This window comes from Notothenia rossii, assembly GCF_949606895.1.
Source record: "Notothenia rossii genome assembly, chromosome: 7".
In the NCBI taxonomy this organism is placed as follows: domain Eukaryota; kingdom Metazoa; phylum Chordata; class Actinopteri; order Perciformes; family Nototheniidae; genus Notothenia; species Notothenia rossii.
In genome coordinates, this window is record NC_136905.1 from 12,975,817 (window position 1) to 13,040,816 (window position 65,000).

Below are 65,000 nucleotides of genomic sequence, written 5' to 3' on the forward strand. Positions count from 1 at the left end.
CAGCGTCGTCAGGAACGCTGTGATCCGAAGAGGGTTATTCCATCTTTCTATCCATCACTAATGTCACTCTGTTATCACAATGCTATGCTAATCCAAGCACCTTTCAAATTGCAGCTTAACAAAATGTTTTAAAGAGGATCTATATTCCTGTCTGCAGTCCTAAGGCAACTTTCTAATTTTAACAAAATCTTCAATGTTATTACCCAATTTGATAAACAGTCATATGATCATAATTACAAAAATGCTTTTGTTTTATATTTTTGGAAATATGGTCATATGACTGTATTTTAAAACACAGTGTATTTAAGCTCTTTGATAAACTATTTGGGCTGGGTGGCGCTCTATAGCGTAGGGCCAATAGGAGACCTCGATGCATTCTTTCCCCTCCTCCTCCTCATTAGCATTCTGTGCAACTAGTGTGACTAGTGCACATTTGGGATCCACTAGTACTAATAGTGAACACTTTAACCCTCACTAGCTCACTAGTGGAATTTAAATGTATCTCACTAGTTAACTAGTAAAGGGCAAAGGGTTCACTAGTTAACATGAAGACATTTTGAGCCCCACTAGTTAACTAGTAAGTTCAAAAGAGGCATCAACTAGTTAACTAGTGAACCTTTTGCCTTTACTAGTTAACTAGTGAGTGATTCTGGGTGCTACTAGTTAACTAGTGCATTTGCAGCGCACTAGTTAACTTGTAAGACTTTTAGCGTCACTAGTACGGTTCATCAAAAAGCTTACAAGTTGGGACTTTGGTGCTACAAGTGCTGCTCATGGCGTCACTAGTAAGGCTTAAGTGGTAAATAGTAATGTACGTGCAACTAGTTTACTAATGAATTGTTTAAAAGTCATACATGTTGACTCGTGAATTTTTTGACACATCACTAGTAAACTAGTTGCACGTACATGTCAACTCGTAAGTCCTTGTGTTGAACTAGAGAGAAGAAAACCACAACTAGCGGGCTCAAAATATCCACTTGTTTAAGAAAAAGCCATACATGTTAAATCAATATCTAACTAGTTGCATACAGTTGTTCACTAGTGCAAAAAAATCCAAACTAGTTGAAGGAAAGGTCTTACATGTAAGAAAAATGTGTAACATGTACAGTCAAAGTCTAACATGTTTATAACAGAACCTCACTGGTGAGAAAAAATGCCCTCCACTAGTTAACTAGTAAGAAAAGCATCTGTGTCACTAGTTTACCAGCAAGTTAACTAGCAAGGTAAAAACAATTGTACTAGTGTATCTAGTGGACAATTTGGACCTCACTAGTTAACAAGTGCACATTTTGAGCCTCATTACTCAGCTTGTAAGACCAAAAGAGGTGAAAATGTTGCCTTCACTAGTTAACGTGTAAGCTGCAATATGTATCCACTAGTTAACTAGTTGCCGTTCATATGGCCAACACGTTCACTAGTCAGCCTATATATGCAAATGAAGCAGGAGGGGCCCATATTCTGATTGGCCTAAGGGGGCGTTTTCCTTCAATGCTTTTAGCAACGTCTCAAAGACGTGAGGTGCATCAGTCGGGTATATTTAGTGCCTACTGTTAACATATTGTCCGTGGGAAGTCAGTCAGTGTGTGTTTTGCCTAGAAAAATACATGTTTCTGTTTCTGCTTTGTTCCGCTTTGTGTGTGTGTGTTTTTGTTGGTGCGAGTGTGTGCATGCTTGTGTGTGAGAACACCGGCACTCGAGACACAAAAGTAGAGGAAGTGATCATGGGAAATTGTGTCAGTGGTGCTCATGAAATGAATAAAGCTGAAACACTGGACAGATCTTAAAATCAGGGTAACAAAAATAAACAACCTCTCCATATTTGCCAAGACTAATATTTACGGAAGTCACGGCGATCTCTCAGCCCAGTTAAGGGGAAAAGTTAAGGGACATTTACTCTACAGTGCTGAGCGAACAATCCTCCGTGTTTGTACCTCTTAAAGCCCGCGTCACACTGTCCCGAAATTGACACCAGATGGACACACGATAAAGGAAATGTTCAAATTCGGCTCTGATCGTAACAACATCGGGCCATTTGTGAGGGCATCTTAAGCCATCGTATGGCCGCTGGTAGACTTTCTCAGGCTCCAGCAGCAACTTCACGAGCGGTGGCAACATCTTTGGCATGCCAAAAAATTGCCGAAGGTTAATTTTCGTGTTGAAGTCGTGTGTAATTTTGCCCTTCGTAAGGCACTCGTGAGGGTCAAATCGTGTCATCTTCGTGTGATCTTCGGTGCCATCGGGCATTTTCTTCCTGAGCAACTCTACAGAGCAGAGGCGTGTGTAACTCCCAAAGCTTCAATCACAAATGCTCTATCGATATCAGTAGCAGTGATGATACCTTTATTAAGCAGGTGAAACAGGAGCATGAGGACACGGTGTGCGATGTGTCCTTGCAGATCGCTTCTCTGGTTGTTTTATTGCACAACAAAATCATGTAAACATATTATGTAAATAGCCCAATTTGTGTTGTGTGAAACTGAAAAGGATATTACATTGTTGTTGTTACTTTCGTTGCAGTTGTATGCCTTAAATGTAATTTAGGTTAACTTCCTATTTAGATGCTTTTATTTTGAAGGCGAGTTTACGCTGTTGACAGGAAGTTGTTGTTGCTATGAAAACAACATGATGGAGATAAGTCATATATTCTAAATATAAAGATGGAAAAGTAAAGAATAAAGTGTATGTTTAAATGTTAGCACCCCCCGAAGAGGCACAAGCTCTTACGTTGAGTCTGGATACATTCTAAATCATCAGTAAAGACTACGACCATATTTTCGTGTGTGGTTCGGCCCGTTCGGGTGCCATCGTGTGGCCTTCTGTAGGTATCGTACTTGCTTCGGCTGTTGATTGGCTCACGAATGGCCCGATGTTGTTTGGATCAGAGCTGAATTTGAACATTTCCTTTAACATGTCTCCATCTGGTGTCAATTTCGGGACAGTGTGACAGGCGCTTTAATCGCTGCATAGCCAATTTATTTGGACTAGAATTATCCCAGAGTCTAAACATTATTTGCAACACAGTTTTAGATTTGTGAAACCTTTATTCTATTTGTGAAAATACAAAAAAGGGAGATTTCAGTGGAAGATTTTTTTTTTAAAATATTGAAGTTAACAGCATCAATCTGGTGCACTTCGAGAGCAACATTAAACCTACCTTAATAATACCTTAAAGCGGACAAAAGGCACTGGAGAACACTTATTCATGAACACCCTTTAATGAAGCAAACTAATGCCTTAACACACTCAAATACAGTCAGCAGCTGGTTGAAGTCACTTCAGATCACTGATCCAGGGAACATGCCTCACATCCATTGAAAGAAGTTAAGATTAACCATATAATTAATATTTAAACAATAAAATAAAATGCATCTTCTTCTCTTACAGTACATGTGATCCTGACTGGCACCTCATAAACTTCAGATGTAAATAAGAAACATGAAATGTATCTTATTCTCTTACATGTGATCCTGGCTGGCACCTCTGTTGTCTTTTACAGCTCTGTTCTTCACTCCCTTCTTCTAATCCTGTTTTCTTCTTTTACGGTACGTCCACACAGCCGCGTTAAAAAAATCTTGGAGGTGGGCGTATCTGAAGCTTGGGGATTTTTTGTGAGCAACGCGACCAACAACCAATCACATGAATGTCCCGCCCCCGACATACAAAGCAATAGCAATGTTAAAACGAAGTAAACTGGATATAAAATCCCCAAACAGGCGAAAACCTACCAGTTTCACCCACTGTCTCTGCCACCTCCCTCTATGCCTGGTTTCTCTGGTTTGTATCCCGGTAAATTAATAGGGACTGGTCATAAAGAACCGGGTGATTTGCTACCGCAATAACTAATTTCTCCTCCATTTCTAGGAATATAGAAAATGAACTATATATGTATGTAACTGCCAGCTTGCACGCGGTTTGATTGGCTAACGCTTGTACTGTCAGATTTGCCAGGGCTCGGCATTAAGGACTGCCCGATGGACCGGGGCCATCTAGTATTTAGCTCGGGCCATGAAGCCTCACCTGCTGGTTGCCCGATCGGGCAATCTATTATACCAGTATCATGCAGCTCGCGGATCCAGTAATGAGTGACCCGACAGTAAAACTAAACATATCTATAACTAGTTTAGGTAGTTTGAGAGGTAATTCAAATAGCTACGTGTGATATTCTAACCTGAAGTGTGTGTTTTGTTCCGCTCACCGCTGCATGTGATCATGCAGAGCTGCGTGTCGACTCGTCAGCAGCAGCTGATCTCTCTCTCCCGTCAGATTAGACTTCACTCGCGTTTATGTCCATATCGATGAGATCCAGCAAGTTTTAGCTAATGATATGACTACCTGCTTATTAAAAGACACTGTGACCTAAACAATAAGTGTCGCTATGCAACTGGGTGAGGCCACAAAGTATAGTGCAGCATTATGCATTTGTTTACATGCCCACCGGAACCCAGAGGCATTCGCAACAGATCAACGCACAATCAACCCATACAGCACATCTCTTTCTCCACATTAAGTGTTACACATTAGAATTGACTACTCTTGTCTGTCACATACTCTTCTTGTTTGTCACATAAGTGGCGCAACTGAAGCGCTAAAGGGAAATTATTTTGACCGGACATTTTGACCGAAGAGATTTAGATTTGCTTGCTAACGGGAACTCTGACGTCGCCATTGTGTGTGCTTCGCGGAAGCACTCGCCCTGCTCGGGTCTGCTCGGTCAGCTTCTGGATGAGGAGGCATTCCTTCGACCAATTTACAGTAGATAACATTACAAACATTTTTAACAGGGGCCATAATAGCGTAAATAATGTTTGTTTTGGCAGTTATAACTGCATGTAATGTTTTCTACTTTTTTACATCTGGGAAGGCATTTGCCTTCATCAGATGGAAAGTGTTTTGACCAACAACTTAAGTATTTATTATAGCTATGCAGGGCATGCAAGCGAGCAAACACAAACAAGTGAAATTAAGAATACAATTCAATTTGTAATATTGTGGTGGTTCATCTTATAATTCAGTCTAGAGAATGCACCAGACAGCATCTAAGACCTGCAAAAATCTAAATGTTCTAGGGGGAGGCCCCCCAAACCCTTCGTGCGTCATTTCGTCCGCGCGCATTGTTCAGGGCAATCTCTATTGGGCTCAGGGCCATCTGTAAATTACCTTAGATGGCCCACAGGGCCATTAAATCCTTAATGTCATGCACTGTTTGCATAAACAGGATTTGATTGGCTGACGCTTCCACCTCAGCTTCAGAAGTTGAACATTGCTCAACTTTTGAATCCTGAAAATCCTGGAAATCTTCGCTTTGCTTCCCACAATGCAGTTCGGCGAAAAGTGAGGCAACGTGACGTCACCCCATTCAAAGTGAATGGGCTCAAGCGTTGGAAGATTTTTTAACGCTGCTGTGTAGACGGGCCGTTAGTATCTTAAAAGTAGACTGAGGTATGAAGGGTTAATGTTACATCTTAGCATAATTTTGAGTCATCTTCTGTATACATACTAACATATAAGGGCATACATAGTGTGGTTACTCCATGTTTACTATATATCATTAACGTTACATCACTCTTTTTCACTTGCTACTCTGTCAGCCAGAGTGCAGATATCACCATTAGCCTGTTATTCACTTTAACGTTGGAAAACCAGCAAAGTAAAATTTCAAATAAGATTCACAAACCTGAAACATCATCCATTTCTTCACTGCTGGTGATGACATTGTTGTCAGCTGCTGATACTGCTGCTGCAGCTTGTGGCGCCTGCTTCAATGAAAATAACTTTCTAATATCCATAACTTTATAGGCTATTAGCTTAAAACTCGTCAGGCACTAGGAAGGATCACTTCTTCTTCAGGGGAGTCAAGGCTATGCAGTACGTAGGCTACTGTCTCGCAGCGGCTGCCTCTCTGGTGGACTCCGGTACTGCACATTACTCACAAGATGTTTTCAAAAAAAAAATGTTTTAAGTGAAACATCCGGGGCTTTTCAGAAAACATCCGGGGCTTGAGCCCAAGTAGCCACCTCCTAGCGCAGCCACTGTCGCATATGTCAAAAATAAGACCCGCCCCCGGCTGTCAGTGGAGCAGGACCTCCTCGTTGCGCTGTCCACTATCGGGGGGATAGTGTGTCTTTATGTGTGGGGGACACATAAAGAGACTCTGCTCCCAAAAGCAGGCACATGTGTCGAACATGTGACTATCATCGTTTTATTTTAGTTTTGCTGTTTAAACTGATTAGTAATAATAATTATTAAGTTATTATTAATTTTAAGTTATCATAGGCCTACCTCTTTTGAAATCCAAATGTAAAATAATAACTCGGAAGGAGAGTCGTTTTTATTTTGGTTCTTGTCATTATATGATGGATTATATGGTTTTTAGGATGACTTATATTTGATTATTTGTTCTATAAAATGTTCTATTAAATTAAATACACATTTGAAAACCAATTTATGGTGTATCTATTGTTTGTAGTTTAAGCTCTTAAGTTGTTTTTAAATCTACGAGAAGTTGGTGTGCCTTGGGGTCGAGAAATGTTTTCAGGTGTGCCTTGGTAAAAAAAAGGTGGGGGCCCACTGCTGTAAAGTACACTGAACAAAAATATAAACGCAACACTTTTGTTTTTGCTCCCATTTTTCATGAGATGAACTCAAAGATCTAAAACATTTTCTACATACACAAAATAACAATTTCTCTCAAATATTGTTCACAAAAAACAATAAGTTTGGCTTGATATTGACTAAGAAAAAGGTTTATAACGCTGTGCGAATGGTCTGCGGAGAGCATTTCTCCGCGATCCCAAGGTAGTAGCCCGAAAAACGTTTACCCATTTAAACAGTCGTGTTAGATACCTTGTTTGTTTTAAACATCATAATTACACAAACAACAATGAATACCAGGTTGTGTACCCAAATCTCCCGCTGGTCCAAACAAAGTAGGAAAAGCATCGTTCTTCAGTGCCCTACGCTGTAGCCTACATATCCGGCATGAATCGCTGAAAGGTTTGGGAAGCTTTGTTTCGTGAAAGGCTGGCAGAGGGTGCGGCCATAGCTCTGGGCGTGGCTACTGGGTATCCCTACAGTACGTAGCAATACCCAGGAAGAAAACGAGAAATCTCCAACGAGGCGTTTTGGGGAGGTATTTTCTGTGTTAGAGTTTTACTCGCTACAGGGTGTACTTTGAGGGTTTTTGACTCTGCAGACCGTTTACATGCAGAAAAAGCTTCATAACACACAAGGGGACGGGCAATAACCGGAAAAGCATGACATGGGACCTTTAACTAAAACTCCAGACTTGATTATTTCATGGGAAAAAAAGGGAAACTAAACCAAAGTCATTTATGTGGTGACTTGAGTTTATTCTTATTTATATTATTTAAAGGTCACCTATCATGCAAAATGTACTTTTAGATGTCTTTAAAGGTCACCTATCATGCAATATTTAGTCAATAGCATAGGTCTCAGATATATAAAAATGTATAAAAAACATGTCTATGAAGTGTTTTGCTCGAAATACCAAACAGATCACCCATTCTAGCCATGCCTCATATCCCTCTATTTCACTTCCTGTTACTAAAGTGCTGATTCGGGGGAAAAAGCTTTAAAAAAGAAAGAAAGAGGGGGCAGAGCTTATGCCTGCTCATGCGAGACCCGGCAGATACTGTCTAAAATAAATGCTGCGGTGATGAAACGCAGAAACCACATCAAGGATTATTTCTGAAACATTATACAGTAGAGCTCAAAGGCTTTCTCTCTTGCTGGTTTACCACAGGGTGAGTTCCTTTTGATTTCCTGCATCTTCACACATGCATGCGCTCTCTCCAGCACTGGTTAGCTCTGAGTGTTATCGATGCTTGCTAATGTAAACAAGACCATATTACAGTACGTCCAAAACAAGTCGGGCATTGATTCTAATCAGCGTACAGTTTGTAACATTACGTTCTTGGTGTGATTCTAGAAAAATTCCAGCATAAATACTTGTGTGTCAAACACCAAGTATTTATTCATCGTGTTCATCTCTGCGTAGCTCCTACATTTGGCTGTTCAGTAAAGTTCAGAAATAGTTTCTGCTTATTCAAAAACATAACACACAATGCCCAATGGCAACTACTTTGGTAAAGTCTTTATACTTCACTTTGTTTTCACTTATATTAACTTCAACTTGACTGTTTCATTTATGACACTTTATGACTTCTATTGTTTATGCATGTAAAGTATTGAATTGTTGTTTCTTCCCTCTTTCTGCATTGCCTTTCATTTTGTTTCTCTTTACTTCCTCTTTGTTTCAAAATGACAAAATGATCTGATGAAACAGTTGAGTACTTGAGTGTGGAAACAAATGTCATATTTGATCTTTTTCTGTTTGTCGAATATGTAAATCAACAACTCACTTTTGAAAACACATTTATATTTCATTATAAAATCTAGTTTGGAACATTGTTATGTGGATCCCTTAGGAAATGACTGATGGGACTTGCATTAATGTAGTAAAAAGAGATTCTAAACTCTATGGTGCTGGAGGCCAAACCCCGAACACATCTTTCAAAAGCCATCAACACGCGACACCAGTCTGACATGACTCAGTTGTTGGACTATTACCACTGACCCTTCCATGCTGGTGAAACCTTTATTTGTTTCTTTATCAATTTCTGAAACGTAGATCAGTACTGTATATACTACTACTACTAATGTATTTATTTCTTCTCTAGAAACAGAACATATCGTATGCTGACCATCATTGTTGGCTGTAAGGTAAGATATTTGTTTTAGAAAACTCAAATGATTGCAAGTCATAAAATGTCAGGCTTATTTTGTTAGTTAATTCAGTCATTTTGTTACAAATATATATAAACATATATAAATATATATATATTTATATATATATATATATATATATATATATATATATATATGTTGTTTGCTCGAGGCAAGAATAATTGACATACCTTTTAAAGAAGTTTAGTTATTTGTAAGAATAATGTGCATACCTTTACAGAATTTCTATCAAAGCAAATTCAAAACATTTTAAATAGCTATCATTAGTTTACATCTTCATGCTGGCTCCCTTATATTATCTTTGAAAGGACGACATTATTTCCTCTTTTTAGTGATGACACCAGTAACAGTAAGAGTACATTGCAATACAAGTTAAAGCAATAGTTTAAAAGCATACATTTGATTTATAACTAATACTTTTCATTAGTATTCAATCATTATGTTTTTGAAATAAGCAGCACTGCTTCTTTACTGTGTGAAGCTTGAAATTACTCAAACTGGATTATTCTTTCAGCAACAAATATCAAACGTCACATTTGATCATATTTACTTTGTGAAGTATGAAGTGAAGTTAATATAATTCCCCCCTATAAAACATGTATTCTTCTTTACTAGGGCTATTCATATTGAAGTAGTTAACTAGTTGATCAAATGAATAGATTTCATGTCTGTTGTGTGTGTCTGGTGCCTCTGTAGGAATATCAAGCTGACAGAAAAGCATGACGGGTGCTTTAAAGGTTTTCCTCCTTCTACTTCAAGGTAGGGTTTCCAACAATTGAATCCCTTTCGATGTCTTTAGATTACTCACAAAAAGTGCAATATATGCTTTTTTTTTTTTAAATTAAGGTTTTTGTGAGTGTGTGCTGTTAATTTGGACGGGTTTGTTTTCTTTTAATTATGTTTACATTTCTGCTTAATTTTCTTTCTTTTTTTTGAAGATGAGCTACAGTGTAAAAATGGCAATGAAAATCTTATGACCCGAGCTCCTCCAACGATGCAACATATATAATAAAATACAATATAAATCTATATACATGTAAATAGAATATGATATATACAAGAACAGAATATGAAATTAAATATTGTACATTAAGACAAAGTTAAATACGGTTTATTGCGGTGATAACTATTTAGATAAATAAGTAGATCGCAAGATGACAAACAGATGAATGTTTGTCGAGGCACTTAACAGAGCTCAGGTGTTTAGCAGTCTTATGGCCTGTGGGATAAATCTGTCCCTGAGTCTGGTAGTTGTTTGAATACTTAGTTTTTCTTTAACCTTGGCAGATATTTAATTTATTGCTTTTATTTCACCTCAGGTAGCTTATGCGCCGTGAAGTGGGAAATCACCATGCCTCAGAGAATAGATGGACTAACTGGATCCTGTGTGAAGGTCCCCTGCACTTTCGCCGTTGACTCAACGTTTGATGGACTTCTGGATGGTTCCTGCAAAGGAATTTGGAAAAGAGGAAGCATGGACGGAACAATTGTGTTTGATTCCAGCCTCACTGGAGATCAGGCAAGCGGAAATCTCACAGGGAACCTGCTGAACAAGGAGTGCACCACCATCTTCTACAACATGCAACCGTCCCATTCTGACAAATACTACTTCAGGATTCAGTGTGAAAACAAGCTGAAGGGCACCTATCCAACAGGAGTCCGTATCACCACTCAAAGTTTGTATTGTGTCTTTTAATTTTTTCACTTTACACATCTTTTGGTTTACCTTTTGTCATGTACTTGTTTTTTTTCTCCTCAGATTCACTGGACCAACCTACCATAACTCCATCTACACTGGAGGTAGAGGAGGGGGCTCTGGTGACGTTGAGCTGCACGGCTGTAGCCCCGTGTCCCATCCTTCCCCCAGATCTGTCTTGGACCCCCAGGATAGGTGACATTGAGGAGAAACATGAATCTGAATCCATGGTCTCTGTTATGAACTTCACCTCTTCTTACCTCCACAATGGACAGAATCTTTCGTGCACCGCTCTCTTCAAACGACAAGCTGGCAACACCGACCTTTGGTTTGAAAAGTTTATGACCCTCCATGTTCTTTGTGAGTATGTTTCAGGCCTTTTCTGGTTGCTGAGTTGGATGTTGATTTAGTTCACATTTAATCATTCCCTTCATTTGATATAATGTGATGTTATGAAATGTTCCTCTGGGGACTCTGCAGAGTATTTGGATCAAGTTGTGTTTACTAAAACTGCAGACTTGATTATCGAGTGGAAAAAAAGGGGACACTAAACCAAAGTCATTTATGAGCTGACTTGAGTTTATTCTTATTTTTATAATTTAAAGGTCACATATCATGCAAAATGCCCTTTTAGATGTCTTTAATACATATGTGTAGACATCACAAAGTGTAGGAAAATACAACGCTCTCTCTTTTCCTGCTTGCCCACATCTCTAAAAATAGGGGTACAACGGAGCTGTTTACCGTTATTATGTAATATCGGAAATGTGAGCTGGCTTTACTTCCACGGCCCTATCAGAAACGTTGCTGTATCAGAAACAATGTGCAACGTTTTGGAAGTAATATGGTCTGTGTTTACATTAGCAAGCAACGGACTCGGAATCAGCACTTCTCTAACAGGGCTGAAATAGAGGGGTATGAGGCATGGCTAGAATGGGTGATCTGTTTGGTATTTTGAGCAAAACACTTCAAAGACATGTTTTTCATATATATGAGACATATAATATAGATGCCTAAAAATAGTATAATAGGAGACCTTTAAAGAGGTTTTTCACATTCTCCCAAAAGTTGGAAAGACCGATTCATGAAGCCATCATAATGCTTTAATATTAACAACCTTGGTAGTGCACACAATTGGGTGTTTTGTACATTGGCATGTAGTATGTCTTTTTGACAAGTGCTATATGAGAAAATTTGTTTCACTTCCACATTTGTCTGTGTGAAAAATGTAACTACAGCCAGAAGCTGGTTAGCGTAGCACAGCACAAAGACTGGCAACAAGTGGGAAAACTAGCCTGGCTCTGTCTAAAGGTAACAAAAACAGTTTACTAGATTTTCAATCATCTCTTCCAGAGAACACATCAGTCAGCTACTCTGCTACAGTAAAAAAGGGCAGCTTGGTGAATCTGACCTGCAACGGCAATGCCAATCCAGCTGTGTACACTTGGTACAAAGTGAATGGAGGTCAGGTGACCGATGTGGGTTCGGGGAAAAGGTTTTCAACCACTGTGTCAGAAGTTGACAGACACTTTTACTGTAAAATCAGTAACATATACGGGACCAAGAACTCATCCATCACTCAGATAGACGTACAATGTAAGTCTGATTGAAAAACAGTCAAACAGATAAATATTGACCAGCAACATTTTAAAAGATATTTTTTTATTTAGTTCCTCCCAAGGAAACTACAATAATCATTGAGCCTAAAGGTCCACTTTTGGAAGGCAGCTTTGTTTCTCTGCTTTGCAAAAGCCGGGCCAACCCACCTGTGACCAACTACACCTGGTACAAAGGTGATGAAGAGGAAAAGGAGGCTGGATCAAGTTTGGTTTTAAACAATGTCAAACCAAGCAGCAGTGGTGACTACTACTGTGTAGCAGAAAATGAGCATGGGGACCAAAATTCAACACTGATTCAGCTGGACATTCAGTGTAAGTTGATTTTCACCGTAAAGACATTGATTTACACTGTCAAGTTCAACAGACTGAATATGGCTCTGCTGTATAGAGAGTAGTACTGTCTCTGAGGCCAAGACTGACAGTATAAGGAAAACACAGACACTCATCCCCGAGGTCACAATATCCATCGATCCACCAGAGCAATAGCCTATAGGCAAAACACAGAATATCAACAAAATATATGACATAAAATGAACTTACCAAAGCTGAAGTAGATGGTCAACTTCATTCATTTTCTTTCCGTTTCACTGATTTTAATCGCTATACGCTGCTCTCTCTCGTCTCCTCTTCACAACTACACTTTTCACGGCACATATACTCACAGCCAATCAGCTCTGAATTATGATTTGACGTTTTGGTGGGGTTGCCAGCACTTTGCCCCACTGGTGATTATTTTTTTGGCGCACACAATGAATACAAAAAGACTCTGAGCATGCACAGTGTAGTTTTCACAGTACACGTTCATTTCTAGAGCGAGAGAGAGGGGCAGCCCAGAGCTACCCCACATCGCTCAACACGGCAAAAGGCACACTGTGGACACTAATCAGAAGAACGCAGACCAAAAAAGCAATGTAGAGACGAATCAGACGACTAAACATGATCTTTAAATATATTTTAACATATATTTTATACATATTTTTTGAATTATAATTTTAATTGATTTCAGCCGACAGTATGTGGGGCTGTGCCTCATGCCCTGCCCCTGATGACGAGTCACCACTGTGTTATGTACATATAATCAGGGGTGCACACAACTTTCTCAGTGAGGTACTCAGATGAGTACCTGGAGTCAGTGTTTGGTACTCCAACTTCCGGCTGCCCTCAAAGTTCCCATGAAGCCCTCTGTATCGCGAATATCAGCGGGTGGGGGTGCTAGTGGAGTATGATGAAGCCCCCTGTATCGCGAATGTCAACGGGGGGGGGGGGGGTAGTAGTAGAGTGCAGAGCTTCGTGACCACAGAGCGTGTGAACGTTGTGATCAGCTGTTTTAGCGCAGTGCTGCTGTACAGGCCGACGTTAACAGCAGCCCTGTCTGTGCACACGGAGACCAACTCCGTCGTCTGATGATCTAACCGCCTTCTGGAAAAGCTTCACATATACAGGACTGTCTCAGAAAATTAGAATATTGTGATAAAGTTCTTTATTTTCTGTAATGCAATTAAAAAAACAAAAATGTCATACATTCTGGATTCATTACAAATCAACTGAAATATTGCAAGCCTTTTATTATTTTAATATTGCTGATTATGGCATACAGCTTAAGAAAACTCAAATATCCTATCTCTAAATATTAGAATATCATGAAAAAGTATACTAGTAGGGTGTTCAACGAATCACTTGAATCGTCTAATTAACTCGAAACACCTGCAAGGGTTTCCTGAGCCTTGAAAAACACTCAGCTTGGTTCAGTAAACTAAATCACAAGTATGGGGAAGACTGCTGATCTGACTGCTGTCCAGAGGACCGTCATTGACACCCTCCATCAGGAGGGTAAGACACAAAAAGAAATTTCTCAAAGAGCAAGCTGTTCACAGAGTGCAGTTTCAAAGCACATCCACAAAAAGTCTGTTGGAAGGGGGAAATGTGGCAGGAAACGCTGCACAACCAAGAGAGATGACCGCAGCCTTAACAGCATTGTGAAGAAGAGTCGCTTCCAGAATTTGGGGGAGCTTCAAAGACAGTGGACTGAAGCTGGAGTCCAGGTATCAAAAGTCACTGTTCACAGACGTGTCCGGGAAATGGGCTACAATAGCCGTATTCCCATGGTCAAGCCACTTCTGAACTCAAGACAACGGAAGAGGCGTCTGACTTGGGCTAAGGAAAAGAAGCACTGGACAGTTGCACAGTGGTCCAAAGTCCTCTTTTCAGACGAAAGCAAGTTTTGTATTTCATTTGGAAGTCAAGGCGCCAGAGTCTGGAGAAAGGCTGGAGAGGAGCAAAATCCAAGTTGCTTGAAATCCAGTGTGAAGTTCCCACAGTCAGCGATGGTTTGGGGAGCCATGTCAGCTGCTGGTGTTGGTCCACTGTGTTTCATAAATGCAGCTGTGTACCAAGAGATTTTAGAGCACTACATGCTTCCGTCTGCTGAAAAGCTCTATGGAGATGAGGAATTCATTTTCCAGCATGATCTGGCACCTGCCCACAGTGCCAAAACCACCAGTAACTGGTGTACTGACCATGGCATTACTGTCCTCGATTGGCCTGCAAATTCCCCTGACCTGAACCCCATAGAGAATATGTGGGGTATTGTGAAGAAGAAGCTGAAAGACACCAGACCCAACAATGCTAATGAGCTAAAGGCCGCTATTGAAGCATCCTGGGCATCCATAACACCTCAGCAATGCCACAGGCTGATTGCCTCCATGCCACGCCGCATTGATGCAGTAATCCGTGCAAAAGGATTCCCAACCAAGTACTGAGTGCATTAATGGACATTTTCAAATGTTTGATTGTGTTTTGCTGTTATAAATCTTTTTTTTTTACTTGGTCTGAGGAACTATTCTAATTTTTTGAGATAGGATTTTTGAGTTTTCTTAAGCTGTATGCCATAATCAGCAATATTAAAATAATAAAAGGCTTGCAATATTTCAGTTGATTTGTAATGAATCCAGAATGTATGACATTTTTGTTTTTTTAATTGCATTACAGAAAATAAAGAACTTTATCACAATATTCTAATTTTCTGAGACAGTCCTGTACATCGGTACGCGAATGCGCTTTGTGACACAAGTGACGGTACGCATTTCAGATTGTTGCCGCGCATGCGTACCTGCGTACCACTTATGTGCACCCCTGCATATAATGCATATAATAGCACTGTTCTAGCGGTAAACACTGAAAAAAGAACATGTTAAGCTGCTGTATACATCAGAAACAATGTGTGACGTATTTTGGAAGTAATATGGTCTGTGTTTACATTAGCAAGCAAACTCAGAGCTAACACTGTAGGCCTACTGGAGAGAATATGTGTAAAGAAGCCGGATATAAAAGGTACTGTCCTTGAGGTGAACCCGCAAGAGAGAAAGCGTTTGAGCTCCATACTGTTTCAGAAATATTGCCTAATGTAGTTTGGAACATAATATGGCGTTCAATGAAGGCAGCGTTCAGCAGAGTTTCTATGGTTACACAGCCTTCTCTTCAGAGCTCACCGCTTGCATGCAGACACTCCGAAGGGGCGTGGCCAGGAGCTGCTCGGTTACATTTAAAGTGCCAGACCCATAATCAGCACTTTTGTAACAGGATTGAAATAGGCCCCATAATATATTGTTAAAATATTGCATAATAGGTGAGCTTTAAATCATGTGAGGATGTTGTGTTTGGTTTATTTTCTTTTGTTTGATTATTAAGATGTTATTTCCAAACACAGAGAATGAAGAGGTTGTTGTCTCAGTTTTCTAAAAAAAGGCAACTCAAAATGTAAATGTGTTTTACATAGACTGTGATTCTCAAACTGTGATTCTTGTACCATTGGTGGTAAGCTACTCCAACTGGCCTAAATCCTTATCTTAAAACCAAGACATTCTTTTTTATTTTGAAGTGACTGACATAGCATGAACTATTAACATCAGCTAAACACTATGCTTTTCAGATCTCCCTAAGAACACCTCGGTGTCTGTTGACCCCTCTGGTCCGGTGCAGGACGGCAGCTCTGTAACTCTGACCTGCACAAGCATCGCCAATCCAGCAGCAGTGAACTTCACCTGGTTCAGAGCGGCTGGAAGAGAGGAGAAGGTGATGGGCTCTGAGAGAGACCTCACCTTCAATGTGACTAAACTCTCAGAAGATCAGTATTACTGTGAAGCTCTGAATGTCCACGGACCTGGCATCTCAGAGCGTGTCAGCTTTGACGTCACATGTGAGAGTGATACACTTTTTTAATTAAAGGCAATCCTTTGTTTCCATTAAACAAAATGTAATTACTTCTTTGTCTCAGTTCCTCCAGAGATCCTGTCTTCTTCCCGTTGCATCAAGATTTCATCCATGATCCGATGTTCCTGCTACAGCCAGGGGAACCCGCCTCCATCTCTGGTTTGGAAGTTGGCCGGAGAGCCTGTCAATCACTCTGCTGCCATCCCAATCAGGGAAGAGTCCCTGGGGAACGTGGGCATGAAGAGCATCATCACCCTGTACGATCTGGACGAAGACACGCTCTCTCCAGTCTGCCTCAGCATCAACTCACTGGGCTCTGACAGTTTTGCTTTTAACATTTTTTTGCTTAGCAAAACTGAGCAAGGTAGAGGAATTGCGAGATGGTGAATTTGTATTTGTTTGGTTTTTCTGCATAATCTGCCTCTCTGGTTTTAATGATCAATGTGGTTATTTTCTGACCATTCTCTGTAAACCATACAGATGGTTGTGCGTGAAAATTCCCGTAGATCAGCAGTTTCTGAAATACTCATGGCAACAACCATGCCAAGTTAAAAGTCACTTAAATCACCTTTCCTCCCCATTCTGATGATCTGTTTGAACTTCAACAGGTCGTCTTGACCATGTCTACATCCCAAATGCTTTAAGTTGCTGCCTTGTAATTGGCTGATTAGATATTTGTGTCACAAAGCAGTTGAACAGGTGTAACTAATACATTGGCCAGTGAGTGCAACCTTTTATTCTGCTTCTGGGAAAGTAATGACAGAACTTAGGGGAAGTAAAACAAAAAGATTCTAATTAACTATTATTATAAAAGATTTATTTTATGTTATAATAATAATAAAGCTTCATTTATATATCACTTTTCATAGTGCAGGTGCAGCTGAAAGTGCTTCACCAAATGGCACACATCACAACTTATGTATGTGGATTTAGCTGTAGAGAGAGTGTCCTTGTAATGAAGAATGTGGTTATTGTTACATTACATTACCTGTCACTTGTTAGACGCTTTTACCCAAAGCGACTCACATACATTCAGTACTGTGGGCAATCCCCACAGTACTTTGTTTGTTTTTTTGCATATTCTGGCCCTCTCTGGTTTTAACGATCAATGTGGTTTGTGGGGAATTTTCAGGCCTCCACTCTTTGTCAATTGGGATCGGTTTTGTCATGGGAGCTCTGGGGATGCTGCTGGTGTCTGTACTGCTGCTGCTAATATACTACCGGTGAGAGACAACCCTTTTTTTCAAAGCTACTACTAATATTGTAAATGTATTTTGAGGTAGTCATCAGGGGGTTAGCTCTGGGGACCAGAAAGGCAGCAAATTGAAGTAGCGCAACCATGGCCGCCTCAAACAATTGTTAAATATATCCGAAAACAATTAAATGAAAGACTTTATTAGAAAATTCTAATAAATGACTCTATTTTTTTCTTTTGCAATTTATTTGTGTTTGTCGTAGGAAAGGAAAAGTCATCTCTTCCTCCGACAAGGGAAAGGCAGAGACTTGCAACCCTTTAGCTACTAATGTGGTGAGTTTATTATGTCTTGCACACATTGGCAGGAAGCTCCAAATACCCAACAAAATGTACTTTTTGCTGTTTTTGCCGAGTCCTAAAAAATATTATATACTTTGTCAAAACAGCATTGTATGGTATCTCAAAAATACATAGATCGTTAAAAGTCATTCCAAAAAAGTATGTGTTTTGTATGCAATGAAACATTTCGAAAATAATCGGTTATACAATCAGTTTCAGTAGTGAAGCTTGAAAGTGTTCTGTAATTTTTTCATTTACAAAAATGCAGAACAAAGTGTCAAAAATGTCAAAAATATCATAGTATGGGAGAGTGGGGTAAGATGAGCCATCATTTTAATTATGTTGACCTCTAGGCAACGACAAACGAGATAAAAGTCAAGTGACATCAACAACCTTTACTTCAGGACGTCTTCTGTCAATCAAAATGAAATTAATGCATATATCACAAAAGGTCATGAAAATATGATTTCTTAAAAAAAAAAAGTGGTCTTGTGGCTTAGCTTGCCCAATCTGAGGGGTAAATTGAGTTAAATTAAGCCATCTGGGGGTAAATTGACCTATTGACTTTTTGAAGTTTAAACCTGAGCTGTTTGCCATGGAACTGGTCAGCCAGTTTTTGGTCTGCAAGCTCCTTTGTGAAGACCCTCTTTGCCTCTGCTGTTCCACTGTACCTACTGTTTTCCTTTCCTTTTCCTCCATACTTTTCATGTATCTACGCAGGGTTGTCAATATTTCGGTCTTTTGTCGCTGCTCTGATGGATTTTCCACTTTTGACATCAGTGGCCACTCTCTCCATCTCCTCTGTCTGTCTCTTGTTGAACCACTGGCTCTATTTAGCCCATTGACTGTGTGCTTCTCTCCATCACAGCCAAATAGAAATATAGAAAACAAATGTGCACAGTTCCCTAGATAAAGGGGGTGGGTCAATTTACCCACTGGCTCATCGTACCCCACTCTCCCACATGGTATTTTAAAAAAAGGAAGCAATTAGCGACTCGTTACTGGCAAACAAGCTACTTCCCAAAAGTGTTCTGTTTAACAATGGGCCTTATTGTGCACTATACCTCCTTTCTACATCACTAAAGCAACTATTTTGTTTTCTGTAGATCAACTCTTCAGAAGTGGATGTGGTTTATGTTAATCAAGCCTTTCTAGAAATGAAAGAAGTAACTGGGGAAGAACCTCTCCATTACGTCAATGTGGACTCTGCTAAACTGCAGGAGATCACAGGCCTGGACTCAGAGACCGCTGAGTATGCTGAGATCCAATCGATCTAAGGAGATGCAGAGGAAGAAGAGAACGTTGCTGACACTCAATTGGAACAAGAAAAGACACCTTAGTCTCATAGACCTTGTGGTGAAAAGTTTATGGCTGACGTTTAATGGAAATGGGAGTGAAACACAGAATTATGCGCTTCAAACTGCTACAGGACTTCTCCTTACAAGCAGATCCCTGCTGAGCTACAAAGAAAGCTGCAGCAGCGGGGGTAAAAACTGCTCTGCAGGCAGCCTATTTAAAGGCTTTCAGTTTAGTTCTGGACTTTTGTTACTGTACATATTTGATCCATAAGATGCATAGCAAAACACAATCACCATAAAATGAATACATACTGTATAGCAGGTAGTTACCCAACAATCAATTATAACAGTACGTATTTCCTTTGAAATCATGACCTTTACTATATTTAATATTTGAGCGCTATCTTGCATCATGATTTTACATTTAAAGCCTTTGCAAAGCGTGAAAGCAGCAGATGGACATAGTTTGTCAAACTTTTTTTATAGATTTATTTTTCAAAATACAAAAACTAAGAAATGTTATTGGCAGTTATACAAATTGTGAAAAGATTACAAAAAGCGTAATGACATGCAGCAATATGTATTTGGCACATTGTTTGAAAATGTTTATTTCAGAAACATAATATAATAATATTGCAACATTAAAGCCATCGTCGTAAATGTCAATACTCTTCTTTAAATAATGTATTGTAATGGAAAACACAGTGAGACACGGGGAGAGCTGGAACTTGATGGCAAACACTGATGGTTTATTATAAAGTTATGGCCGGAGAATTCACAAGACATGTGCTGCAGCAAGAAGTTGACAAAGCGGTTGCCCGACCAATTCTGAAGATCTCTACCCCAGACCCATTTATCTGGTTCTGAGAGAATAATCAACATTCTGCATAACAAGATAAAACAGGCAAAGCATTGTAACATCTCTATCAGCTGACGCCAACAGGCAGAAACAGGGAAACAAAACCCTGAGAGCACAGAAGCCCAAAGTTGAAGGCCTGTGCTCAGAGAGGGCAGTACAAACTGATCAACTGGGTCAAAGGGGTGGGCTTGGAAAATGGTTCCCCAACAACCCAGAAGTTTAAACACAATGTCTTTCTTTTTAATTGTAGGTTTCATGGGTTTGGATTAAGCTCACCATTTTGGTACTTATTGATCAAAGGAGAGAAGCAGTGAAACATTGAAATCCAAACTGTATTTAACAATTAGCTGACCTTGTAAGGCAGGATAAGATAATGTAAACTCAGATTTTGACGTGAGAGTACTGCGTCTCCTCTTCATCAGAGTTGATCAAGTCTCTGACGGCTCTCTGAGTGTTTGACTTGAAGTTCACCTGTGAATAATTGATCTCTAATTCATCCTCACTGGTGTCTGTGTCATCGTTCAATGGATTCGGAGATAAGGCTGAGTGTGCTGTGCTGATGTTCTCGTAGTCCTCAAGTCTCTTTTCATTCTAGAAGAAAACACTGATATAGTCTAGCGTGACACGAGGAGGTGCACTGGCTCCAGATGTTGAACCGATGTGTATAAATGCAGTGGGGGAAACTGTTACTTGATGCTTGAGTGGCGGCTGAGGTTCAACGCTGAACCAGCTGCAAGCCTTCAGCAGTTTAACACATCAGCCTGCAGCTGGGAGTCTGTTACTGCCGGGTTTCTCTTTGAGCCTGAGCTCCCCCTGCTGGTCTGAGCGCAGCATTACAGCACAGGTGTACACTTGAACTACAACAGGGTGTGAACACAATACTAGCAGCACCTGTCGATATAACGCAATCTAATATAACGATGCAACCATTGTATTAGACTGTGTGCTGCGTCACTGTTTCTGGATTGGATTGTTTTATATGGTCAAGTGTTTCCTCAAATATGTCCATATCCTGTATATTTGTTTTCAGAAATTACATTTTTATGAATTAAGTCATTTGGAAATGCATGTGGGTTTGATATGCAAACAAATGAAGGCATGCACTGTTATGAATGCACTATTAAATGGTTATTATTAAAACGTTTGTTCTAATTTGCTCTTTTTTCAATCAAAACCTGTATCTGCAACTTAATAATGGCACACAAATATCTGCATTTTCTTTCAATCATGCAGTCTTTGATTCATATTTAGCTATTTTGCAATGTGCTGTTTATTCTCTTGCACATACAGTAGGTTGTAGAAAGTTGCATAATGTCCAGTCGTCCCTATTATTAGTTGTGCTTAGTGCCGTGTCAGTTTTAACAATATTTTCACAATTACTAATCATTGTTCCTGTGTCGTGTGTTTGTATATCCTCGTATTTCTTATTTATAGTAAAGTATATTACCAAATATCTTACATTTGAGTATTTGTTGTAGCACTTTACATAACATTTCACAAAACGCTGTTATTTTCTATATTTATTTATTTCCAACAAATATGTGAGCGGACTTGCATCAAATCATGCACACACACTCCTACATCCCTGACACCTGCGTAACTTATTACCTGTTTATTTTGTTAAGTATTTTAACGATGACCACTGTTTCCTTGCAGTGCAGTGTGCACATAGCAACACAGTAATAAGCTGGGAGATAAATGTTCTTTATTGACGCAGAACACAATTTCCTTCCTGTTAGAGAGTTGGTGCTTAAGAGGATCTTCACTAAGATGTCGTTTTAACATGATCAAGAACAAACCAGAAACAATGTATTTGTGTATTTGGTTGTGATATATATATTTATTTGCACCAGTCGTGGCACCTTTAGAGCAAATTTCCTGCTCTTTTGAGATGCTTACTCTAACAGATAAGAAGAGTCTATATAAGGCTTTGACCTCATGTCTCAGACGCTTAACCACTTCTGTCTTTCTTACAGCCAACTAAACTGACATCAGTGCTGTTTGAAAATCAGCCTACAGTTTGTAACACTATGTTCTTGGTTTGATTCTAGAAGAATCCCAGCATAAATAATTATATGTCAAAGACCAAGTATCTGTGTTTTAAGAATCAAACTGATTCACTTCTCCTTCATCGTGTTCATCTCTGCGTAGCTCCTAAATGTGGCTGCTCAGGAAAGTTCAGAAATAGTTTCTGCTTGTTCAAAAACATCACACACAATGCCCACTGGCAACTAGTTTGGTAAAGTCTTTATACTTCACTTTGTTTTCACTTATATTTACTTCAACTTGACTGTTTCATTTATGACACTTTATGACTTCTACTATTTGTGCATGTAAAGTATCACATTGTTGTTTCTTCCCTCTTTCTGCATTGCCTTTCATTTTGTTTCTCTTCACTTCCTCTTTGTTTCAAAATGACAACATGATCTGATTAAACAGTTGAGTACTTGAGTGTGGAAACAAATGTCATATTTGATATTTTTCTGTTTATTGAATATGTAAATCAACAACTCACTTTTGAAAACACATTTATATTTCATTATAAAATCTAGTTTGGAACATTATTATGTGAATCCCTTAGAAATGACTGATGGGACTTGCATTAATGTAGTAAAAAGAGATTCAAATCTCTATGGTGCTGAAGGCCACACCCCGGACACATCTTTCAAAAGCCATCAACACGCGACACCAGTCTGACATGACTCAGTTCTTGGACTATTACCACTGACCCTTCCATGCTGGTGAAACCTTTATTTGTTTCTTTATCAATTTCTGAAACATAGATCAGTACTGTATATACTACTACTACTAATGTATTTATTTCTTCTCTAGAAACAGAACATATCGTATGCTGACCATCATTGTTGGCTGTAAGGTAAGATATTTGTTTTAGAAAACTCAAATGATTGCAAGTCATAAAATGGCAGGCTTATTTTGTTAGCTAATTCAGTCATTTTGTTACATACTGTATATATATATATATATATATATATGTTGTTTGTTCGTGGTAATAATAATTGACATACCTTTTAAAGAAGTTTTGTATTTGTTTTATTACTTTCTACATAAAATGTTTTGCAAAACATTTTAAATAGTTATCAGTATATTTATATATAGTTTTTTATTTGTAATAAAAATGTGCATACCTTTACAGAATTGCTATCAAAGCAAATTCAAAACATTTTAAATAGTTATCATCAGTTAACATCTTCATGCTGGCTCCCTTATTTTATCTTTGAAAGGACGACATTATTTCCTCTCTTTAGTGATGACACCAGTAACAGTAAGAGTACATTGCAATACAAGTTAAAGCAATAGTTTAAAAGTATTACTTTTATTTATAACTAATACTTTTCAGTATATTCATTATGTTTTTGAAATAAGCAGCACTGCTTCTCTACTGTGTGAAGCTTGAAATTACTCAAACTGGGTTATTCTTTCAGCAACAAAAATCAAACGTCACATTTGATCATATTTACTTTGTGAAGTATGAAGTGAAGTTAATATAATTCCCCCCTATAAAACATGTATTCTTCTTTACTAGGGCTATTCATATTGAAGTAGTTAACTAGTTAATCAAATGAATAGATTTCATGTCTGTTGTGTGTGTCTGGTGCCTCTGTAGGAATATCAAGCTGACAGAAAAGCATGACGGGTGCTTTAAAGGTTTTCCTCCTTCTACTTCAAGGTAGGGTTTCCAACAATTGAATGCCTTTCGATGTCTTTAGATTACTCACAAAAAGTGCAAAATATGCTTTTTTTGTTTAAAGTTAAGGTTTTGTGTGTGTGTGCTGTTAATTTGGACGGGTTTGTTTTCTTTTAATTATGTTTACATTTCTGCTTAATTTTCTTTCTTTTTTTTAAAGATGAGCTACAGTGTAGAAATGGCAATGAAAATCTTATGACCCGAGCTCCTCCAACGATGCAACATATATAATGAAATTCAATAGAAATCTATATACATGTAAATAGAATATGATATATAAAAGAACAGAATATGAAATTAAATATTGTACATTAAGACAAAGTTAAATACGGTTTTATTGCGGTGATAACTATTTAGATAAATAAGTAGATCACAAGATGACAAACAGATGAATGTTTATCGAGGCACTTAACAGAGCTCAGGTGATTAGCAGTCTTATGGCCTGTGGGATAAATCTGTCCCTGAGTCTGGTATTTGTTTGAATACTTCATTTTTTTTAACCTTGGCAGATATTTAATTTATTGCTTTTATTTCACCCCAGGTAGCTTATGCGCCGTGAAGTGGGAAATCACCATGCCTCAGAGAATAGATGGACTAACTGGATCCTGTGTGAAGGTCCCCTGCACTTTCGGCTTAGACTCAACGTTTGATGGAGATCTGGATCATTCCTGCAAAGCAATTTGGAAAAGAGAAAGAATGCGCGGAACAATTGTGTTTGATTCCAGCCTCACTGGAGATCAGGCAAGCGGAAACATTCTGCAAGGAAACCTCACAGGGAACCTACTGAACAAGGAGTGCACCACCATCTTCCACAACATGCAACCGTCCCATTCTGACAAATACTACTTCAGGATTCAGTGTGAAAACAAGCTGAAGGGCACCTATCCAACAGGAGTCCATATCACCACTCAAAGTTTGTATTGTTTCTTTTAATTTTTTCACTTTACACATCTTTTGGTTTCTCTCTTGTCATTTACTTGTTTTTTTTACTCCTCAGATTCACTGGACCAACCTACCATAACTCCATCTACACTGGAGGTAGAGGAGGGGGCTCCGGTGACGTTGAGCTGCACGGCTGTAGCTCCGTGTCCCATCCTTCCCCCAGATCTGACTTGGACCCCCAGGATAGGTGACATTGAGGAGAAACATGAATCTGAATCCATGGTCTCTGTTTTGAACTTCACCTCTTCTTACCTCCACAATGGACAGAATCTTTCGTGCACCGCTCTCTACAAACGACAAGCTGGCAACACCGACCTTCGGTTTGAAAAGTTTATGACCCTCCATGTTCTTTGTGAGTATGTTTCAGGCCTTTTCTTGTTGCTGAGTTGGATGTTGATTTAGTTCACATTTAATAATTCCCTTCATTTGATATAATGTGATGTTATGAAATGTTCCTCTGGGGACTCTGCAGAGCATTTGGATCAAGTTGTGTTTACTAAAACTGCAGACTTGATTATCGAGTGGAAAAAAAGGGGACACTAAAACAAAGTCATTTATCTTTATTTTTATTATTTAAAGGTCACAAACCAAAGTCATTTATCTTTATTTTTATTATTTAAAGGTCACATATCATGCAAAATGCACTTTTAGATGTCTTTAATAAATATGTGTAGACATCACAAAGTGTCGGAAAATACAACGCTCTCTCTTTTCCTGCTTGCCCACATCTCTAAAAATAGGGGTACAACGGAGCTGCTAACCGTTATTATGTAATATTGGAAATGTGAGCTGGCTTTACTTCCACGGCCCTATCAGAAACGTTGCTGTATCAGAAACAATGTGAAACGTTTTGGAAGTAATATGGTCTGTGTTTACATTAGCAAGCAACGGACTCGGAATCAGCACTTCTCTAACAGGGCTGAAATAGAGGGGTATGAGGCATGGCTAGAATGGGTGATCTGTTTGGTATTTTGAGCAAAACACTTCAAAGACATGTTTTTCATATATATGAGACATATAATATAGATGCCTAAAAATAGTATAATAGGAGACCTTTAAAGAGGTTTTTCACATTCTCCCAAAAGTTGGAAAGACCGATTCATGAAGCCATCATAATGCTTTAATATTAACAACCTTGGTAGTGCACACAATAGGGTGTTTTGTACATTGTCATCTAGTATGTCTTTTTGACAAGTGCTATATGAGAAAATTACTTGCACTCTCACATTTGTCTGTCAAAAATGTAACTACATCCAGAAGCTGGTTAGCGTAGCACAGCACAAAGACTGGCAACAAGTGGAAAAACTAGCCTGGCTCTGTCTTAAGGTAACAAAAACAGTTTACTAGATTTTCAATCATCTCTTCCAGATCCTCCAAAGAACACATCAGTCAGCTACTCTGCTACAGTAAAAGAGGGCAGCTTGGTGAATCTGACCTGCGACGGCAATGCCAATCCAGCTGTGTACACTTGGTACAAAGTGAATGGAGGTCAGGTGACCGATTTGGGTTCGGGGAAGAGGTTTTCAACCACTGTGTCAGAAGTTGACAGACAATTTTACTGTAAAATCAGTAACATATACGGGACCCAGAACTCATCCATCACTCAGATAGACGTACAATGTAAGTCTGATTGAAAAACAGTCAAACAGATAAATATTGACCAGCAACATTTTAAAAGATATTTGTTTTTGTTTTATTTAGTTCCTCCCAAGGAATCTACAATAATCATTGAGCCTGAAGGTCCACTTTTGGAGGGCAGCTCTGTTTCTCTGCTTTGCAAAAGCCGGGCCAACCCACCTGTGACCAACTACACCTGGTACAAAGGTGATGAAGAGGAAAAGGAGGCTGGATCAAGTTTGGTTTTAAACAATGTCAAACCAAGCAGCAGTGGTGACTACTACTGTGTAGCAGAAAATGAGCATGGGGACCAAAATTCAACACTGATTCAGCTGGACATTCAGTGTAAGTTGATTTTCACAGTAAATACATTGATTTACACTGTCAAGTTCAACAGACTGAATATGGCTCTGCTGTATAGAGAGTAGTACTGTCTCTGAGGCCAAGACTGACAGTATATATAAGGAAAACACAGACACTCATCCCCGAGGTCACAATATCCATCGATCCACCAGAGCAATAGCCTATAGGCAAAACACAGAATATCAACAAAATATATGACATCAAATGAACTTACCAAAGCTGAAGTAGATGGTCAACTTCATTCATTTTCTTTCCGTTTCACTGATTTTAATCGCTATACGCTGCTCTCTCTCGTCTCCTCTTCACAACTACACTTTTCGCGGCACACATACTCACAGCCAATCAGCTCTGAATTATGAGATGACGTTTTGGTGGGGTTGCCAGCACTTTGCCCCACTGGTGATTATTTTTTTGGCGCACACAATGAATACAAAAAGACTCTGAGCATGCACAGTGTAGTTTTCACAGTACACGTTCATTTCTACAGCGAGAGAGAGGGGCAGCCCAGAGCTACCCCACATCGCTCAACACGGCACACTGTGGACACTAATCAGAAGAACGCAGACTAAAACAGCAATGTAGAGACGAATCAGATGACAAAACATGATCTTTAAATATATTTTAAAATATATTTTATACATATTTTTTTAATTATAATTTTAATTCATTTCTGCTGACAGTATGTGGGGCTGTGCCTCATGCCCTGCACCTGATGACGAGTCACCACTGTGTTATGTTTATAATGCATATAATAGCACTGTTCTAGCGGTAAACACTGAAAAAAGAACATGTTAAGCTGCTGTATACATCAGAAACAATGTGTGACATGTTTTGGAAGTAACATGGTCTGTGTTTACATTAGCAAGCACACTCAGAGCTAACACTGTACTGGAGAGAATATGTGTAAAGAAGCCGGATATAAAAGGTACAGTCCTTGAGGTAAACCCGCAAGAGAGAAAGTGTTTGAGCTCCATACTGTTTCAGAAATATTGCTTAATGTAGTTTGGAACATAATATGGCGTTCAATCAAGGCAGCGTTCAGCAGAGTTTCTATGGTTACACAGCCTTCTCTTCAGAGCTCACCGCTTGCATGCAGACGCTCCGAAGGGGCGTGGCCAGGAACTGCTCGGTTACATTTAAAGGGCCGGACCCAGAATCAGCACTTTTGTAACAGGGTTGAAATAGGCCCCATAATATATTGTTCAAATATTGCATAATAGGTGAGCTTTAAATCATGTGAGGATGTTGTGTTTGGTTTCTTTTGTTTTGTTTTATTATTAAGATGTTATTTCCAAACACAGAGAATGAAGAGGTTGTTGTCTCAGTTTTCTAAAAAAAGGCAACTCAAAATGTAGATGTGTTTTTACATAGACTGTGATTCTCAAACTGTGCTTCTTGTACCATTGGTGGTAAGCTACTCCAACGGGCCTAAATCCTTAACTTAAAACCAAGACATTCTTTTTTATTTTGAAGTGACTGACATAGCATGAACTATTAACATCAGCTAAACACTATGCTTTTCAGATCTCCCTAAGAACACCTCGGTGTCTGTAGACCCCTCTGGTCCGGTGCAGGACGGCAATTCTGTAACTCTGACCTGCACAAGCATCGCCAATCCAGCAGCAGTAAACTTCACCTGGTTCAGAGCGGCTGGAAGAGAGGAGAAGGTGATGGGCTCTGAGAGAGACCTCACATTTAATGTGACTAAACTCTCAGAAGATCAGTATTACTGTGAAGCTCTGAATGTCCACGGACCTGGCACCTCAGAGCGTGTCAGCTTTGACGTCACATGTGAGATTGATACACTTTTTTTAATTAAAGGCAATCCTTTGTTACCATTAAACAAAATGTAATTACTTATTTGTCTCAGTTCCTCCAGAGATCCTGTCTTCTTCCCATTGCATCAAGATTTCATCCATGATCCGATGTTCCTGCTACAGCCAGGGGAACCCGCCTCCCTCCCTGGTTTGGAAGTTGGCCGGAGAGCCTGTCAATCACTCTGCTGCCATCCCAATCAGGGAAGAGTCCCTGGGGAACGTGGGCATGAAGAGCATCATCACCCTGTACGATCTGGACGAAGACACGCTCTCTGTAGTCTGCCTCAGCATCAACTCACTGGGCTCTGACAGTTTTGCTTTTAACATGTCGCTTAGCAAAACTGAGCAAGGTAGAGGAATTGCGAGATGGTGAATTTGTATTTGTTAATAATCTGCCTCTCTGGTTTTAATGATCAATGTGTTTTGTGGGGACTTTTCAGGCTTCCACTCGTTGTCTTTTTGGATCGGTTTTGTAGTGGCAGCTCTGGGGATGCTGCTGGTGTGTGTACCGCTGCTGATAATCTCCTACCGGTGAGAGACAACTTTTTTTTCAAAGCTTGTCAAAAAAATATTGTAAACACATTTTGAGGGTGTCATCAGGGGTGTAACTTGACTGGTGACCAGGCTGGCAGCACATTTAAGCAGTGCAGCCATGGCCACCTCAGAACATTGCTAAATATCACCATGAAATGAAAGACTTTAATATAAAATTATAATAAATGTCTCGATATTGTTGTGTGTGTTACTTTTAGGAAAGGAAAAGTAATCTCTTCCTCGGACAAGGGAAAGGCGGAGACATGCAACCCTGTAGTTACTGATGCGGTGAGTTCAAGTTGTCTCAAAAAGTCATTATATACTATGTCAAAAAGGCATTGTATGGTATGTTTAAAAACTTTTATTTTTAAAACTCATGCTATAGTATGTTCTACAAAGTCATTGTCATCTATACAATGACTTCAAGAGTATTTGTTTTGTATGCCATGACAAATGTCAAAATAATCAGAGTCAGTAATCAGTAAAGCATGCAGAACAAAGTGCTTTAGAACATGGTTCATATGAATAAAAACTGAAATATAATGCAAAGATAATAAAAAATAAGAAGGTCGTAAAACACAATAGACAGAAGTGAAAGTATATAAAAAGCTAACATGAGATGAAACAATGAAACCTAATTAATAAACATACTAATCATAATAATAGAAAAAAGAGCACCAAAGGTCACAAGTCCAACTTTAATTTGTGGAAAAGATCCCTTAAAGAAGTCGGTCAGGTTTGCCATAAACATGTAAAAAGTTGCATTATAGTATGTTATAAATGTATTTCAGAATTAATTCTCATAAAAATGTTCTAATTGATAATATAGGATGCCATGAAAAATGTGTAAAATGTCATAGTATTTTATTCTAAAATAAATTCACTGTATAGTATTTCCATATATATGTAAAAATAAAACATAGTATATTATGCCATAAAGACATCTCATCATTTGGTATGACATACACAATGGAATTTAATTAAAAAACAAGTGCGCCATAGAATGTCAAAAACATCATTGAATGACATTTAAAAAAAGGAAACGATGAACGGTTGGTTTACTGGCTAACGAGCTTATTTCCCAAAAGTGTTCTGTTTAACAATGGGCCTTATTGTGCACTACTACCTCCTTTTCTACATCACTAAAGCCACTCTTTTGTTTTCTGTAGATCAACTCTTCAAAAGTGGATGTGATTTATGCTAATAAAGCTTTTCTGGAAGAGAGAGAAGACTCTGAGGAAGAACTTCTCCATTACGTCAATGTGGACTTTGCTAAACTGCAGGCCCATTCAAAGGGTGAGCCTGGGGAAGGGGAGATCAGAGGCCTGGACTCAAAGACGGAGTATGCTGAGATCCGTCTGCAGTCCAGAGGAAGCATTGGAGGAGATGCAGAGGAAGAAGAGAACGTTTCTGACACTCAATTGGAACAAGAGAAGACGCCTTAGTCTCATAGACCTTGAGGTGAAATGTTTATGGCTGACGTTTAGAGTAAATGTTAGTGAAACACAGCAATGTTCGCTTCAAACTGCTACAGGACTTCACCATACAAGCAGATCCCCGCTGAGCTAAAACTGCAGAAGCGGTAGTAGAAACTGTTCTGCATGCAACCTATTTAAAACGTAGTCACACTTGCTTCAAGTTTATTTCTGGACTTTTGTAACTGTACCCCTTTTTTTGTGTCCATAAGATCCATAGCAAAACAAAATCACTATAAAATGAATACATACTGTATAGCAGGTCGTTACCCTGGAATTTCCTCCTTTGAAATCATGAATTTTACTATATTTATTATTTGAATGCTATTTTGTCTTCCTGATTTTACATTAAAAACCTTTGCAAAGTGTGAAAGAAGCAGCTGGACATAGCTTGTCACAGTTTTTTATAGATATAATTTTTCTCCAAAATACAAAAACAAAGACATGTTGTTGGCAGTTACACAAGAGGGGAATTCAAAACCCTTCCCTTCAAAGCCGCTGTGCTTGGGTTGGTACTGGTCTCTCCTAGACCTACACATAGCAGTCAGTAGTATATTCCCCTCAAAGCTGCGGGGTTTAAGGGGAATGGCCACGTGGCAGCTTCGCCAGGCCCTCAACTTATCAGACTAACATCACCAGCGTCAGGCTCTCAGTTCACAGTTTTGAAGGATGGGTATCCAATCTCCATGCAGTGTTGGTGAATAGTTATGTAATCATCACTCAATGTTCTGTGTAAATCTGTGCAATGATGAGGCCCGAGCCTGGCGGCTGAGGTTCGCTGCTGAACCAGCTGCATGCCTTCAGCAGTTTAACACATCAGCCTGCAGCTGGGAGTCTGTTACTGCCAGGTTTCTCTTTGAGCCTGAGCTCCCCCTGCTGGTCTGAGCAACACCTGCCGATATGCAATCCAATAGACAAGTTTACGCGACAAACCACGGGCAGCGCCATAACCCTACACAAATGCACTTCATTTCCGCCGGAAGTCTTTTGCACAGCGTCTGTCGGTGTAAACCGGTGTAAACAGTCGGACGGGCACTGGTGTAAACACAGCGATTTCGATGCTAACAGTGATGCTAGCTTGGGAACACGATTCTACTTCTTTGACTGGAGATGGCGTTACTCTCCCCCACCCGAATTCAGTGCAAAACTGGGAGGATAACATGACGACGTGGCCCAGCATTATTTGCCTTATTTAGGTCATGCCCACAGGAGCCAACAGTTGTCTGTTGTTTACATAATGCACAATTTACATGATCTCTTTATGCTGTGCAATATATCATATGTGCCTGTACTGTTTGAGTGAAAATAAAGTTTGATGTAATTTCATTTCATTATTGCACTGTTATTGCATTATTGCATTTCATATGTTCCTTAGAGTGCTACAATTTCTTTTAACACAGTTCATCATTCATATTAAGCTCATACTGTAAATAAATAACACTGAATGAATTAATTGTTTAGAGGAAACTAAAGAAATGGCTTCAACAAGAAAGATCACATGTTTAATCCTAACAGGTATTACAAATTAAAATATAAAAGCAGCCCACACAATTACATCACTATGAAAATATTCATATATAATATTAAAAAATACAATGCATGCAGTATTTGTTGTGTTTATCTGTATTTAATGAACAACATGGCTGGGTGCTGGGTGCTGGTTTGTGGTCGTAGCACTCTCTATCTAACCACTCGTTCAGGTGCTTTCTCGAGTGATTGCAACCAACTACCGCACACGTAGTTCCCGAACCACTTTTCTTCATGTTGTAATTGTTATATCCTCTTTGTCTCTGCGATATCAGTGCTTTGTCGGCACAACGGAGTTAGCTTGCAAAACAAACCCAGTCCGCCAAAACGGAAGTGCATTGCATCGAAGGGAGGAGTTCAGGATGTAGAGCGGAAACGGCTCAATAACTTGTGTATATAACAATACATATATTTGATTAGACTGTGTGCTGAGCAGTGGTTGCGTTAGACTTCTTCGTTGTCCGTCATTTTGACGGACAGGATCGTAAAATTTCCGTCATAATCCATTATTACCCGTCATTTTATTTTTCATGTTTTAATGATGAGATGAGACATATTTAATATTTATGTTTAGGTACTGAGCAGCAAATGTTGATTCATTCATTGTTTTTTTATGATTCATACAGAACTTTTAAGGGCATGGAGAAAAAAAAAGATGAACAGAGACACCGACCGTGTGGTCACTTTTCATGTCAACACGAACATGAATGATTTATTTTTTCCTGCACTGACAGCACAGCAGAGCAGTGGCGGTTCTAGACCAATTTGACTGGGGGGGCCACTGGGGGGCCAGTTATTTTCTGAGGGGGGCACAATAAATGCAGGACGAAAAAGAGAACTAGACAGTATGAAGTAATTGCGCATAAGAAAACAATGCAATACAGTTATTGGTATTTGTTTCAGTACACTTATTTATTTCAGATATATCTTATAGTTATTACCGTTATAGTATATATATATAGTTATAAAACGGATAAGTCAAATCAAGCAATCTGATTGGTTATTAGCCGTGATATACTGAGCGTATACCACGGGTAGAATTGTAAGTTACTTTTCACAACAAGTCAGTATCCCTCCGCGCCTGAGAAACACAGTATATACAGTTGGGCTAAAAAGCAAACTGCAGTTTGCTTTTCAAACTGGAACAAGAAAGCAGCGGAGAAGTAACGGGGCAGAAAACCTCCTTTTTACGTAGCGGTCCAGACATAGACATCAAACGGCAAAACATATTCAGTAGTGGTGTCAACAATAATCGATTCGGCGATGCATCGCAATGCGGGGCATGCACGATTCAGCATCGATGCGGCAAAGTGCCATAATCGATTATGTTTTCTGGCCTCCAGTGGAAAGTTGTGGGGACAATTGCTCTGTCGCTAGTTTGGAGTTTTAAACTACAACTCCAGTTTAAAACTGTGTTAAACTCCAAACTAGTGACAGAACAATTGCCCCGCGAAGTTTCAATTACTTCCGGCGGCATCATAACAACATTAATCAAGATGGCTGAGGCGGAGGGAGATGACCACGATAGACGGACCATTAAAAATGCACCCAAAGCGTGGAAAGCTGACATCTGGGCACATTTTGGATTCTACGAAGTAAATGGGAAACTAGACAAGACTTACGCGGTGTGTAAAACCTGCCACACTAAAATCAAGCACGTTGGCAATACAACTAACTTCACAAATCATGTTGATTGCTGGCATCCTGAGTTGGCTTCAAAAGCAACACAAAAAGTTGATACATCCCAGCCAAGAATTGACGAGTCGCTAGTGTCAACGTTGCCACACAACTCTGAGAGAGCAAAGAGGATCACACGATCGGTGGCATGTTTCATAGCGAAAGATCTACGACCCTATTCTGTGGTAGAAAATGTGGGGTTTCGCCACATGCTTAAAACACTTGAGCCCCGGTATAAGCTACCGACAAGAGCTACTTTCACGGATTCTGCGCTTCCCGCAATATACAAAGAAACCAAAGCAAAGGTAATGGAATCCATGTGTAAAGCCAGTCGTGTAGCCATTACAAGTGACGCCTGGACTTCAGTCGCAACAGAGTCCTATGTAACCATAACGGCACATTATATTAGCGAGGATTGGCAGATTGCATCACATGTGCTGCAGACGAGAGCAGTTTATGAGAGCCACACTGGTGCTCATATGGCGAGGCTACTCTTGGATGTTGTTGAGGAATGGCAGCTAACAGATAAAAGTATTGTGCTGGTGACGGACAACGCCGCTAATATGATAAGTGCTGCTGAAATTGGGAAGTTCCCTCATGTTAAATGCTTCGCGCATACGTTGAACCTCGCTGCGCAGCGGGCGCTTAAGCTACCGACGGTCTCCAGGCTTCTGGGCAGAGTCCGACGCATCTCAGCATACTTCCACCGCAGCACAAAGGCAAAGCACCTGCTTGAAGAAAACCAGAGGGTTGTTCTTAAACTGACAAGTCCACTGAAACTGATAACTGATGTCGCCACAAGGTGGAATAGTGCTCACGATATGATGGAGAGGTTTTTGCAACTGCAAGCTGCAGTGCATGCCACACTGCTGTCGCCTGCCCTAAATGTAGATGAAAGTGACATCGTCACTCTCAGCAGAGCAGATCTGGCTAACATGGAGGAAGCAGTGAAGACATTAAAACCAGTGAAGGATGCCACTGTTTTTATGTCAGAGGAGAGCAGTCCTACAGTCAGCCTCATTGCACCAGTATATGCCCAACTCCTCCAGAACATGTCAGACACTATTGGAGACCAACCACTGATCCGGGATGTGAAGAATGCCATCAAAACAGATCTCCTTAAGAGGTACAACAGTGGGGCAGAGAAGAAGATCCTTCATACATCCTCTGCCCTGGATCCTCGCTTTAAGGGGTTACCTTTCCTGACAGAAGAGGAGAGATTAGATGTCTACGCAGGAGTGACTTCAGAGGCTGCATCCCTGGAGGTAATTGAATTTCTACTTGTAAAACTTATGGAATATCTTTCAATTCAATTGTAATAACAATGTAATGTTAAATAAGCAGCTGCATAGTCAGTAAAATGTTAAGACTGAGAAAAATAGTTATCTGTTGTGATGTGAGCTGCAGCATTGGCTGAGAAAGTGCTGCTAACTGCTGTTTTTTGCTCTTATTTATTTTGTTCAAACACAGTATGAGAGGAGACGTAGGACAGAAGATGAAGCGCCTGGCAGAACAGGAAGTTCAGGAACCAATGAAGAGTTGCTGTCCGTGGATGACAATGTGTCTGACTTAGCAGGCCCCTCTGCCCCCAAAAGAAGAGCCTCGTCATCGCTGCTTGTGAGTTTGCTGGGAGCTGCTTTCAATGACATCAGTGAACCTGCAGGACAGAGTAAGACCGCCGATGCCAGTGCTGACGAGGAAATGGAATTGTACTGTAGATCTCCAGCTGCACCTCTCTCTGAGGATCCCTTGGACTGGTGGCATCGCCATAAGGGCACATTTCCTCTCCTCTCTAGGTTGGCAAAGAGATACTTGTGCATCCCAGGGACAAGTGTGTCAGCAGAGAGAGTATTCTCCACTGCAGGAGATATTATCACTGCAAAAAGAAGCGCTCTCAAACCGGACCATGTTGATCAGCTTGTGTTTTTGCACAAGAACCTTGAAATTCCCAAATGCTGAACAGTGAGAAGTTATGATGTAGGCTTAGGTCAAACTATATATTTCCTCACTCTGAAACGGATTGTTTATGATGGTGATGTTGAACTCAGACGGAAGAAGTTGTTTGCACAAATTTGGTAGTAGCCTAAGCCTACACACTTTATTTTTGGTTTACATTACAATATATTTCTCATCTTGATATTTTGTTGTATGCAGCTGATGTGATTGCCAGGTAGGATTCTCATCTCAGGTATATAATTGTTGTCATTGTCTTAAAGCTGCTAAGCTGTTGTTTTGTTGAAAAAAGTTGCACTTGACTTTACTACTTGAAAAAAGTTTCACAGTAATAAGTGGTTACTGTGTGTTGCACTGAGTATTTTTATTGCTGGGTGCCTGGGTGGTTGGTTGTTGTTACAATAGTGTGACTGATTACTGTTTGCACAGGAGTTCAGGAAGTGACCTGTTGTAGAGCGTCTATTTTATTGTGTGTAAAATAACTGCTGGACAATATTGGCTGTAATTGCTCTATTCAATTTCAAATGGTTCTAAAGCAGAGAGAAGAGAAACATTTCTTATTCAAAGCAGTGATTTATGTTTTCTTTTTTTTCAGGTTTGAAAATGCCATATCCAATACCCTGTACCATTTTTTATTATTATTTAATTGTATTTAATGACATTTATGTCAAAGATGCAGGAGAGTGATAATACACACATAGCAGCCAATAAAATCTATCCTATCTGACTGCTTGTATTGCCTCATGACTCACGAAAAAAGTCCCTTGTTGTGTGCAGTAGAATTGTGATGCATCGCAATGTATCGCAATGCATCGTAGAATCGAATCGAATCGAATCGTTACCTGGTGAATCGTAATCGAATTGAATTGTGAGGGCAGTGCCAATGCACACCCCTAATATTCAGTGTGCAGTTCCTTTGGCATTAGGGCAGGGATATCTAGATACTCTCCAAGGTTTGACATAATGAATTGTGCTACTTTTAAAGCAAGCAACGATGTTTTCAAATCTGTAATCAAAGAGGTCCGCAAAAACGCTATCGACCAATCAGATTGCTTGATTTGACTTGTCAGTTTTATAAATATATTTAAATTTCTTCCGTTACGAAACAAACTTACAAAGCATAAGATGGAAACATTTAAGATTAACTTCGACCTCTAGGGGGGTCTTACTATGGAGGAGTGGATTGAGCAGTGCCTATCTCCAAAAAAAAAGCACCTAAATTTCGACATGCAGAGCTACGTGAAGAGCAGGTAGACCAACTGGAAAAGTACCACCATTCAAAAGCTTTCTGATGCGGGTTTTGAAACAAAGCAGAGAAATTATGACCGTTAGTGGCCACAGGTGCGAAAGCTCTCTCCAGAGCTACTGGAACCCGAATCTCGGGAACCGGAGAAAGTGGAGCAATATTCTCGCCACGCCAAGCAACAGCCTAGAACAACCTCAACCTATACAAGTGACCACGTAAGCCATGCTACTGATGCTGGACAGTTTTTCAGTGGCTGCACAATAAACGGCAACATAGAAAAATGAATGGAAATAAATAGCCAAATAATGGATCAACGCTCTCTGTCTAATATGTTCACTAGCTATTAGTGTTGTTGCATAGCAACCACCTCACACTAGGTTTCGTGCAGAAGGCAACGGAGGGACTATTTTATTTTGAACATCATTATTTACTAATAAAAACTATTTAAATTAGAGTGTGTATTTTTCTTTCATATTGCCACACTTGGTAACCGTTTTATAAAAGCAATAGCTCACTTCAGGCCGTGATATATGCTCATTATATCACAGCTAAGGGGCATGGTTCGGCCTGACGCGAAGCGGAGGGTCGATTACCCCCTTAACACGGCCTGTCGTGAGCTATTGCTTAATTATAGTTATAGTACAATTTTTGCACTAACACCATATCATATTTATATAAAAATAAAGGCAATGAACAGTTACATCTCTACTTTACATCTACAATTACAAGGATACAATAGTTAAACTCACCTTCAATTATCGTGATAGTCTCTCGAAACGTAGGTTTCAATCAGTCTTTCTTGGATGCAACAGCATCGGATGATCCGAGATGAAAAGTGTTTGTTTTTCGCGCGCTTCAGCCGGACAGTGAAAGTGAGTGCACCGCTCTAATAGGTCCTGAGTGCACCGCTCTAATGGGTCCGACTAGAATGATGAATAGCGTTAGTTCCGCCTATTCCGTCATTCAATAAATCGTGTAATAAATCATACATTTTTCATTTTTTTCACTTTTTTCACTCTTCATTTTTAGGGGGGGCAAAGGGGGGTCAGAGGTCATTGTTAGGGGGGCACTGTCCCCCCTGGCCCCCCTCTAGAACCGCCCCTGCAGCAGAGGGGGGCAGAGGCCGCTAAAAACACTGCGACCATTGTGCCTAAACAGGCAAATATGAACAATGCCATAGTTTTAAATGAGACAATTACAATCAAAATATGAACAAAACATTTACAAGAACAATTCAATTGACCTGCTGTAGCTCATCTTAGCTTTTCTACAGATGTCGAAGAACATTTTGCCATCTTCCCTCCTCAGCCACTTAAACTTACTGGCTTGTCCTTCATCCTCCACCCACCGCACCAATCCCTCTTTTTTCAGCTCGTTTTCTCCACACCATCACAATTACTGGGCTTATTAAAAAAGCTTCGGACGATCAGCTGCCGTGACATTTTGCGATTGCTAAAGCCGGTTAAACAACAAGGTAATCAACGAGGTCAAAAACAAGACTAGACAATAGCTACTTAATATACACACACTCGCCACCAACTGGACAGGGGTGTGAATGACTAAATAATAGTTACAGACTACAGTAGAGTACAGTAGATCGCCCTCAGTCTACCTGGCCACTAAGGATGTAATATAATGTGGGCCGCTGGTGGACATTTTGGCGCTGTACCGAGTTGTGTTCTAATCTGTCAAAATGACGGACTGCTTTCAGATTTTCTCCGTCATTGATAGAAAAAATCCGTCATTGACGGAAAATATTCGGTTAACGCGACCTCTGGTGCTGAGTCACTATTTTAGTTTAGTCTTGGATTGTTTCATATGTCCATATCCTGTCTATTTGTTTTCATAAATTACATTTGAATGAATTAACCCTCCGGTATCACTGTGGACGTTTTGTCCATATGGGTAATTTTTCACTTTTCATTTTGCAATAACTTTGGTTGTGTTGGTGCAAATGGCCTGACTTTTTGTAACAAGGATATTTTCTCGATCTATTTTGGAATTCCGATTTCAATTTTTCAAATCGGTCTTTAATTCACTGTGTAATAAATCGACTACGCAAATTAGTCATTCGAGACAAAAATGTCCACTGCAAAATACTTTGATAAAAACATTATATTAAAAGGTTTTTTTCACAACTTTTTTGTGTTCAATCTTTAAAGCAACTTCCACCCTAATAGAAAATACCAAAAATGTAATCATTTTCAGGATTTTAACCCTTTAAAGGCCATTTTGTATACTTGAAACCGCTGTTTTTTTTCATGATGAAAACAGAGAAAATGAGTTATTTTCCCAAAAATACATATCTGGGGACTGGCTCTTTTTTTTTTAATAACAGTCTTGGATATGTCAAAGATTAGCAGCAAAATTGATTTTTTTTTGCATTATTAGTTTAGTTTAAAAAAGTTACACATTAGTCATTCGGGACAAAAATGTCCACTTCCAAAAACTGCTCTAAAATGACAACAAATTAATATATTTTTTAACTTTTTGGGGTTAAATCTTTCAATCAACTTCAGTCCTGATCAAAAATACCAAATTTTAAATTATGTTCAGGATTTTAACCCTTGAACTGCCAGTTTGAAAACATGACGTAGCTTGGGAATGAGGGAGTGAGAGAAAAAGAGAGAGAAAGAAAGAAAGATATGAGGCGAAAACTGCGACTTGCTGCAAACCAAATCTACTGTATATTGTTGTCTCTGTACACACACACTGTACATCCACACACACACACACACACACACACACACACACACACACACACACACACACACACACACACACACACACACACACACACACACACACACACACACACACACACACACACACAACACACATACACACACACACACACACACACACACACACACACACACACACACACACACACACACACAAACACATTTCTCAGCTGATACCACTCTTCCACATCCATACCAACACACCTACATCATATTAGTTGCATACATGTATTTCAATGGCTGTCAGGGCCCCGTTGAACAACAGGCAAAGAAACCAAGAAATGACAAGCATGTAATTCAATGGTAAAATGTTGAATCTGGTGATATACAGTAAAAAGGACAAATTGAACTATTTTCCTCCAATATAAAACCCTGAAATTACAAAATGCATGATTTTATACCGGTATGGCGGAGAGATCAAAAGATGTGGTTATAATGGGAGTGGATGGGACACGAGTGGCTAATGTGTACGTTTTTTGTTTAATCTGATTCTGTGATTGATCAGGACTGAAGTTGATTGAAAGATTGAACCCCAAAAAGTTAAAAAATATATTAATCTGTTTTTGGAAGTGGACATTTTTGTCCCGAATGACTAATGTGTGAGTTTTTTTGTTTAATCTGATTTTGTGCAAAAACTAATAATCAACCAAAATCAATGTTGTTGCTAATCTTTGACATATCCAAGACTGTGATAAAAAAAAAAAAAAAAAGCCGACCCCCCCAACATTTATTATATGGAACATAACTGCCTTTTTTTGCATGTTTCTCATAGAAAACGCAAATTCATGTTTTCAAACTGGCAGTTTAAGGGTTAAAATCCTGAACATAATTTAACATTTGGTAGTTTTGATCAGGACTGAAGTTGATTGAAAGATTTAACCCCAAAAAGTTTTAAAAGATATGAATCTGTTGTCATTTTAGAGCAGTTTTTGGAAGTGGACATTTTTGTCCCGAATGACTAATGTGTAACTTTTTTGTTCAATCTGATTTTGTGCAAAAAATAATAATGCAAAAAAATCAATTTTGTTGCTAATCTTTGACATATCCAAGACTGTTATAAAAAAAAAGAGCCAGTCTCCAGATATGTATTTTTGGGAAAATAACAAATTTTCTCTGTTTTCATCATGAAAAAAAACAGCGGTTTCATGTATTCAAAATGGCATTTAAAGGGTTAAAATCCTGAAAATGATTACATTTTTGGTATTTTCTATTAGGGCGGAAGTTGTTTTAAAGATTGAACCCAAAAAAGTTGTGAAAAAAACCTTTTAATATAATGTTTTTGTCAAAGTCTTTTGCAGTGGACATTTTTGTCTCGAATGACTAATTTGCGTAGTCCAATCGAATGATACCGGAGGGTGAATTAAGTCAGTTGGAAATGTACATTTGATATGCAAACAAATGAAGGCATACACTGTCATGAATGCACTATTAAATGTTTATTCATAAAAAGTTTGTTCTAATTGGCAATTTGTTCAACTTAATAATAACAATGGCACAATATCTTAATTTTCTTCCCATCATGCAGTCTTTGATTCATATTTAGCTATATTGCAATGTGCTGTTTAGGCTCATTACTGTATGTACAGTAGGTTGTTATTGCACATATAGTAGGTTGTAAATATTTGCATAACTTCCAGTCGTCCCTTTCATTAGTTGTGTTTATTGTCGTCTCAAGATGTGTGTCAGTTTTAACAATATTTTCACAATTACTACTCATTGGTGCTGTGTCGTGTCCATATTTGTATATCCTTGTAATTTTTGGTCATAGTAAAGCGTATCACCAAATATCTTGTATATTTCTGATACCTTTGTCAGAGAAACTCATAAACTTGATGTCCTACAGGAGTATTTGTTGTAGCACTATACATGTTTTACATGTAATAAATATCTATCTTTATTTATTTATTTCCAACAAATATGTGAGCGGGCTTGCATGAAATCATGCACAGACACACTCCAACATCCCTGAAAACTGCGTAACTTATTACCAGTTCTTTTTGTTAAGTATTTTAACGACGTCCAAAATTTCCTTGCAGTGCCGTGTGCAAATCGCAACACAGTAATAAGCTGGTAGAAAATGTTCTTTATTGATACAGAACACCATTTCCTTCCTGTTAGTGAGTTGGTGCTTAAGAGGATCTTCACTAAGATGTAGTTTTAACATGAACCAGAACAAACCAGATACAATGTAATTTTTTATTTGGTTGTGATACATATATTTATTTGCACCAGTCGTGGCACCTTTAGAGCGAATCTCCTGCTCTTTTGACATGCTTACTGTAACAGATAAGAATCTGTCTATAAGTCTTAGACCTCATGTCTCAGAGATTTAACCACACCTGTCTTTCTTGTTAACTGACATCAGTGCTGTTTCACTTTCTCTGTGTAATTAAATGCTTGTAGAAAAATCTCAGCATAAATACTTGTGTGTCAAACACCAAGTATCTGTGTTATAAGAATCAAATGATTCACTTTTCCTTCATCGTGTTCATCTCTGCGTAGCTCCTACATTTAGCTGCTCAGGAAAGTTCAGAAATAGATTCTGCTTATTCAAAAACATCACACACAATGCCCACTGGCAACTAGTTTGGTAAAGTCTTTATACTTCACTTTGTTTTCACTTATATTTACTTCAACTTGACTGTTTCATTCATGACACTTTGTGACTTCTACTGTTTATGCAGGTAAAGTATCACATTGTTGTTTCTTCCCTCTTTCTGCGTTGCCTTTCATTTTGTTTCTCTTCACTTCCTCTTTGTTTCAAAATGACAAAATGATCTGATGAAACAGTTGAGTACTTGAGTGTGGAAACAAATGTCATATTTGATATTTTTCTGTTTATTGAATATGTAAATCAACAACTCACTTTTGAAAACACATTTATATTTCATTATAAAATCTAGTTTGGAACATTGTTATGTGGATCCCTTAGAAATGACTGATGGGTCTTGCATTAATGTAGTAAAAAGAGATTCTAAACTCTATGGTGCTGAAGGCCACACCCCGGACACATCTTTCAAAAGCCATCAACACGCGACAACAGTCTGACATGACTCAGTTGTTGGACTATTACCACTGACCCTTCCATGCTGGTCAAACCTTTATTTGTTTCTTTATCAATTTCTGAAACGTAGATCAGTACTGTATATACTACTACTACTAATGTATTTATTTCTTCTCTAGAAACAGAAAATATCGTATGCTGACCGTCATTGTTGGCTGAAAGGTAAGATATTTGTTTTAGAAAACTCAAATGATTGCAAGTCATAAAATGTCAGGCTTATTTTGTTAGTTAATTCAGTCATTTTGTTACAAATATATATACACATATATAAATATATATATATTTATATATATATATATATATATATATATATATATATATATATATATATATATATGTTGTTTGCTCTTGGCAAGAATAATTGACATACCTTTTAAAGAAGTTTTGTATTTGTTTTATTACTTTCTACATAAAATGTTTTGCAAAACATTTTAAATAGTTATCAGTATATGTATATATCGTTTTTTTATTTGTAAGAATAATGTGCATACCTTTACAGAATTGCTATCAAAGCAAATTCAAAACATTTAAAATAGCTATCATTAGTTAACATCTTCATGCTGGCTCCCTTATTTTATCTTTGAAAGGACGACATTATTTCCTCTCTTTAGTGATGACACCAGTAACAGTAAGAGTACATTGCAATACAAGTTAAAGCAATAGTTTAAAAGTATACATTGTATTTATAACTAATACTTTTCAGTAGTATTCATTATGTTTTTGAAATAAGCAGCACTGCTTCTTTACTGTGTGAAGCTTGAAATTACTCAAACTGGGTTATTCTTTCAGCAACAAATATCAAACGTCACATTTGATCATCTTTACTTTGTGAAGTATGAAGTGAAGTTAATATAATTCCCCCTATAAAACATGTATTCTTCTTTACCAGGGCTATTCATATTGAAGTAGTTAACTAGTTAATCAAATGAATAGATTTCATGTCTGTTGTGTGTGTCTGGTGCCTCTGTAGGAATATCAAGCTGACAGAAAAGCATGACGGGTGCTTTAAAGGCTTTCCTCCTTCTACTTCAAGGTAGGGTTTCCAACAATTGAATGCCTTTCGATGTCTTTAGATTACTCACAAAAAGTGTAGAAATGGCAATGAAAATCTTATGACCCGAGCTCCTCCAACGATGCAACATATATAATAAAATACAATATAAAAAATTGTGCAAGAAATCTATATACATGTAAATAGAATATGATATATACAAGAACAGAATATGAAATTAAATATTGTACATTAAGACAAAGTTAAATACGGTTTATTGCGGTGATAACTATTTATATAAATAAGTAGATCACAAGATGACAAACAGATGAATGTTTGTCGAGGCACTTAACAGAGCTCAGGTGTTTAGCAGTCTTATGGCCTGTGGGATAAATCTGTCCCTGAGTCTGGTAGTTGTTTGAATTTTCATTTTTTTTAACCTTGGCAGATATTTAATTTATTGCCTATATTTCACCTCAGGTAGCTTATGCGCCGTGAAGTGGGAAATCACCATGCCTCTAAGTATAAATGGACTAACTGGATCCTGTGTGAAGGTCCCCTGCACTTTCGGCTTAGACTCAACGTTTGATGGAGATCTGGATGGTTCCTGCAAAGCAATTTGGACTAGAGGAATCATGTTTGGAACAATTGCGTTTGATTCCAGCCTCACTGGAGATCAGGCAATCGGAAAGCTCACAGGGAACCTGCTGAACAAGGAGTGCACCACCATCTTCTACAACATGCAACCGTCCCATTCTGACAACTACTACTTCAGGATTCAGTGTGAAAACAACCTGAAGGGCACCTATCCAACAGGAGTCCGTATCACCACTCAAAGTTTGTATTGTGTCTTTTAATTTTTTCACTTTACACATCTTTTGGTTTCTCTCTTGTCATTTACTTGTCTTTTTTACTCCTCAGATTCACTGGACCAACCTACCATAACTCCATCTACACTGGAGGTAGAGGAGGGGGCTCTGGTGACGTTGAGCTGCACGGCTGTAGCTCCGTGTCCCATCCTTCCCCCAGATCTGACTTGGACCCCCAGGATAGGTGACATTGAGGAGAAATATGAATCTGAATCCATGGTCTCTGTTATGAACTTCACCTCTTCTTACCTCCACAATGGACAGAATCTTTCGTGCACCGCTCTCTATAAACGACAAGCTGGCAACACCGACCTTCGGTTTGAAAAGTTTATGACCCTCCATGTTCTTTGTGAGTATGTTTCAGGCCTTTTCTTGTTGCTGAGTTGGATGTTGATTTAGTTCACATTTAATCATTCCCTTCATTTGATATAATGTGATGTTATGAAATGTTCCTCTGGGGACTCTGCAGAGCATTTGGATCAAGTTGTGTTTACTAAAACTGCAGACTTGATTATCGAGTGGAAAAAAAGGGGAAACTAAACCAAAGTCATTTATCTTTATTTTTATTATTTAAAGGTCACAAACCAAAGTCATTTATGACATTTAGACATCACAAAGTGTCGGAAAATACAACCCTCTCTCTTTTCCTGCTTGCCCACATCTCTAAAAATAGGGGTACAACGGAGCTGCTAACCGTTATTATGTAATATTGGAAATGTGAGCTGGCTTTACTTCCACGGCCCTATCAGAAACGTTGCTGTATCAGAAACAATGTGCAACGTTTTGGAAGTAATATGGTCTGTGTTTACATTAGCAAGCAACAGACTCGGAATCAGCACTTCTCTAACAGGGCTGAAATAGAGGGGTATGAGGCATGGCTAGAATGGGTGATCTGTTTGGTATTTTGAGCAAAACACTTCAAAGACATGTTTTTCATATATATGAGACATATAATATAGAAGCCTAAAAATAGTATAATAGGAGACCTTTAAAGAGGTTTTTCACATTCTCCCAAAAGTTGGTAAGACTTGTATTGATTCATGAAGCCATCATAATGCTTTAATATTAACAACCTTGGTAGTGCACACAATAGGGTGTTTTGTACATTGTCATGGAGTATGTATTTTTGACAAGTGCTATATGAGAAAATTTGTTTCACTTCCACATTTGTCTGTCAAAAATGTAACTACAGCCAGAAGCTGGTTAGCGTAGCACAGCACAAAGACTGGCAACAAGTGGGAAAACTAGCCTGGCTCTGTCTTAAGGTAACAAAAACAGTTTACTAGATTTTCAATCATCTCTTCCAGATCCTCCAAAGAACACATCAGTCAGCTACTCTGCTACAGTAGAAGAGGGCAGCTTGGTGAATCTGACCTGCGACGGCAATGCCAATCCAGCTGTGTACACTTGGTACAAAGTGAATGGAGGTCAGGTGACCAATGTGGGTTCGGGGAAAAGGTTTTCAACCACTGTGTCAGAAGTTGACAGACACTTTTACTGTAAAGTCAGTAACAGATACGGAACCCAGAACTCATCCATCACTCAGATAGACGTACAATGTAAGTCTGATTGAAAAACAGTCAAACAGATAAATATTGACCAGCAACATTTTAAAAGATATTTGTTTTTGTTTTATTTAGTTCCTCCCAAGGAAACTACAATAATCATTGAGCCTAAAGGTCCACTTTTGGAAGGCAGCTCTGTTTCTCTGCTTTGCAAAAGCCGGGCCAACCCACCTGTGACCAACTACACCTGGTACAAAGGTGATGAAGAGGAAAAGGAGGCTGGATCAAGTTTGGTTTTAAACAATGTCAAACCAAGCAGCAGTGGTGACTACTACTGTGTAGCAGAAAATGAGCATGGGGACCAAAATTCAACACTGATTCAGCTGGACATTCAGTGTAAGTTGATTTTCACAGTAAATACATTGATTTACACTGTCAAGTTCAACAGACTGAATATGGCTCTACTGTATAGAGAGTAGTAGGCCTACTGTCTCTGAGGCCAAGACTGACAGTATAAGGAAAACACAGACACTCATCCCCGAGATCACAATATCCATCGATCCACCAGAGCAATAGCCTATAGGCAAAACACAGAATATCAACAAAATATATGACATAAAATGAACTTACCAAAGCTGAAGTAGATGGTCAACTTCATTCATTTTCTTTCCGTTTCACTGATTTTAATCGCTATACACTGCTCTCTCTCGTCTCCTCTTCACAACTACACTTTTCGCGGCACACATACTCACAGCCAATCAGCTCTGAATTATGAGATGACTTTTTGGTGGGGTTGCCAGCACTTTGCCCCACTGGTGATTATTTTTTTGGCGCACACAATGAATACAAAAAGCCTCTGAGCATGCACAGTGTAGTTTTCACAGTACACGTTCATTTCTACAGCGAGAGAGAGGGGCAGCCCAGAGCTACCTACATCGCTCAACACGGCACACTGTGGACACTAATCAGAAGAACGCAGACTAAAACAGCAATGTAGAGACGAATCAGATGACTAAACATGATCTTTAAATATTTTTTAACATATTTTTTATACATATTTTTTAAATTATAAATTGTATTCATTTCAGCTGACAGTATGTGGGGCTGTGCCTAATGCCCTTCCCCTGATGACGAGTCACCACTGTGTTATGTACATATAATGCATATAATAGCACTGTTCTAGCGGTAAACACTGAAAAAAGAACATGTCAAGCTGCTGTATACATCAGAAACAATGTGTGATATGTTTTGAAAGTAACATGGTCTGTGTTTACATTAGCAAGCACACTCAGAGCTAACACTGTACTGGAGAGAATATGTGTAAAGAAGCCGGATATAAAAGGTACTGTCCTTGAGGTAAACCCGCAAGAGAGAAAGCGTTTGAGCTCCATACTGTTTCAGAAATATTGCTTAATGTAGTTTGGAACATAACATGGCGTTCAATGAAGGCAGCGTTCAGCAGAGTTTCTATGGTTACACAGCCTTCTCTTCACAGAGCTCACCGCTTGCATGCAGACGCTCCGAAGGGGCGTGGCCAGCAGTTGATCGGTTACATTTAAAGTGCCAGACCCAGAATCAGCACTTTTGTAACAGGATTGAAATAGGCCCCATAATATATTGTTCAAATATTGCATAATAGGTGAGCTTTAAATCATGTGAGGATGTTGTGTTTGGTTTCTTTTCTTTTGTTTGATTATTAAGATGTTATTTCCAAACACAGAGAATGAAGAGGTTGTTGTCTCAGTTTTCTAAAAAAGGCAACTCAAAATGTAAATCTGTTTTACATAGACTGTGATTCTCAAACTGTGCTTCTTGTACCATTGGTGGTAAGCTACTCCAACTGGCCTAAATCCTTAACTTAAAACCAAGACATTCTTTTTTATTTTGAAGTGACTGACATAGCATGAACTATTAACATCAGCTAAACACTATGCTTTTCAGATCTCCCTAAGAACACCTCGGTGTCTGTAGACCCCTCTGGTCCGGTGCAGGACGGCAGCATTGTAACTCTGACCTGCACAAGCATCGCCAATCCAGCAGCAGTGAACTTCACCTGGTTCAGAGCGGCTGGAAGAGAGGAGAAGGTGATGGGCTCTGAGAGAGACCTCACCTTCAATGTGACTAAACTCTCAGAAGATCAGTATTACTGTGAAGCTCTGAATGTCCACGGACCTGGCATCTCCGAGCGTCTCAGCTTTGACGTCACATGTGAGATTGATACACTTTTTTAATTAAAGGCAATCCTTTGTTTCCATTAAACAAAATGTAATTACTTCTTTGTCTCAGTTCCTCCAGAGATCCTGTCTTCTTCCCGTTGCATCAAGATTTCATCCATGATCCGATGTTCCTGCTACAGCCAGGGGAACCCGCCTCCCTCCCTGGTTTGGAAGTTGGCCGGAGAGCCTGTCAATCACTCTGCTGCCATCCCAATCAGGGAAGAGTCCCTGGGGAACGTGGGCATGAAGAGCATCATCACCCTGTACGATCTGGACGAAGACACGCTCTCTCCAGTCTGCCTCAGCATCAACTCACTGGGCTCTGACAGTTTTGCTTTTAACATTTTTTTGCTTAGCAAAACTGAGCAAGGTAGAGGAATTGCGAGATGGTGAATTTGTATTTGTTTGGTTTTTCTGCATAATCTGCCTCTCTGGTTTTAATGATCAATGTGGTTATTTTCTGACCATTCTCTGTAAACCATACAGATGGTTGTGCGTGAAAATTCCCGTAGATCAGCAGTTTCTGAAATACTCATGGCAACAACCATGCCAAGTTCAAAGTCACTTAAATCACCTTTCCTCCCCATTCTGATGATCTGTTTGAACTTCAACAGGTCGTCTTGACCATGTCTACATCCCAAATGCTTTAAGTTGCTGCCTTGTAATTGGCTGATTAGATATTTGTGTCACAAAGCAGTTGAACAGGTGTAACTAATACATTGGGCCAGTGAGTGCAACCTTTTATTCTGCTTCTGGGAAAGTAATGACAGAACTTAGGGGAAGTAAAACAAAAAGATTGTAATTAACTATTATTATAAAATATTTATTTTTTGTTATAATAATAATAATAAAGCTTTATTTATATATCACTTTTCATAGTGCAGGTGCAGCTGAAAGTGCTTCACCAAATGGCACACATCACAACTTATGTATGTGGATTTAGCCGTAGAGAGTGTCCTTGTAATGAAGAATGTGGTTATTGTTACATTACATTACCTGTCACTTGTTAGACGCTTTTACCCAAAGCGACTCACATACATTCAGTACTGTGGGCAATCCCCACAGTACTTTGTTTGTTTTTTTGCATATTCTGGCCCTCTCTGGTTTTAACGATCAATGTGGTTTGTGGGGAATTTTCAGGCCTCCACTCTTTGTCTATTGGGATCGGTTTTGTCATGGGAGCTCTGGGGATGCTGCTGGTGTGTGTACTGCTGCTGCTAATATACTACCGGTGAGAGACAACCCTTTTTTTCAAAGCTACTACTAATATTGTAAATGTATTTTGAGGTAGTCATCAGGGGGTTAGCTCTGGGGACCAGGAAGGCAGCAAATTGAAGTAGCGCAACCCTGGCCGCCTCAAACAATTGTTAAATATATCCGAAAACAATTAAATGAAAGACTTTATGAGAAAATTCTAATAAATGACTCTATTTTTTTCTTTTGCAATTTATTTGTGTTTGTCGTAGGAAAGGAAAAGTCATCTCTTCCTCCGACAAGGGAAAGGCAGAGACTTGCAACCCTTTAGCTTCTAATGTGGTGAGTTTATGTCTTGCACACATTGGCAGGAAGCTCCAAATACCCAACAAAATGTACTTTTTGCTGTTTTTGCCGAGTCCTAAAAAATATTATATACTTTGTCAAAACAGCATTGTATGGTATGTCAAAAATACATAGATCGTTAAAAGTCATTCCAAAAAAGTATGTGTTTTGTATGCAATGAAACATTTCGAAAATAATCGGTTATACACATAGCCGTGGGAACATGTTTCAAATGGGGGGTGCTGTGGGGATGACACAATATAAAGGGGGGGGGGGGGGGGCAACAACAGCGACTGGGTACTTCCTCCGAAGCCAAACTTTAATGATAAAATAGCGACTACAGACACAGGATGATTGGATACACAAACTGTAACTCCCTCCCAAGTACGGCAAGCACAATGCCACAAAAATAATAAACGCATCGACCACTGACATATTGCAAACTGACATATTGCAAAACTGACATATTGCAAAACAACCACTGACACAGGAAAAACAACGGCATCAGATCTATCTTAAAACTAAAAATAGCAATAGTAGGCCTCGGGACTGTACATGGTGTTTGTGCATGAAAAAAATGTCTTACCTTAGGCTAATACTCCGAAGGTGTTCTTGCGCTCGGGATTCATACTGAGGAAACTTTTCATCATGTCCTGTATATCCATTTGTTCAACGATGTCTCCGTGCACATGCATGAGTGTAAGGTGTGTAAGTCTTTTCTGGGACATGCTGCTCCTCAGCCAGGTTTTAAGGCGTCTGAGTGTGGAGAAACTTCGCTCCAAAGATGCAACTGATATAGGAAGGCACATGCAGAGTTTCATTAGCCTCTCTGCTTCTCCAAAAAGAGATCTTGTCTGAGGATGAAGTTCTGACAGACCTGATGCAACCTCTTGTACTGTCTTGTGAACAGTCTCTTTAAAGGCACTTCCCAACATCTGGAGCTGCAGTTGCAGTCGGCCTAGGTCAAACCCCGTGGGTAATTTCAAAGCCTCTGCGTCCAGTACCGCAACCGGCTTTCCGTTTGCTGCGTCAATTGCGATCTTCTCCCTGAATGCCGCTACTCTCATCCCATCCTGGTCGAATCTCCTGCTGAGCTCAGAGTGAACCAGATCCACAGCCTCGTAAAATTCAGTCCTCCATCTGACATCATACGTTGCCTGTTGCAGAGATTCAGCCTCTCTGGTTTGACGATACCGGGCAGGTGTTTTGCTTACCCTCACCCTGTATTCATTTTCATCAGGCATCTTTAGGCCGTACCGGGTAGCACTCTCTTTCACTTCGTTGATCATACCGGCCACACCATCAACTCGCAGGGCACTAACGCGGTCCATCAAAAGGTTAACACACTCAATGGCACCGAGTGCACTTGCCTTTTTGCTCTGCAGGGTTTTCGCGACAGCCTCACAAGGGCCAAATAGCGCTTCACATGCGTGGAGGCTGAAAAGAGTTTTGCCTTTGAGGGCCTGTTTGTGAAGCCCGGCAACTTTGGCCCTGGTATCCCCTCTCACACTTCTGTCCTCCTTCAAACTCTCCAGTGTTGCCAGTAAGACAGAGTATGATGCGCAACAGCGTTGAATTGCTTTGGTGCGCACACACCATCGCGTTGGGCATAGACCCAGAATGTTAACAATGACGTCTTCACAGCCAAATAGTGATTCAAACAATTGCTTGCGTTTCGCCGACTCTTTGATAATCACAGCAACACTCTGCACAAAATTGAGTCCTTCTGCAATCAGGTTTACCTCACGTGCAACTTCGTGGAGTACAAGATCCAGGGCGTGATTGCAACAGTGTACATACAGTGAGTGTGGGCTCGCTTCTTTCAGCCGGGCCTGAACACCGGACAAACGGCCTGACATATTGGCGGCACCATCAAAGCAATACCCCTGTAGATGAGCAATAGGAATGTTCAGTCTCAGTAGAATGTCTTTCAAACAGGTAAAAAGTATCTCTGCTGTAGTGTCTGGGCAGTTGTGCAATTCTAAAAAGTCACAGTGTGTCTCCAGATCCTTGTCCACATACTGAAGGCAGCAGGAAAACTGCTCGTCAGTGCTGATATCGGTTGTACCATCAGCTGTTAGTCCATAAAATTCAATGACAGACGCACGGGAAACTATTGTCCTTTGAACAGAATGCGCAAATTGGGAGATAATCTCATTTTGTATGGTGTTGCTGACCCAGTTGTCTCGCCTCATAACGCATTCTCTTTCCTTGGGTAAATTATATGTCCTTTCCAACATCAACTCGTAGAGAATGCCGTGGCGCATTGTGTCTCCTCTAAATGGCAATCCCTTTCTTCCAAGAAAGGAAATCGAACGGAACAAAATCTCCAGGACATTTCTTGCCGTCTGTTGTCTTTTAACTACACAATCTGAAAGGAGTGCAGTTATTGGAGTTTGCTGTAATCCAGAAAGTTTCCTGATTGCCTCTGTGTGTATAGGCGATTTCTCGTGCAAACTGAATTTAGCAGTTGCTTTTTGCCAGTTGGAAAATCCCATCCCCACAAAAGATTTATCACCATGGTCTGACTCTGAAGATATTGGTTTTTTCTGCACAGCCTGGAGGCATGCAAAACAAAAAACGCTATCAGTCTCTATACTGTAGGTAAGCCATCTCCACTTATCAAACCAGCCGGGTTGAAAAGAACGGGAAAAGTTTTCCTTTCCGAAATGCCTACCAGGGAAAACGTGGTTACGAGGCTGGCACGACGGATGCGTTAAAGTTGCAGCAGCCTCACTTGGTTTGGAGCCGTTGGCATTAGCTCCCCCCTCTCCTCTTCGCACTTGGCTGCTAGCGCTAGTGCTAGCGCTAGCTTCATTCTCTCTTTGGCAGATGTCAACGACTTCAACAGTGTTAAGGACGTTCTCTCTTGGCAAAGAGTTTCCCGAGGTACTTGGGCTTGAGCTATTGCTTGGCATGCTGTCCGAGGTTGTGTTGCAATCAATTTTACATCTTTTTGAAGGATTCGAAAATAAATCTAATATTCGCTTTTGTGCCGCCATTATAGTATGTCCGTCCTGTTACTGTACTTGTACTGTACTTAACTTGTCTGTATGTGCTTGACGTCATTTCCGACCAGACTCAAAATGTGTAAAATAAGATCTTCATTTTTTAAACCACATCCTATCATTTAAATATTGTCAGTATATGAACATAACCAAAACAATTGAATGAAACTGTTTTTGTATTATTAATATATTTTTATTATTTTTTATTTAATCTTGTGGAAGTGCAAATTCCCTGTCCTCCAACGGGGGGTGCTGCAGCACCCTCAGCACCCCTACTTCCCACGGCCCTGGTTATACAATCTGTTTCAGTTGTGAAGCTTGTCAGTGTTCTGTAATTTTTTCATTTACAAAAATGCAGAACAAAGTTTCAAAAATGTCAAAAATATCATAGTATGGGAGAGTGGGGTAAGATGAGCCATAATTTTAATTATGTTGACCTCTAGGCAACAACAAACGAGATAAAAGTCAAGTGACATGAACAACCTTTACTTCAGGATGTCTTCTGTCAATCAAAATGAAATTAATGCATATATCACAAAAGGTCATGAAAATATCATTTCTTAAAAAAAAAAAAAGTGGTCTTGTGGCTTAGCTTGCCCAATCTGAGGGGTCAATTGAGTTAAATTAAGCCATCTGGGGGTAAATTGACCTATTGACTTTTTCAAGTTTAAACCTGAGCTGTTTGCCATGGAACTGGTCAGCCAGTTTTTGGTCTGCAAGCTCCTTCTCTCTCCTTTGTGAAGACCCTCTTTGCCTCTGCTGTTCCACTGTACCTACTGTTTTCCTTTCCTTTTCCTCCTTACTTTTCATGTATCTACGCAGGGTTGTCAATATTTCTGTCTTTTGTCGCTGCTCTGATGGATTTTCCACTCTTGACATCAGTGGCCACTCTCTCCATCTCCTCTGTCTGTCTCTTGTTGAACCACTGGCTCTATTTAGCCCATTGACCGTGTGCTTCTCTCCATCACAGCCAAATAGAAATATAGAAAACAAATGTGCACAGTTCCCTAGATAAAGGGGGTGGGTCAATTTACCCACTGGCTCATCTTACCCCACTCTCCCACATAGTATTTTTAAAAAAGGAAGCAATTAGCGACTCGTTATTGGCAAACAAGCTACTTCCCAAAAGTGTTCTGTTTAACAATGGGCCTTATTGTGCACTATACCTCCTTTCTACATCACTAAAGCAACTATTTTGTTTTCTGTAGATCAACTCTTCAGAAGTGGATGTGGTTTATGTTAATCAAGCCTTTCTAGAAATGAAAGAAGTAGCTGGGGAAGAACCTCTCCATTACGTCAATGTGGACTCTGCTAAACTTCAGGAGATCACAGGCCTGGACTCAGAGACCGCTGAGTATGATGAGATCCAATCGATCTAAGGAGATGCAGAGGAAGAAGAGAACGTTGCTGACACTCAATTGGAACAAGAAAAGACACCTTAGTCTCATAGACCTTGTGGTGAAAAGTTTATGCCTGACGTTTAATGGAAATGGGAGTGAAACACAGAATTATGCGCTTCAAACTGTTACAGGACTTCACCATACAAGCAGATCCCTGCTGAGCTACAAAGAAAGCTGCAGCAGCGGGGTAAAAACTGCTCTGCAGGCAGCCTATTTAAAGGCTTCCAGTTTAGTTCTGGACTTTTGTTACTGTACATATTTGGTCCATAAGATGCATAGCAAAACACAATCACCATAAAATGAATACATATTGTATAGCAGGTAGTTACCCAACAATCAATTATAACAGTACGTATTTCCTTTGAAATCATGACCTTTAATATATTTAATATTTGAACGCTATCTTGCATCATGATTTTACATTTAAAGCCTTTGCAAAGCGTGAAAGCAGCAGCTGGACATAGTTTGTCAAGCTTTTTTTATAGATTTATTTTTCAAAATACAAAAACTAAGAAATGTTGTTGGCAGTTATACAAATTGTGAAAAGATTACAAAAAGCGTAATGACATGCATCAATATGTATTTGGCACATTGTTTGAACATGTTTATTTCAGAAACAAGCCTCTTCTGCATAATATTGCAACATTAAAGCCATCGTCGTAAATGTCAATACTCTTTTTTAAATAATGTATTGTAATGGAAAACACAGTGAGACACGGGGAGAGCTGGAACTTGATGGCAAACACTGATGATTTATTATAAAGTTATGGCCGGAGAATTCACAAGACATGTGCTGCAGCAAGAAGTTGACAAAGCGGTTGCCCGACCAATTCTGAAGATCTCTACCCCAGACCCATTTATCTGGTTCTGAGAGAATAATCAACATTCTGCATAACAAGATAAAACAGGCAAAGCATTGTAACATCTCTATCAGCTGACGCCAACAGGCAGGAACAGGGAAACAAAACCCTGAGAGCACAGAAGCCCAAAGTTGCAGGCCTGTGCTCAGAGAGGGCAGTACAAACTGATCAACTGGGTCAAAGGGGTGGGCTTGGAAAATGGTTCCCCAACAACCCAGAAGTTTAAACGCAATGTCTTTCTTTTTAATTGTAGGTTTCATGGGTTTGGATTAAGCTCACCATTTTGGTACTTACTGATCAAAGGAGAGAAGCAGTGAAACATTGAAATCCAAACTGTATTTAACAATTAGCTGACCTTGTAAGGCAGGATAAGATAATGTAAACTCAGATTTTGATGTGAGAGTACTGCGTCTCCTCTTCATCAGAGCTGATCAAGTCTCTGACGGCTCTCTGAGTCTTTGACTTGAAGTTCACCTGTGAATAATTGATCTCTAATTCATCCTCACTGGTGTCTGTGTCATCGTTCAATGGATTCGGAGATACGGCTGAGTGTGCTGTGCTGATGTTCTCGTAGTCCTCAAGCCTCTTTTCATTCTAGAAGAAAACACTGATATAGTCTAGCGTGACACGAGGAGGTGCACTGGCTCCAGATGTTGAACAGATGTGTATAAATGCAGTGGGGGAAACTGTTACTTGATGCTTGAGTGGCGGCTGAGGTTCAACGCTGAACCAGCTGCAAGTCTTCAGCAGTTTAACACATCAGCCTGCAGCTGGGAGTCTGTTACTGCCAGGTTTCTCTTTGAGCCTGAGCTCCCCCTGCTGGTCTGAGCGCAGCATTACAGCACAGGTGTACACTAAAACTACAACAGGGTGTGAACACAATACTAGCAGCACCTGTCGATATAACTTGATCGAATATAACGATGCAACCATTGTATTAGACTGTGTGCTGCGTCACTGTTTCTGGATTGGATTGTTTTATATGGTCAAGTGTTTCCTCAAATATGTCCATATCCTGTATATTTGTTTTCAGAAATTACATTTTTATGAATTAAGTCATTTGGAAATGCATGTGGGTTTGATATGCAAACAAATGAAGGCATGCACTGTTATGAATGCACTATTAAATGGTTATTATTAAAACGTTTGTTCTAATTTGCTCTTTTTTCAATCAAAACCTGTATCTGCAACTTAATAATGGCACACAAATATCTGCATTTTCTTTCAGTCATGCAGTCTTTGATTCATATTTAGCTACTTTGCAATGTGCTGTTTATTCTCTTGCACATACAGTAGGTTGTAGAAAGTTGCGCAATGTCCAGTCGTCCCTATTATTAGTTGTGCTTAATGTGTCAGTTTTAACAATATTTTCACAATTACTAATCATTGTTCCTGTGTCGTATGTTTGTATATCCTTGTATTTCTTATTTATAGTAAAGTGTATTACCAAATATCTTACATTTATATTATAGCTTTTTCAGTGAAACTCATAAAGTTGATGTCCGACAGGAGTATTTGTTGTAGCACTTTACATAACATTTCACAAAACACTGTTATTTTCTATATTTATTTATTTCCAACAAATATGTGAGCGGGCTTTCATGAAATCATGCACACACACTCCTACATCCCTGACACCTGCGTAACTTATTACCTGTTTATTTTGTTAAGTATTTTAACGACGTCCACTGTTTCCTTGCAGTGCAGTGTGCACATAGCAACACAGTAATAAGCTGGGAGATAAATGTTCTTTATTGACGCAGAACACAATTTCCTTCCTGTTAGAGAGTTGGTGCTTAAGAGGATCTTCACTAAGATGCAGTTTTTACATGATCAAGAACAAACCAGAAACAATCTAATTGTGTATTTGGTTGTGATATATATATTTATTTGCACCAGTCGTGGCACCTTTAGAGCGAATTTCCTGCTCTTTTGAGATGCTTACTCTAACAGATAAGAAGAGTCTATATAAGGCTTTGACCTCATGTCTCAGACGCTTAACCACTTCTGTCTTTCTTACAGCCAACTAAACTGACATCAGTGCTGTTTGAAAATCAGCCTACAGTTTGTAACATTACGTTCTTGGTTTGATTCTAGAAGAATCCCAGCATAAATACTTATATGTCAAAGACCAAGTATCTGTGTTTTAAGAATCAAACTGATTCACTTCTCCTTCATCGTGTTCATCTCTGCATAGCTCCTAAATGAAGCTGCTGAGGAAAGTTCAGAAATAGTTTCTACTTGTTCAAAAACATCACACACAATGCCCACTGGCAACTAGTTTGGTAAAGCCTTTATACTTCACTTTGTTTTCACTTATATTTACTTCAACTTGACTGTTTCATTTATGACACTTTATGACTTCTACTGTTTGTGCATGTAAAGTATCACATTGTTGTTTCTTCCCTCTTTCTGCATTGCCTTTCATTTTGATTCTCTTCACTTCCTCTTTGTTTCAAAATGACAACATGATCTGATTAAACAGTTGAGTACTTGAGTGTGGAAACAAATGTCATATTTGATATTTTTCTTTTTATTGAATATGTAAATCAACAACTCACTTTTGAAAACACATTTATATTTCATTATAAAATCTGGTGTGGAACATTGTTATGTGGATCCCTTAGGAAATGAATGATGGGACTTGCATTAATGTAGTAAAAAGAGATTCTAAACTCTATGGTGCTGAAGGCCACACCCCGAACACATCTTTCAAAAGCCATCAACACGCGACACCAGTCTGACATGACTCAGTTGTTGGACTATTACCACTGACCCTTCCATGCTGGTGAAACCTTTATTTGATTCTTTATCAATTTCTGAAACATAGATCCGTACTGTATATACTACTACTACTAATGTATTTATTTATTCTCTAGAAACAGAACATATCGTATGCTGACCATCATTGTTGGCTGTAAGGTAAGATATTTGTTTTAGAAAACTCAAATGACTGCAATTCATAAAATGTCAGGCTTATTTTGTCAGTTAACTCAGTCATTTTGTTACATACTGTATATATATATATATATATATATATATATATATATATATATGTAATATATGTTTGTTTGCGGTAAGAATAATTGACATACCTTTTAAAGAAGTTTTGTATTTGTTTTATTACTTTCTACATAAAATGTTTTGCAAAACATTTTAAATAGTTATCAGTATATATATTTATATATAGTTTTTTATTTGTAAGAATAATGTGCATACCTTTACAGAATTGCTATCAAAACAAATGCAAAACATTTTAAATAGTTATCATTAGTTAACATCTTCATGCTGGCTCCCTTATTTTATCTTTGAAAGGACGACATTATTTCCTCTCTTTAGTGATGACACCAGTAACAGTAAGAGTACATTGCAATACAAGTTAAAGCAATAGTTTAAAAGTATACATTGTATTTATAACTAATGATTTTCAGTAGTATTCATTATGTTTTTGAAATAAGCATTACTGCTTCTCTACTGTGTGAAGCTTGAAATTACTCAAACTGGGTTATTCTTTCAGCATCAAAAATCAAACGTCACATTTGATCATATTTACTTTGTGAAGTATGAAGTGAAGTTAATATAATTCCCCCTATAAAACATGTATTCTTCTTTACTAGGGCTATTCATATTGAAGTAGTTAACTAGTTAATCAAATGAATAGATTTCATGTCTGTTGTGTGTGTCTGGTGCCTCTGTAGGAATATCAAGCTGACAGAAAAGCATGACGGGTGCTTTAAAGGCTTTCCTCCTTCTACTTCAAGGTAGGGTTTCCAACAATTGAATGCCTTTCGATGTCTTTAGATTACTCACAAAAAGTGTAGAAATGGCAATGAAAATCTTATGACCCGAGCTCCTCCAACGATGCAACATATATAATAAAATACAATATAAATCTATATACATGTAAATAGAATATGATATATACAAGAACAGAATATGAAATTAAATATTGTACATTAAGACAAAGTTAAATACGGTTTTATTGCGGTGATAACTCTTTAGATAAATAAGTAGATCGCAAGATGACAAACAGATGAATGTTTATCGAGGCACTTAACAGAGCTCAGGTGTTTAGCAGTCTTATGGCCTGTGGGATAAATCTGTCCCTGAGTCTGGTATTTGTTTGAATACTTAGTTTTTCTTTAACCTTGGCGGATATTTAATTTATTGCTTTTATTTCACCCCAGGTAGCTTATGCGTGAAGTGGGAAATCACCATGCCTCTGAGAATAGATGGGCTAACTGGATCCTGTGTGAAGGTCCCCTGCACTTTCGGCTTTGACTCAACGTTTGATGGAGATCTGGATGGTTCCTGCAAAGCAATTTGGACTAGAGGAATCATGTTTGGAACAATTGTGTTTGATTCCAGCCTCACTGGAGATCAGGCAGACGGAAAGCTCACAGGGAACCTGCTGAACAAGGAGTGCACCACCATCTTCTACAACATGCAACCGTCCCATTCTGACTACTACTTCAGGATTCAGTGTGAAAACAACCTGAAGGGCACCTATCCAACAGGAGTCCGTATCACCACTCAAAGTTTGTATTGTGTCTTTTAATTTTTTCACTTTACACATCTTTTGGTTTCCCTTTTGTCATGTACTTGTCTTTTTTACTCCTCAGATTCACTGGACCAACCTACCATAACTCCATCTACACTGGAGGTAGAGGAGGGGGCTCTGGTGACGTTGAGCTGCACGGCTGTAGCTCCGTGTCCCATCCTTCCCCCAGATCTGACTTGGACCCCCAGGATAGGTGACATTGAGGAGAAACATGAATCTGAATCCATGGTCTCTGTTATGAACTTCACCTCTTCTTACCTCCACAATGGACAGAATCTTTTGTGCACCGCTCTCTACAAACGACAAGCTGGCAACACCGACCTTCGGTTGGAAAAGTTTATGACCCTCCATGTTCTTTGTGAGTATGTTTCAGGCCTTTTCTTGTTGCTGAGTTGGATGTTGATTTAGTTCACATTTAATCATTCCCTTCATTTGATATAATGTGATGAGATGAAATGTTCCTCTGGGGACTCTGCAGAGGATTTGGATCAAGTTGTGTTTACTAAAACTGCAGACTTGATTATCGAGTGGAAAAAAAGGGGACACTAAACCAAAGTCATTTATCTTTATTTTTATTATTTAAAGGTCACATATCATGCAAAATGCACTTTTAGATGTCCTTAATAAATATGTGTAGACATCACAAAGTGTCGGAAAATACAACGCTCTCTCTTTTCCTGCTTGCCCACATCTCTAAAGATAGGGGTACAACGGAGCTGCTTAGCGTTATTATGTAATATCGGAAATGTGAGCTGGCTTTACTTCCACGGCCCTATCAGAAACGTTGCTGTATCAGAAACAATGTGCAACGTTTTGGAAGTAATATGGTCTGTGTTTACATTAGCAAGCAACGGACTCGGAATCAGCACTTCTCTAACAGGGCTGAAATAGAGGGGTATGAGGCATGGCTAGAATGGGTGATCTGTTTGGTATTTTGAGCAAAACACTTCAAAGACATGTTTTTCATATTTATGAGACATATAATATAGATGCCTAAAAATAGTATAATAGGAGACCTTTAAAGAGGTTTTTCACATTCTCCCAAAAGTTGGAAAGACCGATTCATGAAGCCATCATAATGCTTTAATATTAACAACCTTGGTAGTGCACACAATAGGGTGTTTTGTACATTGTCATCTAGTATGTCTTTTTGACAAGTGCTATATGAGAAAATTACTTGCACTCTCACATTTGTCTGTCAAAAATGTAACTACATCCAGAAGCTGGTTAGCGTAGCACAGCACAAAGACTGGCAACAAGTGGGGAAACTAGCCTGGCTCTGTCTTAAGGTAACAAAAACAGTTTACTAGATTTTCAATCATCTCTTCCAGATCCTCCAAAGAACACATCAGTCAGCTACTCTGCTACAGTAAAAGAGGGCAGCTTGGTGAATCTGACCTGCGACGGCAATGCCAATCCAGCTGTGTACACTTGGTACAAAGTGAATGGAGGTCAGGAGACCGATGTGGGTTCGGGGAAAAGGTTTTCAACCACTGTGTCAGAAGTTGACAGACACTTTTACTGTAAAGTCAGTAACAGATACGGAACCCAGAACTCATCCATCACTCAGATAGACGTACAATGTAAGTCTGATTGAAAAACAGTCAAACAGATAAATATTGACCAGCAACATTTTAAAAGATATTTGTTTTTGTTTTATTTAGTTCCTCCCAAGGAATCTACAATAATCATTGAGCCTAAAGGTCCACTTTTGGAAGGCAGCTCTGTTTCTCTGCTTTGCAAAAGCCGGGCCAACCCACCTGTGACCAACTACACCTGGTACAAAGGTGATGAAGAGGAAAAGGAGGCTGGATCAAGTTTGGTTTTAAACAATGTCAAACCAAGCAGCAGTGGTGACTACTACTGTGTAGCAGAAAATGAGCATGGGGACCAAAATTCAACACTGATTCAGCTGGACATTCAGTGTAAGTTGATTTTCACCGTAAAGACATTGAGTTACACTGTCAAGTTCAACAGACTGAATATGGCTCTGCTGTATAGAGAGTAGTACTGTCTCTGAGGCCAAGACTGACAGTACTATAGTCTAAGGAAAACACAGACACTCATCCCCGAGGTCACAATATCCATCGATCCACCAGAGCAATAGCCTATAGGCAAAACACAGAATATCAACAAAATATATGACATAAAATGAACTTACCAAAGCTGAAGTAGATGGTCAACTTCATTCATTTTCTTTCCGTTTCACTGATTTTAATCGCTATACGCTGCTCTCTCTCGTCTCCTCTTCACAACTACACTTTTCGCGGCACACGTACTTACAGCCAATCAGCTCTGAATTATGAGATGACTTTTGGGTGGAGTTGCCAGCACTTTGCCCCACTGGTGATTCTTTTTTTGGCGCACACAATGAATACAAAAAGACTCTGAGCATGCACAGTGTAGTTTTCACAGTACACGTTCATTTCTACAGTGAGAGAGAGGGGCAGCCCAGAGCTACCCCACATCGCTCAACACGGCAAAAGGCACAATGTGGACACTAATCAGAAGAACGCAGACTAAAACAGCAATAGAGAGACGAATCAGACGACTAAACATGATCTTTAAATATTTTCACATATATTTTATACATATTTTTTATATATATATTTTGAATTATAATTTTAATTCATTTCTGCTGACAGTATTTGGGGCTGTGCCTAATGCCCTGCCCCTGATGACGAGTCACCACTGTGTTATGTACATATAATGCATATAATGGCACTGTTCTCGCGGTAAACACTGAAAAAAGAACATGTCAAGCTATGTGCTGTATACATCAGAAACAATGTGTGACATGTTTTGGAAGTAATATAGTCTGTGCAGGGCCGTGGGAAGTAGGGGTGCTGAGGGTGCTGCAGCACACCCTGGTGGAGGACAGGGGATCTGCACTTCCACAAGATTAAATGCAAATATAATACCAAAAAAAACGAATTTTCAGACTTGATGTGACAACATTCATAATTAAGTAAAGATAACACCCTTTTCACCCAGGTTACATTTTCCATTTGCCCTGTACGATGGCGCTGTAAGTGATGAAAGTGGGGGATGTTGGCTTATCAGGCGCCCGTAGCTCACAGCCAAAGTGAGAGAGAGAGAGAGAGACAGATAGATAGATAGATAGAGAGAGAGAGAGAGAGAGTGAGATAGATAGAGAGAGAGAGGGGGTACACCAGTACTGGCGGGGATTGTTGTTAGCTTCTGTTATAAGAAGGATATAGAAGAACGGATATAAGAAGCTTTTTCTACAATAATATGGAGGGAGAGTTCTGTCCTGTCAGACTGAGAGGCTCAGTGAGGTAAAGGACTCTGAGGGTTTAGATAGTTCACTTTAGTCTAAGTTATCTCAGTGGGTCTCAAACATTTTGATCACAATTTATGTAAGCAAATATTTCAAAGGGACACCTTTATTATTATTAGGATAAAAAAAACAGGTTCAAAATCATTCCAATGTATACTATAGGACAGTAAACCAAAAACATTGTTTAAAACTGGAGAGATTTAAAAATATGTATAAATAAATAAATTTTAACTGGTAAAATAAGATATAAATGAACCACAAAAATAAAACAAGTTAGCCTACATTTATTTGTTATTGGCTATGGTAGGTTATTGGTTATGTTCACATACAAACCGATCTTTTTCACATGGGTGTTTAGAGTTGTATCCCCTAGATCAGTCTCTAGTAATTGGGCGCTCAAAGTGCACCAGATTTAAGTATTTTACTTTAAAATGTTAAAAAAATCTTCCCGGACCCCCTTAGAGGATGTGAAGTCCACCCCCCAATTAAAACATGTTCATGCAATACTAAATACATTTGAAGCCTTTTTATATAAGCTGTCCACCATGTCAATACATTTATCTGTTTGTAGTGTATTGGTCTTTTGTAGAGGTTTTTCATTGCCAGCTAAAATCTTGCCTAGGGCAGCAAATTGGTCAGAACCAGCCCTGGTGTCATCCCCACAGCACCCCCCATTTGAAACATGTTCCCACGGCTATGAGTCTGTGTTTACATTAGCAAGCACACTCAGAGCTAACACTGTACTGGAGAGAATATTTTTAAAGAAGCCAGATATAAAAGGTACTGTCCTTGAGGTGAACCCGCAAGAGAGAAAGCGTTTGAGCTCCATACTGTTTCAGAAATATTGCCTAATGTAGTTTGGAACATAATATGGTGTTCAATGAAGGCAGCGTTCAGCAGAGTTTCTATGGTTACGCAGCCTTCTCTTCAGAGCTCACCGCTTGCATGCAGACGCTCCGAAGGGGCGTGGCAAGCAGCTGCTCGGTTACATTTAAAGGGAATCAGCACTTTTGTAACAGGGTTGAAATAGGCCCCATAATATATTGTTCAAATATTGCATAATAGGTGAGCTTTAAATCATGTGAGGATGTTGTGTTTGGTTTCTTTTCTTTTGTTTTATTATTAAGATGTTATTTCCAAACACAGAGAATGAAGCGGTTGTTGTCTCAGTTTTCTAAAAAAAGGCAACTCAAAATGTAAATGTGTTTTTACATAGACTGTGATTCCCAAACTGTGATTCTTGTACCATTGGTGGTAAGCTACTCCAACGGGCCTAAATCCTTAACTTAAAACCAAGACATTCTTTTTTATTTTGAAGTGACTGACATAGCATGAACTATTAACATCAGCTAAACACTATGCTTTTCAGATCTCCCTAAGAACACCTCGGTGTCTGTTGACCCCTCTGGTCCGGTGCAGGATGGCAGCTCTGTAACTCTGACCTGCACAAGCATCGCCAATCCAGCAGCAGTGAACTTCACCTGGTTCAGAGCTACTGGAAGAGAGAAGAAGGTGATGGGCTCTGAGAGAGACCTCACCTTCAATGTGACTAAACTCTCAGAAGATCAGTATTACTGTGAAGCTCTGAATGTCCACGGACCTGGCATCTCAGAGCGTGTCAGCTTTGACGTCACATGTGAGATTGATACACTTTTTTTAATTAAAGGCAATCCTTTGTTTCCATTAAACAAAATGAAATTACTTCTTTGTCTCAGTTCCTACAGAGATCCTGTCTTCTTCCCGTTGCATCAAGATTTCATCCATGATCCGATGTTCCTGCAACAGCCAGGGGAACCCGCCTCCCTCTCTGGTTTGGAAGTTGGCCGGAGAGCCTGTCAATCACTTTGCTGCCATCCCAATCAGGGAAGAGTCCCTGGGGAACGTGGGCATGAAGAGCATCATCACCCTGTACGATCTGGACGAAGACACGCTCTCTCTAGTCTGCCTCAGCATCAACTCACTGGGCTCTGACAGTTTTGCGTTTAACATTTTTGTGCTTAGCAAAACTGAGCAAGGTAGAGGAATTGCGAGATGGTGAATTTGTATTTGTTAATAATCTGCCTCTCTGGTTTTAATGATCAATGTGTTTTGTGGGGACTTTTCA

The 65,000-nt window shown here is 39.3% G+C and overlaps 4 protein-coding genes across 4 annotated transcripts in view; all 4 read left to right on the forward strand.

Moving 5' to 3' along the window:
- Positions 1 to 10,117: 10,117 nt before the first annotated feature.
- LOC307013536 (sialic acid-binding Ig-like lectin 5) lies at positions 10,118 to 19,101 on the forward strand (the record flags this gene model as incomplete). Its single annotated transcript, XM_079640936.1, has 7 exons — positions 10,118 to 10,442; positions 10,526 to 10,822; positions 16,010 to 16,276; positions 16,355 to 16,654; positions 17,423 to 17,513; positions 17,749 to 17,818; positions 18,931 to 19,101. 7 exons carry the CDS (start codon positions 10,118 to 10,120, stop codon positions 19,099 to 19,101), a joined length of 1,521 nt encoding a protein of 506 aa, XP_079497062.1.
- Positions 19,102 to 24,260: 5,159 nt separating this feature from the next.
- LOC307013537 (myelin-associated glycoprotein-like) lies at positions 24,261 to 30,405 on the forward strand (the record flags this gene model as incomplete). Its single annotated transcript, XM_079640937.1, has 9 exons — positions 24,261 to 24,600; positions 24,685 to 24,981; positions 25,998 to 26,249; positions 26,331 to 26,591; positions 28,134 to 28,400; positions 28,480 to 28,776; positions 28,867 to 28,957; positions 29,179 to 29,248; positions 30,130 to 30,405. The coding sequence occupies 9 exons, from the start codon at positions 24,261 to 24,263 to the stop codon at positions 30,403 to 30,405; spliced, it is 2,151 nt and encodes a 716-aa protein (XP_079497063.1).
- Positions 30,406 to 33,579: 3,174 nt separating this feature from the next.
- Positions 33,580 to 35,868, forward strand: LOC307046149 (E3 SUMO-protein ligase ZBED1-like). The gene is made up of 2 exons (XM_079692346.1): positions 33,580 to 34,904; positions 35,110 to 35,868. The coding sequence occupies exons 1-2, from the start codon at positions 33,849 to 33,851 to the stop codon at positions 35,596 to 35,598; spliced, it is 1,545 nt and encodes a 514-aa protein (XP_079548472.1). The 5' UTR covers positions 33,580 to 33,848; the 3' UTR covers positions 35,599 to 35,868.
- A 23,382-nt stretch (positions 35,869 to 59,250) lies between these two features.
- LOC307013538 (myelin-associated glycoprotein-like) overlaps positions 59,251 to 65,000 on the forward strand; it is a gene marked incomplete at both ends in the record, with an annotated part of 9,743 nt that continues 3,993 nt past the window's right edge. The window contains 6 exons of the mRNA XM_079640938.1: positions 59,251 to 59,572; positions 59,657 to 59,953; positions 60,927 to 61,178; positions 61,260 to 61,520; positions 64,266 to 64,532; positions 64,612 to 64,911. Coding sequence (XP_079497064.1) covers positions 59,251 to 59,572; positions 59,657 to 59,953; positions 60,927 to 61,178; positions 61,260 to 61,520; positions 64,266 to 64,532; positions 64,612 to 64,911 — 1,699 coding nt within the window. The remainder of the gene's footprint in view (positions 59,573 to 59,656; positions 59,954 to 60,926; positions 61,179 to 61,259; positions 61,521 to 64,265; positions 64,533 to 64,611; positions 64,912 to 65,000) is intronic.

What these genes read in the sequence shown, in the direction of transcription:
- LOC307046149 (XM_079692346.1), top strand. Translation starts at nt 33,849, where the DNA reads ATGCTTAAAACACTTGAGCCCCGGTATAAGCTACCGACAAGAGCTACT. An exon ending in CAGAGGCTGCATCCCTGGAG is followed by an intron (nt 34,905 to 35,109) that starts GTAATTGAATTT and finishes GTTCAAACACAG; the next exon opens with TATGAGAGGAGACGTAGGAC.